At 51.5% G+C, this 71,130-nt stretch overlaps 3 protein-coding genes and 1 long non-coding RNA gene across 5 annotated transcripts; 2 read left to right on the forward strand and 2 right to left on the reverse strand.

Annotated features, from left to right (window-relative positions):
- Positions 1-29,350: 29,350 nt before the first annotated feature.
- Positions 29,351-31,520, forward strand: LOC119297912 (probable E3 ubiquitin-protein ligase ARI5). The gene has a single exon (XM_037575511.1). It carries the CDS (start codon positions 29,506-29,508, stop codon positions 31,279-31,281), a length of 1,776 nt encoding a protein of 591 aa, XP_037431408.1. The 5' UTR covers positions 29,351-29,505; the 3' UTR covers positions 31,282-31,520.
- A 2,734-nt stretch (positions 31,521-34,254) lies between these two features.
- On the forward strand, positions 34,255-39,041 carry LOC119302910 (mediator of RNA polymerase II transcription subunit 8-like). 2 transcript variants are annotated; one of them, XM_037579961.1, is made up of 12 exons: positions 34,255-34,582; positions 34,757-34,881; positions 35,317-35,441; positions 35,536-35,719; positions 35,822-35,929; positions 36,090-36,157; positions 36,460-36,705; positions 37,011-37,058; positions 37,165-37,374; positions 37,582-37,644; positions 37,822-37,876; positions 38,360-39,041. In XM_037579961.1, the coding sequence occupies exons 1-12, from the start codon at positions 34,368-34,370 to the stop codon at positions 38,632-38,634; spliced, it is 1,722 nt and encodes a 573-aa protein (XP_037435858.1). In that variant the 5' UTR covers positions 34,255-34,367; the 3' UTR covers positions 38,635-39,041. The 2 variants fall into 2 exon arrangements, with proteins under 2 accessions (XP_037435858.1, XP_037435857.1); XM_037579960.1 differs by having other exon boundaries at positions 34,256-34,582; positions 37,819-37,876.
- Positions 39,042-62,761: 23,720 nt separating this feature from the next.
- LOC119302912 lies at positions 62,762-69,170 on the reverse strand. Its single transcript, XR_005147786.1, has 5 exons — positions 69,007-69,170; positions 67,551-67,598; positions 67,342-67,462; positions 66,975-67,161; positions 62,762-64,007 (listed from the first exon to the last, which is right to left on the reverse strand). It is a non-coding gene; the product is annotated as an uncharacterized LOC119302912 (long non-coding RNA).
- Positions 64,775-66,775, reverse strand: LOC119302911 (noroxomaritidine synthase 1-like). The gene is made up of 2 exons (XM_037579962.1): positions 65,818-66,775; positions 64,775-65,632 (listed from the first exon to the last, which is right to left on the reverse strand). Exons 1-2 carry the CDS (start codon positions 66,732-66,734, stop codon positions 64,930-64,932), a joined length of 1,620 nt encoding a protein of 539 aa, XP_037435859.1. The 5' UTR covers positions 66,735-66,775; the 3' UTR covers positions 64,775-64,929.
- Positions 69,171-71,130: the final 1,960 nt, after the last annotated feature.

Below are 71,130 nucleotides of genomic sequence, written 5' to 3' on the forward strand. Positions count from 1 at the left end.
GCAGCCGCACATATATATGTGGGGCGCTGCCAACCCTAGCTGCCACAAAAACAGAACGCATCTCCGCTATCGGAGTAAATAGCCATGGGTAGCCTAGCCGGCTTCCCCTGGCCCTTCTGAAAAAATTACGAGCCCGTCCGGCTCTCAAGAATCCAAGACATGGGTCCGCCTTCCCCTTGCTGGCTGTCACCCAGGCCGGCTTTCGGAAGGCGGCCCGACTTTAGCCCTCATGAAGAAAGCCATGGGAGGGCCGACTTCGAGGAGCCGGCTGCGAGGAGGCCGACTCCAAGAAGCCGGCTCCCATAAAGCGGTCGAGACCGTACCCTCAAAGTTTGCATCCACCTAGCGGCGATGTGACGGGGCGTGGCTACAGTGAAGCCTGCCACCCCCGAATCCCGGAGCACGCCTGGCACAGTGCACCGTACGGAGTGGGCATGACCCGTCCGGCGCGGCACTGTTGCCATGTTCACCCTGATGTCACCCACGATGGGCCGCCAGCGCGGCCCACGGGCGGTGGGCCCCTTCGGGCACAGAGACGCCCTAAGGCGGCCAGGCCTCCCCCAGTCGGCCCGAGACGGGGCCGGCTCCCTGCAGCCGGCTCGCTTCCCCCCTCGAAGGAGACGCCCCATTAAGGAGACAAGACGTGGTAAGGCTACAGCGATCGCCCACCGGACGGCGGCACTGTAGCCACGCTTACCTCGACGAAGCCCTCGTCATCAGGTTGAGGCAATAGTAACCAGCCACCGACAAGACCCTTGGCAGTGGGGCCTGCCTATTGCCAAGGAGTTGGCAGCCGGCGGGACCCACCAGCCGGCGGGACCCACCAGCCGGCGGGCCCCAGCAGTCGGTGCAGAAGCCGGCGAGTGTAGACACAGACGACCGGGCCCCACGCCCAGCCGGATTACCATTGTACCCCCGGGGGGTAGGCCTATATAAACCCCCTGGGACGCCCATGCAAAGGGTTGGAACCCCCAGCTAGTTTTAGACACCACACAAGAAGAAGAAGCAAGCTAGCCGTGCCCTTCTTCCTCCTCCCACCGAATAGCTCAAGGAGCATTGTGTAGCTACTTGTCCATCTAGTGATCATGCGGAGACCCCGCAGAGCAGCAGTAGGGGTGTTATCTCCACGGAGAGCCCCGAAGCTGGGTAAGATTCGCTGGCGTGCATGTCTTCGCCTCATCCCGTTTCCAGGCACCGGCGACGTCTTACTGGCTCCCACAATGATAAGTCACCCGTTGGCATATGTCGCACCTACCACTCGACGTTTGGCGCCCACCGTGGGGCCAGGTGCACCGTCGTCCGGAAACCTGTTCTGGACGGGAACCCTCTTCCTCCCTAGCGAGCGTAGCCAGCCCGGCACGCCCGATGGTGCTTGCCACGACACGCTGCAAGGCGTCACCAGCATCTGCGCGGCGAGCAGCCTCGCCAATCTCCTCGACGAAAACCTCATCTCCGACGAGCTCGCCTCCGATGCGGGCACCGACCACCTCGCCAACCTCCTCGGCCAGCTCCATGTCTCCAGCGAGCCCGCTGTGGATCTGGAGTCGGTTGGCTCCACCGACCCGATGCCTGTCGACTCCGACACGGCCTCGTTCGACACCTTCCCCACCAACATCACGATCTACAACGACCCACTTCCCCCGAGCCGATGGCTGCGACGCTGTCACCACCGAGGTGATGGTCATCGGCCACGACGGCGCTGCTGACAAGAGCGCTCACGACGCCCCACACGCGGCGGTCCACGACTTGTCCATCCCCCTTCCGGCCGACGCCGACGCTGAAGCACTGGAGGCTCGCCGCCTCGCCCTCCTCGTGGAAGGCCGGAAATTGGTTTCCATGAGACGCCTCGCTGAGGCCCACCGACGCGAGGCCGACCGCGCCGCCTTTGGCACGCCGCCCCCAGGCGGGCCCAGCCGGGTCGGCGTTGTCAGACAGCGCGGCGCTGTCGCTGCCAACACGTTAGGAGTCGACCGCCCAGTCTACGCCACTCCACTCGAGAACCTGCGCGCCGCCCAGGCGGCCGTAGACGAGCTAGAAAGACTGGGGGCCAAAGAACTCCCTCACATGACCCGACTCATCCAGCAGCTGATCGATGCAGCCGCGCGGCGGCACGAAGCCGACGCCCGCGCGGGAAGCCCTCCCCCACGCCGAGATCACGGCGCGACGTCCCGGACACCGACTACGAGCAACGCCCGCACACGGCGCGAGAAAGAGCCGGCGGCCAGCCGAAGCCGGACCCGAATCTCCATCGAGCGAGACGCGGACGGCCATCCCCGAGCCATGGAATGGCGCGGCAACCCGCCTCCGCCTCAACCCCATGGAGAGAGATATCCCACCCCGCCGCCAGTAGCGCACCCGACTCTCAGCGGCCGACTAGGTCGCCGCGAAGGAGTCGGCGAGAACGACGCCCGCCATCGGATCGACTGCCTGGCGCGATCCCTGGCGCTGGAAGAAGAAGACGATGTCGGTCCGCCTTGCTTCGGCCCCCGCATCTGCGATGAGCCCTTCCCCAAAGGGTTCTCGCTCCCAAGAGACACGCCCAAGTACAACGGCTCCGTGAAGCCGGAAGATTGGTTGATCGACTACTCCACGGCGGTCAGCATAGCCAACGGCAACCGGCGCGTTGCCGTGAAGTACGTGCCCCTCATGCTGCAAGGCACGACATGGACCTGGCTCAACAGCCTCAAACCACACAGCATCAACAGCTGGCTAGACTTCATAGAAGCCTTCGTCCGCAACTTCACCAGCACCTACAAGCGGGCTCCCAAGCCCAGACAGCTCTCCTTGTGCGTGCAAGGCCCCGCCGAGTCAACTCGCGACTACCTCACGCGTTGGGCCGAGCTCCGCAACTCTTGCGAAGGGGTGCATGAGGTGCAAGCCATAGAATACTTCACAGTCGGGTGCCGAGAAGGCACCCTCCTCAAGCACAAGCTTCTCTGCGACGAGCCGACTACCCTCGACGAGCTTCTGGACATAGCGGACAAGTACGCCACCGCCGACTCCTCAATGAAGACCGAGCTCCGGGTAGATGCGTCCGGAAAAGTACTCAACCCGGCACCCAAGACGCCGGCTGGGGATTCCGGCCGACGCCCACACTCGAACGACCACAAGCGCAAGGGCCCCGCGCCGCCTCCCGCCAGTCGGCAGGTGGCCACAGTTGAAGACGTGCCGCCTGAAGGGCGGCCCGCGCCCAAGAAACCCAAGGGCGGCAGGCCGGCTTGGCAGCCGGCCTTCTGCTACGAGCAAACTCTCGACGCCCCGTGCAAGTTCCACAGCGGCGCGAAGCCGTCCAACCACACAACCCGGAAGTGCCATTGGCTCACCCGAATCTCCAAAGGCGAAGGGCTCGCGCCGCCTCCGCCTGCCGGCCCGCCGCCTCCGGTTCTGCCGGCGCCGGCCGCTCGGCCCGCAATCGGAGCCGTGCATGATGAGTTCCCCGACGAGCATGCCACCTATATCGTCTTTACAAGCCAGCTCGAAGACCGGCGCGGCAAACACCGAGAACACCAGGAAGTCAGCGTGGTCGCTGCCGACCCCGTCGGACACATGCATTGGTCAGAAAAACCCATCAGCTGGAGCCGGGCCGACCATCCAGAGGTGATGTCGTCTCCCGGCTCTTATGCGTTGGTCCTGGAAGCCACCCTCGCGATGGACAGACGCGCCGCCTGCTTCTCCCGTGTGTTGATAGACGGCGGGAGCAGCATCAACATCTTGTACCGCGACACCCTGGAGAAGCTGAACGTCAAGACAAAGCAACTCATGCCTACTCGGACAGTGTTCCATGGCATCGTACCCGGCCTGTCCTGCGCCCCCATTGGCAAGATCAAGATTGATGTACTTTTTGGGGACAAGGAGCATTTCCGCCGGGAAGCGATCTGGTTTGAAGTGGTGGACCTGGAGAGCCCTTACCATGCATTGCTTGGCCGACCTGCCTTGGCCAAATTCATGGCAGTCCCCCACTATGCATACCTCAAGATGAAGATACCAAGCACCAAAGGCGTCATCACCGTAGCCGGCGATTACAAGAAGTCCTCTGAGTGCGCAGCAGCCAGCAGCCGGCTGGCCGAGTCCCTTGTGATTGCCGAAGAAAAGAAGATGTTGGACCGAGTCGTGGCCATAGCCGGCAAGCAGTCGGCCGTGTCCCCCGATCCCAAGGAGCATGATGCTCAAGGATCTTTTCAGCCGGCCAAAGAAACCAAGAAGATACCCCTTGACCGCGAGCACCCCGAGAGGTTTGCCGTCATCGGGGCAAGCCTGAACAGCAAATAGGAAGGCGAGCTCGCCGATTTCCTCCATGAGAATCGGGACATCTTTGCATGGTCTCCCAAGGACATGCCGGGTGTTCCGAAGGATTTCGCCGAGCACAAACTACACGTCCGAAAAGACGCGAAACCAGTCAAGCAGCCCCTCCGCCGACTATCAGAGGAAAAGAGAAGGATTATAGGGGAGGAGATAGCCCGGCTTCTGGCAGCCGGCTTCATTATGGAAGTCTTCTTTCCAGAGTGGCTTGCCAACCCGGTCCTCGTGTTAAAGAAGAACAACAAGTGGCGCATGTGTATAGACTAAACAAGCCTCAACAAGGCCTGCCCTAAAGATCCCTTTGCCCTACCGAGGATTGACCAAGTGATAGACTCCACGGCCGGATGTGAGCTGTTGAGTTTCTTGGATGCTTACTCAGGATATCACCAGATAAAGCTAGATTCGGACGACCGCCTGAAGACCGCCTTCATCACGCCATTTGGAGCCTTCTGCTACCTGACTATGACATTCGGCTTAAGAAATGCCGGTGCCACTTTTCAGCGTTGCATGCAGAAGTGCCTCCTCAAGCAACTCGGCAGAAACGCTCACGTCTACGTGGACGACATTGTGGTGAATACGGAGAAGCGCGGCACCTTGCTGGAAGACCTCAAAGAAATGTTTGAGAACCTACGTCGGTTCCAAATCAAGCTCAACCCCGAGAAATGCGTGTTCGGAGTGCCAGCCGGCCAGCTCCTAGGCTTCCTGGTCTCCGAACGCGGCATCGAATGCAACCCGGTGAAGATGAAGGCCATCGAGAGAATGGCGATCCCCACCAAGCTTTGAGACATCCAAAAGTTCACCGGATGCTTGGCCTCCTTGAACCGCTTCATCAGCCGGCTCGGAGAGAAAGCTCTCCCCCTCTACCGCCTCATGAAGAAGAGCACTCACTTCGAGTGGAACGACCAGGCCGACCAAGCTTTTCACGAGCTAAAGAAGATGCTGGCCATGCCGCTCGTCCTGGCGGCGCCGACTGAGAAAGAGCCCATGCTCCTCTACATTGCCGCAACCAGCCGGGTGGTTAGCACCGTCATCGTAGTCCAACGCCCAGAAGAAGGCCGAGCCCAGCCGGTCCAGAGGCCGGTGTATTATTTGAGCGAGGTGATGTCCGCTTCAAAGCAGAACTACCCGCACTACCAGAAGATGTGTTACGGCGTGTACTTCACCGCCAAGAAGCTGAAGCCCTACTTTCAAGAGCATCCCGTCACAGTCGTATGCACTGCCTCGCTGGCCGAGATCATAGGCAGCCGGGACACATCCGACCGGGTGGCGAAATGGGCCATCGAGCTGGCCCCTTACACAATCTTCTACCAGCCCCGCACCGCCATCAAGTCCCAAGCACTGGCTGACTTCCTCGTCGACTGGGCTGAGACCCAGTACCTGCCGCCGGCTCCCGACTCCACCCATTGGTGCATGCACTTTGACGGGTCCAAGATGCGCACCGGCTTGGGAGTCGGCGTCGTCCTTACCTCTCCCAAAGGCGACAAGCTCAGATACACGCTGCAGATTCACTTTTCCACCTCCAACAATGTAGCCGAGTATGATGCACTCATACACGGGCTCCGGCTTGCCAAGGAACTCGGCATCCGCCGGATCCTATGTTATGGCGACTCAGATCTAGTGGTTCAGCAATCATCCGGCGACTGGGACGCCAAGGACGCAAATATGGCAAGCTACCGCTTCCTGGTCCAACAACTCAGCGGATACTTTGAAGGATGCGAGTTCCTCCATGTACCGTGAGCCGACAACGAGCCAGCCGATGCCCTGGCTCGAATAGGCTCCACTCGGCAAGCAATACCAACCGGCGTCGCTCTACAACGCCTCCTCAAGCCGTCCATCAAGCCGTCTCTAGAGTCCGATTCCATCTTCGTACCGCCTGACCCCGACGCGGCCGGGTCCGGCTCGAAGAACCAAGCAGGCGACCCCGGGACTTCAGTAGTCGCCCGGGGACTTCGGCAACCGGCTCGGGGACTGCCACACCCGGCTCGGGGACTGCAGTAGCCAGCCCGGGGACTGCACCAACACAACAGCCGGCGGCCGACTCCAGCATTTCACCAACCAGCCCGCCCACCCTGGTGGCAGTAGCCACATTGGCAGTAGGAGAAGTCGCGGCTCCGTCATGGGCTCAGTCCATCCTCAACTTTCTAGTAAACCAAGATCGGCCGGCTGACGAAACAGAGGCAAGACAAGTCCAACATCGAGCCGGAGCATACAAAATCGTCAACAGAGAACTCGTCAAGCGCAGTGTCACTGGAGTCCTCCAATGGTGCATCGAGCAAGAGAAGGGCATTGCAATCCTCAGAGACATTCACCAAGGAGAATGCGGCCACCATGCGGCTTCAAGATCACTCGTCGCCAAAGCTTTCCGCCATGGTTTCTTCTGGCCGACTGCTTTGGATGACGCCAAAGAATTAGTTAAATATTGCAAAGGGTGCCAACTCTTCAGCTCCAAGCAACACATGCCGGCGTCGGCACTCAAGACCATTCCCCTCAACTGGCCCTTCGCCGTTTGGGGACTGGACATGGTGGGCCCATTCAAGACGGCGCGCGGCGGCATGACACATTTGCTCGTCGTCGTGGACAAATTCACCAAGTGGATTGAGGCAAAGCCATCGAGAAGCTGAATGGGCCGACTGCTGTGACATTCATCGCAGACATAACAACTCGGTACGGCGTGCCACACAACATCATCACCGACAATGGCATGAATTTTGCCAAAGGAGCCTTGGCACGTTTCTGCGCAGCCCAAGGTATCCGGCTGGACTTAGCATTCGTTGCCCACGCGCAGTCAAACGGCCAGGTCGAGCGAGCCAACGGCCTCATCCTCTCCGGCATCAAGCCCCGACTGGTCGTACCACTAGAGCGTTCAGCCGGCTGTTGGCTCGATGAGCTGCCGGCTGTCCTCTGGAGTCTGCGCACTACCCCAAACAAGTCAACCGGCTTCACTCCTTTCTTCCTCGTGTACGGTGCCGAGGCGATCATCCCAACCGACATCGAGTTCGACTCGCCTCGAGTAACCATGTTCACGGAGGCGGAGGCCAAGGAAGCACGAGAAGACAGCGTCGACCTGCTGGAAGAAGGCCGGCTGTTAGCCCTCAGCCGGTCTGCCATCTACCAGCAGGGTTTGCGCCGCTACCACAGTCGGAAGGTCAGGCCAAGATCTTTCCAAGAGGGCGATCTTGTGCTCCGGCTGATCCAGCGAACAGCCGGCCAGCACAAGCTCTCAGCCCCTTGGGAGGGCCCCTTCATCATCAGCAGAGCTCTAGACAACGACTCCTACTACCTAATCGACGCGCAGAAGCCGAAGGCACGCAAGAGAGACGACTCCGGCAAGGAGTCGGAACGACCATGGAACGCCAACCTCCTTCGAAGATTTTACAGTTGAAATGCAGTATGTATCACGCTAACTTTTGTACTAAATACGAGACAATAGGCCCCCCGAGGAGGGCTCGGGGACTACCATCTTTTATCTATGAATGAAAAGTATCATGCTTATGACCTTGTCATTTCATTTACTTGTTCCGTCCGGCACCGGGTTCGACTAGTCGGCTCGGGGACTGGCCGACTGGAGTTATATTAGAAGTCCTACCCGCGGTCAGATAAGTAGTGTGCCGACACCCAGGCTTAGCTCTTGCCAAAGTTGCAGTTCGAAGAACCGGCTGTCCGGCTGGCAAGAGTCAAAAGCAGGAAAGGATGCCCACACGAAAAATGGCCAGGGACCAACGGACTAATATAACGAATGCCGGTTTGCCGCCTACCACCGACCGACTACCAGAGTAGCCAGCCGGCCGGTTTCCATTCACTTCACTTCAATCCAAGAAAGCTCGAGTACTTGCCTCCCCAAAGAGGGAAGGCGGCAAAGGAAAAAGCCTAAGGATAAAAAGCATACGTGAATGGAAACCAAACATGCACATAATAATATTTACATAAAAGACCTCCAAGAGGTCGGCATTCAACATAGTTTGGATACACCCCCAGTGGGTGGAACTGCGAAAGCTTAATAAAGATTGTTCAAAAGGCAACAAGCAGGAAAAATAAGGACGGCAGGTCAAGCTGGCGGAGCGACCGACGAGCCGGGCTGGTCGGCGGAGACGGTTGTGCCGGCTGAAGGAGTGGCCGGCTGGCGAACCTCGGCTTGATCACCGCCTCCCGCAGAGGGCGCGCTTCCACGCGCCTCGTTGCTGGAGGCACGGTCAGCCTGAGGCCGGCCGGTTGTTCCACTAGCCGGCTCGACATCTTCACCGTCCTCTTCTTCGTCATCCTCGCCCTCGTCGCTAGAGGCGATCTCCTCTGCCGAGTCCTCGCCCACCGCCGGGTTCAGCCCGAACCACTCCTCCGGCTGGGCAACGCCGTCATCATTGATTTCAGGTGCAAAAACGTTGATGTCGGTGCACTCGGCGATCGTCGAAGCACGCTGGGCGATAGCCGGCCGCACCTCCTCCAGCTCCGCGTCGGCCTCCAGCCGCCAAGTGCGCAGCTTGTCCAGGTTCAGCCCTGGGTACCAAGCTCGAACGAACTCCAACGCCCGCCCGGCTCCAAGACGGGCCGCCGACGCCTTCCAAGCTTCAAAGCGACCGACTGCGACCTCCAGCCAGTCGGCAGTCCGGCTTGGGGTGCGGGGGATCGTCTCGCCGGGCCAGAGGGCGGCCAACACCTGCGCCCCGGCACGTTGGAGCCGGCGAAGCATCTGGTGAGCCAGCTGCAGCCGCGCTTGGACAGCCAGGAGCTGCTCCTCAAGCGTCTGATTCGCGTCCGACGCGATGTTGACCCCCGCCTGACGGCGCCTCGCGATGGGCCTCGATGGTTTGGGCAGCGAAGGCGGAGTAGCCGGGAAAGCAGTCTGCACAAAAAAATAGGCAGCAGCACGAGTCAGGCCAAAAACCAGGCGGCAAGGGGCAGGAGAGGAGCGAGGAAGGCGGCTTACCGTCGATCAAGTCCTCGATGCGGCCGAAGCCTTCATCCAGCGCTCGCCGGGTCTCAGCCCAACTCGCCGCCTCGGTCTCAAACTTTGCCTTCAGGGCGGCCTCACTATCCCGCGCTTTCTGCAAGGCCGCCTTGTGGCTCTCCTCTTGGTCAGCCAGCTTCTTGGCTAGGCGGTCACGCTCCTGGACCAAGGCAGCGTACTCAGCATCCTTGGTACGAAGGGCGGCCTGCGCTTCGCCGAGCTCCCTCCTCAAGTCGGCGTTGGCCCCTGAAAGCACGAAAGAAGAAAGAAAAAAAACCAATAAGGAAAAAGTCGTCAAGGAAGATCCGACCCGACTGCTCAGCAGTCGGCCCGAATCTCGGGGACTACACCCAGTGAGTGAGCTGACGCGCCCCCACAGGAGACAGACAAGATCAAGCACTTACTTCGGCTGTTGGCCAGGTCGTCGGTCTTCCGACCCAACTCCTGAGCCTGGGAGTTGAAGGCGGCAGCACGGGAGTTATGATATTCCTGGAAGTTCAGACAGGAAGCAAAAATAAGGTAGTCGTCAAGAAAGATCTGACCCGACTGCTCAGCAGTCGGCCTGAATCTCGGGGACTACACCCAGTGGGTGCGCTGACGCACCCCCACGGAAGAAATCAAGAGACCAAAGCGGCCAAGAATGAAAGACTCACCCGGATGGCGGCCCGCGTCGACAGGAACTCCTAGGTGTACTGCTGCAGCAGGGCGGCCTGAGCTTGAAGCCGGCTCCGGACCTCTTGAGCCACCACATTCAGCTCGCCAGTCCCCCCGCTAGGAGTCCACTCGGACGTGGCGGTGCTGGCCGCCTCCAGAGCCTCCGCCGACTGGCCGGCGCCCGCAACTCGGCGCGACTCCGGCGGAGTGGCGCCTCCCCCTATGCGCCGACGCGTCACCGGCTGCACCTCGAAGCCGGCTCCGTCCTCCGGCTCACCCCCGGCCGGCTCTCTGGCGCCGCTGACGATTGGCCGCCTTGGCCTTCTCCGGTTGGCGCTGCCGGCGGCGCTCTCCCCGCGAAGACCACGAGGTCCTCCCTCCTCTCCATCAGCGGCGGGTCTTGGACGATTTCCTCCACCAGGGGCAATGGGGTGTCAGGGGCCATAGCTCGGAGGGGAATGGCGAGCAGCAGAGGCTGTTTACGCGAACCCTCCGCCTCCGTTTCCGCGATCGCCGCCTCCGCCTGGGCCTTGGCTGCCGCGTCGGCCTGCTCCCTCGCCGCCTGGGCGGCCGCTTTTTCCGCCACCTCACGCTCCTCCCGCGCCTCATGGGCGTTCCGCTCCGTGGCCTCCCTGAGGTCGGCGCGGGGGTCCATGCGGCGGGAGCCCGAAGACCCTCCAGTCGGCCCAACTACGGAGCCGCCCGGACCCCACTCAAGGGAAAGCGGCGCCCTGTTCAGCGAGCGGGAAAAGGTTAGGAAGAATGTTTGAATAGGAGAGAACGATGAAAAGCATGCGACCAGGCAATCGATGACTTACGCTGAGACCGCCTGAGGCTGCTTCACCGCCTTGCGAAAGCGGGCCGCTTTCGCGGCCGCCTCATCTCGTTTGGTCGCCGCGGTGGAGGCTTTGGACTTCTTCGGCCGACTGCCGAAGAGGATTGACGCGGCCCGGCGCTTCTGTGCGCCGCCGCCGGTAGCCGGCGTGGTGGACGAGCCCGCGCCCTGATGGTTGGCCGCCGGCTGGCGACGCGGGGCGACTTTGGCTTTGGCATCATCCGGCCAGTCCTCGAAGCTGGCGGTAAGCCCTGTGCCTCCGGGCTCGGTGTCGTCCCCCACGACAGCGTCTTCCATGGCGGCCGCCCCCAAATCCGGGTCGTCGACGTCGTCCACCGTGCGGTCGGGGACGTACTGGCATTCAATCCCTGTTGCCCCGGTCGTCGGCGGAAGAAGGGGGTTCTGCTAAGAAGAACTGACCGATCAGAAGCCGGCCATCATAAAGCCGGCTACCAACAAAAAGAAGAAAGAGAGGAAAGCTTACCAAGGGCGGAGGGTTGGCGCGAGAATACGGCACCTTGCCGTATCGCCAGTCCTCAGCGAGCTTGCAATTGAAGATATGATTTACCATGTACGACACCTCCGCGTGAGGCATCTCCCTGGTGCTCAGCCGGCTTGGGTCGAAGCGGCCGCTCATCTGACACATCATGTGGGGCCGGCTTTGGAGTGGAAGTATCTGGCGCTCCACAAAGGCGGCCACCAAGCCGGCCCCGCTCAGGCCTTCCGACTGGATCATCACCCGAAGCCGGGAGATGGCAGCGTTCCCGGCCTGAGACAGTGACCTGGACCGGAAACTCCATGAGGGCTGCCTCCCAGCCAGCGGGCCGGCTACGTAAGCCGGTAGATTGACGTGGTCTCCTTGCTGGGCGACGTTCTTCACGTAGAAGTATGACTTCTGCCAGATCTTCACCGACTGGATCAGGAGGATGGACGGGAACGGGTTGTTCTCGCTCGACCTCCTCATGGCGATGAAGGCCCCGCAGGGGGCGGGCACGCCTGCGACGACGGTGCCGAGTTTGCTCTGGAAGAATACCCCCATAGCTCCAGCGTGGGGAGCAGCCCCAAGAAACCTTCGCAGAGAGAGACGAAGGCCGACAGCAGCATCACCGCGTTGGCCGTGAGGTGATGCGACTGAAGATTGTAGAACTCGAGGAAGGAGCACAGGAATCCGCTCGCCGGAAGGCCGAAGCCGCGCAGGAAGTGCGAGTGGAAGATGACCCGCTCGCCCTCCTCCGGTGCCGGCGAGATCTCCGTCTCTGGCGCCAGGCGGACCCGCACGAGGTTGGCGTCGGGCAGGCGCCGAGTCTGGCGGAGGAACTCAACATGGTCCTCATGGACGTTGGAGCCATCCCACGAGCTCGACAGCGCCATGGGAGCAAGACGATGTGGCGGCGCGGCGGCGCTGAGACGGGAGGTTGCGGCGGCAACGAGAGGAAGAAAGGAGGACGAGAAGGGGCGGAGCGAGAGAGAGCGTGCGAACCTCTGTCTCTCCCCCTCCTCCCCCTACTTATAGGCTCACGTGGCGGAGCCAAGGAGGCGCAGTGTGGGGAAACGTGGGGATCGATCGTGCCCACTCCCCCATGTCCCGCATTTATTGCGCCCTAACGGCGAAATAAAATCGCCACGGGAAGGCGAGCGGTCCACCTGGGCCGCAGAAGATCAGTATTCGGGCCGAGGCCTAGGAGTGGCGGGCCCGGGCCTGCGGCGGTGTCCCGTCGCGCGCGTGCACCGATAGGGTCTCGCTGCCACGTGGCCCGCGGGAGGGCCCGCGGTCAGCACGCGGGTCGACCACTTTCCCGCCTGCAAGACGCAGGGCCCCCCGAAATCGGCATACACCAGTGAAGCCGGCTCTTCAAGGTAGGAAGCTGACCAAGCTTCTCGTCCCTTTGTCCGCCTCGAAGCTCGATCAGCTTCGGGGACTACTGTCGGAGTAAATAGCCATGGGTAGCCTAGCCGGCTTCCCCTGGCCCTTCTGAAAAAATTACGAGCCCGTCCGGCTCTCAAGAATCCAAGACATGGGGCCGCCTTCCCCTTGCTGGCTGTCACCCAGGCCAGCTTTCGGAAGGCGGCCCGACTTTAGCCCTCATGAAGAAAGCCATGGGAGGGCCGACTTCGAGAAGCCGGCCGCGAGGAGGCCGACTCCAAGAAGCCGGCTCCCATAAAGCGGTCGAGACCGTACCCTCAAAGTTTGCATCCACCTAGCGGCGATGTGACGGGGCGTGGCTACAGTGAAGCCTGCCACCCCCGAATCCCAGAGCACGCCTGGCACAGTGCACCGTACGGAGTGGGCATGACCCGTCCGGCGCGGCACTGTTGCCATGTTGACCCTGATGTCACCCACGACGGGCCGCCAGCGCGGCCCACGGGCGGTGGGCCCCTTCAGGCAGAGAGATGCCCGAAGGCGGCCAGGCCTCCCCCAGTCGGCCCGAGACGGGGCCGGCTCCCAGCAGCCGGCTCGCTTCCCCCCTCAAAGGAGATGCCCCATTAAGGAGACAAGACGCGGTAAGGCTACAGCGATCGCCCGCCGGACGGCGGCACTGTAGCCACGCTTACCTCGACGAAGCCCTCGTCATCAGGTTGAGGCAACAGTAACCAGCCACTGACAAGACCCTTGGCAGTGGGGCCTGCCTGTTGCCAAGGAGTTGGCAGCCGGCGGGACCCACCAGCCGGCGGGCCCTAGCAGTCGGCGCAGAAGCCGGCGAGTGTAGACATAGACGACCGGGCCCCACGCCCAGCCGGATTACCATTGTACCCCCGGGGGGTAGGCCTATATAAACCCCCCGGGATGCCCATGCAAAGGGTTGGAACCCCCAGCTAGTTTTAGACACCACACAAGGAGAAGAAGCAAGCTAGTCGTGCCCTTCTTCCTCCTCCCACCGAACAGCTCAAGGAGCATTGTGTAGCTACTTGTCCATCTAGTGATCATGCGGAGACCCCGCAGGGAGCAGTAGGGGTGTTATCTCCACGGAGAGCCCCGAAGCTGTGTAAGATTCGCCGGCGTGCATGTCTTCGCCACATCCCGTTTCCAGGCACCGGCGACGTCTTACTGGCTCCCACAATGATAAGCCACCCGTTGGCATATGTCGCACCTACCACCCGACATTTGGCGCCCACCGTGAGGCCGGGTGCACCGTCGTCCGGAAACCTATTCTGGACGGGAACCCTCTTCCTCCCCAGCGAGCGTAGCCAGCCCGGCACGCCCGATGGCGCTTGCCACGACGCGCTGCAAGGCGTCACCAGCATCTGCACGGCAAGCAGCCTCGCCAATCTCCTCGACGAAACCCTCATCTCCGACGAGCTCGCCTCCGATGCGGGCACCGACCACCTCGCCAACCTCCTCGGCCAGCTCCATGTCTCCAGCGAGCCCGCTGTGGATCTGGAGTCGGTTGGCTCCATCGACCCGATGCCTGTCGACTCCGACACGGCCTCGTTCGACACCTTCCCCACCAACGTCACGATCTACAACGACCCGCTTCCCCGAGCCGATGGCTGCGACGCTGTCACCATTGAGGTGCTGGTCATCCGCCACGACGGCGCTGCTGACAAAAGAGCTCACGACGCCCCACACGCGGCGGTCCACGACTTGTCCATCCCCCTTCTGGCCGACGCCGACGCTGCAGCACTGGAGGCTCGCCGCCTCACCCTCCTCGCGGAAGGCCAGAAATTGGTTTCCATGAGACGCCTCGCTGAGGCCCACCGACGCGAGGCCGACCGCACCGCCTTTGGCACGCCGCCCCCAGGCGGGCCCAGCCGGGTCAGCGTTGTCAGACAGCGTGGTGCTATCGTTGCCGACACGTTAGGAGTCAACCGCCCAGTCTACGCCACTCCACTCGAGAACCTGCGCGCCGCCCAGGCGACCGTAGACGAGCTAGACGGACTGGGGGCCGAAGAACTCCCCCACATGACCCGACGCATCCAGCAGCTGATCGATGTAGCCGCGCGGCAGCACGAAGCCGACGCCCGCGCGGGAAGCCCTCCCCCGCGCCGAGATCACGGCGCGATGTCCCGGACACCGACTACGAGCAACGCCCGCGCGCGGCGCGAGAAAGAGCCCGCGGCCCGCCGAAGCCGGACCCGAATCTCCATCGAGCGAGACGCGGACGGCCATCCCCGAGCCATGGAATGGCGCGGCAACCCGCCTCCGCCTCAACCCTGTGGAGAGAGATATCCCACCCCACCGCCAGTAGCGCACCCGACTCTTAGCGGCCGACTAGGTCGCCGCGAAGGAGTCGGCGAGAACGACGCCCGCCATCGGATCGACTACCTGGCGCGATCCCTGGCGCTGGAAGAAGAAGACGATGTCGGTCCGCCTTGCTTCGGCCCCCGCATCTGCGACGAGCCCTTCCCCAAAGGGTTCTCGCTCCCAAGAGACATGCCCAAGTACAACGGCTCCGTGAAGCCGGAAGATTGGTTGATCGACTACTCCACGGCGGTCAGCATAGCCAACGGCAACCGGCGCGTTGCCGTGAAAACCCCGCCTCTCTGGATCCTGTACAGGAGAGGGAGATTAGGTTTTTGGGTAGCGACTACACGACTGCTCGCTTCTGTTCATCTACGTCCACATCACCTTCGTCATCACCATGTCGACCAACACCGACCGTGCTGCCGCTGAGAAGGCCGAGGCCGCCGAGGATGCCACGGCTACTGCCACCGCCACCGCCGCCGCATGGCCGATTGGAGGGTATACATCGTTTATCCCTCTCATGTTTCTTTCTGTTGTAGCAGTACTAGCGATATGCGTAGATGTTTCTACTATATGCGTAGTACATGCTCTGGTAGATCGCAACCAGTGTGTTATCAATACTGTCAATGTCATGCTCATGATTTATTCATGGATTAATTTAATCGGAAAACTGCCTGCTTTCTTATCCATCCAAAAACCTAATTGGTGTAGGAGTTTTCGAATTCTGGTTTTGCTGCTGCACTGAAACCGTCACCGTTTACGTGGACGTGCTTTAAGCGTTGGCAGACTAAAACCACCTTATGGCTCACTGCCATGAATGTGTTCTGGGTCGCCGGTGTGACTCCCACAGGAACGATCGCTCCTGATCAGGAGAAGGCGTTCAAGGAGGCCACTGTCGTGTTCCTCGGGGCAGTTTTAAGTGTGATTGGAGATAAGCTGGTTGACGCATATTTGCATGTGCGGTCTGCCAAGGACTTGTGGGAGGCGCTCGAATCTAAGTTCAGGGCTGCCGATGCAGGGAGCGAGATGTATATTATAGAGCAGTTCCATGATTACAAGATGGTTGAAAACCGTCCTGTATTGGAGCAGGCTCATGAGATAATATGCATTGTTAAGGAGCTTGAGCTTCTTAAGTGCGAGTTACTGAGCAAGTTTGTCGCGGGCTGCATAATCGCTAAGCTTCCCAATTCCTGGAGGAACTTTTCCACCACTCTGAAACATCAGAGATGTGAATTCTCTGTGGAGGATGTCATTGGCCATCTGAGTGTTGAGCAGAATTCAAGGGCAAAGGACTCGCACAGAAAAGGGGTCGAAGGAACTTTTGTGGCCAACATGGTGCATCAGAAGAACTCCAATTCCCACAAGCCCAAGGGAAAGAACGATGTCCAACAGAGTGTCGACTTTAAGAAAAAGGGTAAGAAGACCTTCAACAAGAACAAGAAGGATGAGGGCTGCTTTACTTGTGGTTCGCTTGAACATTGGGCCAACAAGTGCCCAAACAAGTATAAGAAGCAAGGGCAAGACTCCAAGTCTGTCAATATGATTGTGAGCAACAATGAGGGTGGTGCATCTGGGTACGGTAATTTATTTGCTGTATTTTCAGTTTGGCCGTCCACCGATTGGTGGGTCGACACAGGTGCAGGTGTTCATGTGTGTGCTGACATTTCATTGTTTTCTTCTTACTAGGCCACAGGTCACGGGTCCGTACTGATGGGGAATGGCGCGAGTGCTTCTGTTCTTGGTGTTGGCACGGTCGATCTGAAGTTTACTTCGGGAAGGATCGTGCAGCTGAAGAACGTGCAGCATATCCCCGCCATCAAGAAGAACTTCGTTAGTGGCTCCCTTCTATGTAGAGAAGGGTTTAAGTTGGTATTCGAGTCTAATAAATTAGTTGTTACGAAATATGGACTATTTGTTGGAAAGGGTTATGAATGCGGAGGCATGTTTCGCCTTTCTCTTGCAGATCTATGTAATAAAGTCATGAACAATATTCATTTGAGTGTTAATGAATCTGAAGTATGGCATTCACGTCTTTGTCACATTAGTTTCGGTGTTATGACGCGGCTAGAAAAATCGAATTTAATCCCGAGTTTAACTTTAGCCAAAGGTTCTAAGTGCCATTCGTGTGTGCAATCTAAGCAACCTCGCAAGCCTCACAAGGCAGCAGAGGAGAGACACTTGGCGCCACTGGAACTCATACATTCTGATCTTTGTGAGATGAATGGTGTGTTGACTAAAGGTGGAAAGAAATATTTCATGACTTTGATAGATGATTCCACTAGATATTGCTATGTGTATCTGTTAAATACTAAAGATGAGGCTCTACACTAGTTCAAAATCTATAAGGCAGAAGTTGAGAATCAACTTGAAAAGAAAATTAAATGAGTCCGGTCAGATCGTGGTGGAGAGTACTTCTCGAAAGAGTTTGATGCCTTTTGTGCAGAACACGGCATTATTCACGAGAGGACGCCTCCTTACTCACCCCGGTCAAACGGGGTTGCCGAGCGGAAAAACCGTACTCTAACTGATTTGGTTAACGCCATGTTAGATACGTCGGGTTTATCCAAGGCATGGTGGGGGGAGGCTATAATGACATTATGTCATGTCCTGAATAAAGTTCTGACAAAGGATAACGAGATCACTCCTTACGAGAAGTGGACCAAGAGAAGGACAACACTCTCGTACTTACGTACCTGGGGCTGCTTGGCGAAAGTTAATGTGCCGATCCCCAAAAAGCGTAAGCTTGGACCAAAGACAGTGGACTATGTTAATTTGGGCTACGCTATGAATAGTGTTGGCTATAGATTTCTAGTAGTGAAATCTGAGGTACCTGACATGAAAGTCGGTACAATTATGGAGTCTAAAGATGCTACATTCTTTGAGGACATTTTTCCCATGAGAGATGTACAAAGCACTTCTAGACAGGAATCTGAGGAGACTCCTGAACCTGCCATTCCGATGGAATATTATAATCAAACACATGATGAAAATCCTGAGGAGGATAATGAGGAATCCCTTGGTAGGGGCAAGAGACAAAGGACTGTAAAGACCTTTGGTGATGATTTCTTCATATACCTCGTGGAGGATAATCCCACTTCTATTTCAGAAGCGTATGCATCTCCAGAAGCTGACTACTGGAAGGATGCGGTCCGTAGCGAGATGGATTCCATCATGGCTAACGGGACTTGGGAGCTTACTGAACGTCCTTATGGTTGCAAACCATTGGGATGCAAGTGGGTGTTCAAGAAGAAGCTTAGGCCCGATGGTACGATAGAAAAGTACAAGGCTAGGCTTGTGGCCAAGGGCTATGCCCAGAAAGAAGAAGAAGATTTCTTCGACACTTATTCACCTGTGGCCAGACTGACCACCATTCGAGTATTACTCTCGTTGGCGGCCTCGCATGGTCTTCTCATTCATCAGATGGATGTTAAGACGGCTTTCCTGAACGGAGAGCTAAAGGAGGAAATCTATATGCAACAACCTGATGGCTTTGTGATGGATGGTCAGGAAGGAAAGGTGTGTAAGTTGGTGAAATCTTTGTATGGCCTGAGACAAGCGCCTAAGCAATGGCATGACAAGTTTAATGAAATGTTGACATCTGTTGGCTTTGTTGTTAATGAGGCTGACAAATGTGTATACTATCGCTATGGTGGGGGCGAAGGAGTTATACTGTGTTTGTATGTTGATGACATACTGATATTTGGGACTAATCTCAAGTTGATCGAGGAGGTTAAGTCTTTCCTATCTCAGAACTTTGAGATGAAGGACCTTGGAGTGGCTGATGTTATCTTGAACATCAAGCTATTGAGAGATGATGAGGGTGGGATTACACTTTTGCAATCCCATTATGTTGAGAAGGTGTTGAGTCATTTTGGATATTCGAACTGCAAACCATCTCAAACACCATATGATTCTAGTGTGCTGATTCGAAAGTCTAAAGGCACAGCTATAGATCAATTGAGATACTCTCAGATTGTTGGTTCACTACAGTATCTAGCGAGCGCAACGAGGCCTGACATCGCATTTGCTATTAGCAAACTGAGACGATTTGTTTCCAAACCGGGTGATGTACATTGGCATGCTCTTGAGAGAGTTATGCGCTATCTGAAAGGTACTATGAACTATGGACTTCACTATACCGGATACCCCTCGGTACTTGAAGGGTATAGTGATGCGAATTGGATCTCTGATGCTGATGAGATGAAGGCCTCAACTGGGTATATATTTACTCTTGGAGGTGGTGCTGTTTCTGGAAGTCTTGCAAGCAAACGATCTTAACAAGATCGACAATGGAAGCAGAATTAACAGCATTAGACACATCGGGTGGCGAAGTAGAATGGCTTCGGGATCTGTTGATGGACTTGCCAGTGGTTGAGAATCTGGTTCCGGCCATCCTTATGAACTGTGACAATCAAACAGTTATTGTCAAGGTGAACAGTTCAAAGGACAACATGAAGTCCAACAAACACATAAGAATGAGATTGAAAGCTGTCAGAAAATTGAGTAACTCCGGAGTGATAGCGTTGGATTATATTCAAACGGCTAAGAATCTGGGAGATCCCTTTACTAAAGTGCTATCACGTGTTGTGATAGATAACGCATCAAGGGAGATGGGTATGAGACCCACATAAGTTGCCATGGTAGTAACCCAACCTATGTGATCGGAGATCCCGTGAAGTAGGACCTGGGAAAACAAGCCAGTGGTGAACTGAGGAGAGTAACTTTACTAACCCACTCCGTTGGAGATGCAATACTCTCGGAAATTGTATGGAAGGATGACTACTGTCTTAATGTGTTCCAAGGCTTATATGCATAAGCAAGATGCTATCCTACAGAGCGATCTTTGGAGGAACACACCTATATGAGCCCGACTGCTGGTCACAGTCTATGAGATTGGGGTGATCTCTAGCAAGCTCATGAACAGGCCAGGAGTGTGACTAATATGCTCCACCCGAGGGGTCGGCCTTCGGCATCCTCGTATCAGTGAGACTTGTGGTGAAACTTCTTGACGCCAAACTGACAATTCAAGGCATAGTCCATTGTTCAGTTGTGAAGGAGTGTAACTACTTGGTCTAGGTGGAGCTCATCCTTAATCGGTCTCCACTGAGATGCTGGTATATCAAAACAGCGTTTGGAACAAAGGACAAACTGGGCCCCTGAGATCTGGTGGGGGATTGTTGAAATATGAGATGGGCCTAGAGCCCATATGACAATTTCAGATTTGATCTCTAAGGGCCCATGTAGGTGGCATGACAAGGTGGTGGGAAGTTTAGTCCCACCCCGGAAGTGGAAGGAGAGTTGGAGTGGTTTATAAGGGATTCTCTTCCTCATGCTATTGGAGCTTGAGAAGAGATGAGGCCCTCGCGCACTCCTCCTCCTCCGCTCGCCTCGCCACGCCATGCCTCGTCACGACGCGCCGCGGGTTGCGGGATTGAGCCGAGCCGAGCTCACTCCTATGCGCTTCTTTTTGCCGGTCAGGAACGGAGAGTCTTTGACAGGTGGGGCCACGATCTGAGACGTCGGATCGTGGGCTACCGACTTGGACGTGGGTTCAGACAAAGTCTCTCCACGCGCAGCCGGACATATATATGTGGGGCGCTGCCAACCCTAGCCGCCACAAAAATAGAACGCATCTCCACCTCCACGCCCGTGTCGTTCCTCTGCTGCTGCTGCCGCCGGTGACTCCGTCCAGTTCACCGCGTACACGGTTGACGAGAGAGTAGGCCTCCGAAACCCCACCTCTCCAGATCCTGTACGGGAGAGGGGAGATTAGGTTTTTGGGTAGCGACTACGCGACTGCTCGCTTCTATTCATCTACGTCCACATCACCTTCGTCATCACCATGTCGACCAACGCCGACCGTGCTGCCGCTGAGAAGGCCGAGGCCGCCGAGGATGCCGCGGCTACTGCCACCACCACCGCCGCTGCATGGCCGATTGGAGGGTATACATCGTTTATCCCTCTCATGTTTCTTTCTGTTGTAGCAGTACTAGCGATATGCGTAGATGTTTCTACTATATGCGTAGTACATGCTCTGTTAGATCGCAACCAGTGTGTTATCAATACTGTCAATGTCATGCTCATGATTTATTCATGGATTAATTTAATCGAAAAACTGCCTGCTTTCTTATCAATCCAAAAACCTAATTGGTGCAGGAGTTTTTCGAATTCTGGTTTTGCTGTTGCACTGAAACCGTCGCCGTTTACGAGGACGTACTTTAAGCATTGGCAGACTAAAACCACCTTATGGCTCACTGCCATGAATGTGTTCTGGGTCGCCGGTGTGACTCCCACAGGAACGATCGCTCCTGATCAGGAGAAGGCGTTCAAGGAGGCCACTGTCGTGTTCCTCGGGGCAGTTTTGAGCGTGATTGGAGATAAGCTGGTTGACGCATATTTGCATGTGCGGTCTGCCAAGGACTTATGGGAGGCGCTCGAATCTATGTTCGGGGCTGCCGATGCAGGGAGCGAGATGTATATTATAGAGCAGTTCCATGATTACAAGATGGTTGAAAACCGTCCTGTATTGGAGCAGGCTCATGACATAATATGCATTGTTAAGGAGCTTGAGCTTCTTAAGTGCGAGTTACCGGGCAAGTTTGTTGCGGGCTGCATAATCGCTAAGCTTCCCAATTCCTGGAGGAACTTTGCCACCACTCTAAAACATCAGAGATGTAAATTCTCTATGGAGGATGTCATTGGCCATCTGAGTGTTGAGCAGAATTCAAGGGCAAAGGACTCGCACGGAAAAGGGGTCGAAGGAACTTTTGTGGCCAACATGGTGCATCAGAAGAACTCCAATTCCCACAAGCCCAAGGGAAAGAACGGTGTCCAACAGAGTGTCGAATTTAAGAAAGAGGGTAAGAAGACCTTCAACAAGAACAAGAAGGATGATGGCCGCTTTACTTGTGGTTCGCTTGAACATTGGGCCAACAAGTGCCCAAACAAGTATAAGAAGCAAGGGCAGGACTCCAAGTCTGTCAATATGATTGTGAGCAACAATGAGGGTGGTGCATCTGGGTACGGTAATTTATTTGCTGTATTTTCAGTTTGGCCGTCCACCGATTGGTGGGTCGACACAGGTGCAGGTGTTCATGTGTGTGCTGACATTTCATTGTTTTCTTCTTACTAGGCCACAGGTCACGGGTCCGTACTGATGGGGAATGGCGCGAGTGCTTCTGTTCTTGGTGTTGGCACGGTCGATCTGAAGTTTACTTCGGGAAGGATCGTGCAGCTGAAGAACGTGCAGCATATCCCCGCCATCAAGAAGAACTTCGTTAGTGGCTCCCTTCTATGTAGAGAAGGGTTTAAGTTGGTATTCGAGTCTAATAAATTAGTTGTTACGAAATATGGACTATTTGTTGGAAAGGGTTATGAATGCGGAGGCATGTTCCGCCTTTCTCTTGCAGATCTATGTAATAAAGTCATGAACAATATTCATTTGAGTGTTAATGAATCTGAAGTATGGCATTCACGTCTTTGTCACATTAGTTTTGGTGTTATGACGCGGCTAGCAAAATCGAATTTAATCCCGAGTTTAACTTTAGCCAAAGGTTCTAAGTGCCATTCGTGTGTGCAATCTAAGCAACCTCGCAAGCCTCACAAGGCAGCAGAGGAGAGACACTTGGCGCCACTGGAACTCATACATTCTGATCTTTGTGAGATGAATGGTGTGTTGACTAAAGGTGGAAAGAAATATTTCATGACTTTGATAGATGATTCCACTAGATATTGCTATGTGTATCTGTTAAATACTAAAGATGAGGCTCTACACTAGTTCAAAATCTATAAGGCAGAAGTTGAGAATCAACTTGAAAAGAAAATTAAACGAGTCCGGTCAGATCGTGGTGGAGAGTACTTCTCGAAAGAGTTTGATGCCTTTTGTGCGGAACACGGCATTATTCACGAGAGGACGCCTCCTTACTCACCCCGGTCAAACGGGGTTGCCGAGCGGAAAAACCGTACTCTAACTGATTTGGTTAACGCCATGTTAGATACGTCGGGTTTATCCAAGGCATGGTGGGGGGAGGCTATAATGACATTATGTCATGTCCTGAATAAAGTTCCGACAAAGGATAACGAGATCACTCCTTACGAGAAGTGGACCAAGAGAAGGACAACACTCTCGTACTTACGTACCTGGGGCTGCTTGGCGAAAGTTAATGTGCCGATCCCCAAAAAGCGTAAGCTTGGACCAAAGACAGTGGACTGTGTTAATTTGGGCTACGCTATGAATAGTGTTGGCTATAGATTTCTAGTAGTGAAATCTGAGGTACCTGACATGAAAATCGGTACAATTATGGAGTCTAAAGATGCTACATTCTTTGAGGACATTTTTCCCATGAGAGATGTACAAAGCACTTCTAGACAGGAATCTGAGGAGACTCCTGAACCTGCCATTCCGATGGAATATTATAATCAAACACATGATGAAAATCCTGAGGAGGATAATGAGGAATCCCTTGGTAGGGGCAAGAGACAAAGGACTGTAAAGACCTTTGGTGATGATTTCTTCATATACCTCGTGGAGGATAATCCCACTTCTATTTCAGAAGCGTATGCATCTCCAGAAGCTGACTACTGGAAGGATGCGGTCCGTAGCGAGATGGATTCCATCATGGCTAACGGGACTTCGGAGCTTACTGAACGTCCTTATGGTTGCAAACCATTGGGATGCAAGTGGGTGTTCAAGAAGAAGCTTAGGCCCGATGGTACGATAGAAAAGTACAAGGCTAGGCTTGTGGCCAAGGGCTACGCCTAGAAAGAAGAAGAAGATTTCTTCGACACTTATTCACCTGTGGCCAGACTGACCACCATTTGAGTATTACTCTCGTTGGCGGCCTCGCATGGTCTTCTCATTCATCAGATGGATGTTAAGACGGCTTTCCTGAACGGAGAGCTAAAGGAGGAAATCTATATGCAACAACCTGATGGCTTTGTGATGGATGGTCAGGAAGGAAAGGTGTGTAAGTTGGTGAAATCTTTGTATGGCCTGAGACAAGCGCCTAAGCAATGGCATGACAAGTTTAATGAAATGTTGACATCTGTTGGCTTTGTTGTTAATGAGGCTGACAAATGTGTATACTATCGCTATGGTGGGGGCGAAGGAGTTATACTGTGTTTGTATGTTGATGACATACTGATATTTGGGACTAATCTCAAGTTGATCGAGGAGGTTAAGTCTTTCCCATCTCAGAACTTTGAGATGAAGGACCTTGGAGTGGCTGATGTTATCTTGAACATTAAGCTATTGAGAGATGATGAGGGTGGGATTACACTTTTGCAATCCCATTATGTTGAGAAGGTGTTGAGTCGTTTTGGATATTCGGACTGCAAACCATCTCAAACACCATACGATTCTAGTGTGCTGATTCGAAAGTCTAAAGGCACAGCTATAGATCAATTGAGATACTCTCAGATTGTTGGTTCACTACAGTATCTAGCGAGCGCAACGAGGCCTGACATCGCATTTCCTATTAGCAAACTGAGCCGATTTGTTTCCAAACCGGGTGATGTACATTGGCATGCTCTTGAGAGAGTTATGCGCTATCTGAAAGGTACTATGAACTATGGACTTCACTATACCGGATACCCCTCGGTACTTGAAGGGTATAGTGATGCGAATTGGATCTCTGATGCTGATGAGATGAAGGCCACAACTGGGTATATATTTACTCTTGGAGGTGGTGCTGTTTCCTGGAAGTCTTGCAAGCAAATGATCTTAACAAGATCGACAATGGAAGCAGAATTAACAGCATTAGACACATCGGGTGGCGAAGCAGAATGGCTTCGGGATCTGTTGATGGACTTGCCAGTGGTTGAGAAGCCGGTTCCGGCCATCCTTATGAACTGTGACAATCAAACAGTTATTGTCAAGGTGAACAGTTCAAAGGACAACATGAAGTCCAACAAACACATAAGAATGAGATTGAAAGTTGTCAGAAAATTGAGTAACTCCGGAGTGATAGCGTTGGATTATATTCAAACGGCTAAGAATCTGGGAGATCCCTTTACTAAAGGGCTATCACGTGTTGTGATAGATAACGCATCAAGGGAGATGGGTATGAGACCCACATGAGTTGCCATGGTAGTAACCCAACCTATGTGGTCGGAGATCCCGTGAAGTAGGACCTGGGAAAACAAGCCAGTGGTGAACTGAGGAGAGTAACTTTACTAACCCACTCCGTTGGAGATGCAATACTCTCGGAAACTGTATGGAAGGATGACTACTGTCTTAATGTGTTCCAAGGCTTATATGCATAAGCAAGATGCTAACCTATAGAGCGATCTTTGGAGGAACACACCTATATGAGCCCGACTGCTGGTCACAGTCTATGAGATTGGGGTGATCCCTAGCAAGCTCATGAATAGGCCAGGAGTGTGACTAATATGCTCCACCCGAGGGGTCGGCCTTCGGCAGCCTCATACCAGTGAGACTTGTGGTGAAACTTCTTGACGCCAAACTGACAATTCAAGGTATAGTCCATTGTTCAGTTGTGAAGGAGTGTAACTACTTGGTCTAGGTGGAGCTCAACCTTAATCGGTCTCCACTAAGATGCTGGTATATCAAAACAGCGTTTGGAACAAAGGACAAACTGGGCCCCTGAGATCTGGTGGGGGATTGTTGAAATATGAGATGGGCCTAGAGCCTATATGACAATTTCAGATTTGATCTCTAAGGGCCCATGTAGGTGGCATGACAAGGTGGTGGGAAGTTTAGTCCCACCCTGAAAGTGGAAGGAGAGTTGGAGTGGTTTATAAGGGATTCTCTTCCTCATGTTATTGGAGCTTGAGAAAAGATGAGGCTCTCGCGCACTCCTCCTCCTCCGCTCGCCTCGCCACGCCACGCCTCGTCACGATGCGCCGCGCCGCGGGTTGCGGGATTGAGCCGAGCCGAGCTCACTCCTATGTGCTTCTTTTTGCCGGTCAGGAACGGAGAGTCTTTGACAGGTGGGGCCACGATCTGAGACGTCGGATCGTGGGCTACCGACTTGGACGTGGGTTCAGCCCACGTCTCTCCATGCGCAGCCGCACATATATATGTGGGGGCGCTGCCAACCCTAGCCGCCACAAAAACAGAACGCATCTCCGCCTCCACGCCCTCGTCGTTCCTCTGCTGCTGCTGCCGCCGGCGACTCCGTCCCGTTCACCGCGTACACGGTTGACGGGAGAGCAGGCCTCCAAAACCCCGCCTCTCCGGATCCTGTACGGGAGAGGGGCGATTAGGTTTTTGGGTAGCGACTACGCGACTGCTCGCTTCTGTTCATCTACGTCCACATCACCTTCGTCATCACCATGTCGACCGACACCGACCGTGCCGCCCCTGAGAAGGCCGAGGCCGACAAGAAGGCCGCCGAGGATGCCGCGGCTACTGCCGCCGCCACCGCCGCCGCTTGGCCGATTGGAAGGTATACATCGTTTATCCCTCTCATGTTTCTTTCTGTTGTAGCAGTACTAGCGATATGCGTAGATATTTCTACTATATGCGTAGTACATGCTCTGTTAGATCGCAACCAGTGTGTTATCAATACTGTCAATGTCATGCTCATGATTTATTCATGGATTAAATTAATCAGAAAACTGCCTATTTTCTTATCAAAAGAAAGATCGGATCGAAAGTAAAAAAACAAACACGACGTAGCAAAGCAACGGAGGACGCCCTTCGAAAAAAAACAGCGAAAGCAGGAGGCAGTCTGCGCGAGCTTGACGTATGGATGTGATGAGGGCTGCGGCGGGCGGTGGATATGGAGCGAGCTGTCATCCGTTGTGGCAAGGGGAGGGAGGCTCTACAAGTCCATGACCTGAATATGGGTTTGCAGTGGAAGTCAAGTGTTTTTCCTTACCCTAAAAAAAAGTGTTTTTCCTTAATTAAATCATTGGCTGAGATCTATTATGTTCTTTGAGAGCATCTCTAACAGCCGCTCAACGCATGGCGCGTTAAAAACAGTTTAAACGCGTCAATTGTCTGGTTTGACGCGACGGGGAGCGCTGGCTCCAGCAGCCGCGGTAAAATGGAGCGCGCGCGAGCAGCCCACACATGCCATATGCTGCATTAAACATTTCAAAACAAAGACATGGCATAATTTGAATCACACAAACAAGTTGATGACATAAAAGTTCATGCCCACAAGTTCAAATTCATGCCCACAACATCATCCAACCAAGTTCAAAATTCAAACCAAGTTCATGACACAAAAGTTCACACCAACGAAAGGCACATCAACAATCAAGCCGCTGGAATTGGAGGAGCTCCGGCGGAGGCGGAGCCAAACCTCCCCGCGCTAGGGTTTGCGGCGGCGGCGGAGGGGTCGCAGGTGTAGGAAGGGGTGAGGGGGGTGCCGGCGCGGGCGTCCACCAGGTCAATTCGCCGGCGGCGGCGCGGGCGAGGCTAAGGTGGCGCGGCGGAGAGAGTGCGGTGCGAGCACTCGAGTGTGCGGCGCTCGGAAGCGAGCGCACCAAATACACAGCGCGTGATGGCGATTCGGACCGCGCGGCGCGCGCTTATTGCGCATCTGCTGAAGCCTCTCTACCGATTGCACGCGTGCTAAAAAGGACAAATTTGCGGCGCGACGCTTTTTTAGCGCAGCGGTTGGAGATGCTACTACCTTCCACATGAAAAGAGAAAATAAGACAGAGCATGCTAAAATTTGCCATCTTTTTTAATGTTTGTGAATTTTTGTAAAAAAAAACCATATAACACATGTGGTAAGCAATCTAACCAATTCAAAAAGAATTCTCGTAAAAAGGTGAACACGTTCGTCGGGTGCAGTGCAACGCAACTGGACACAGGATGAATGAAGAATAAATAAGAACGGTGTGATTTTCGCAACAAAACGACGCACGGGCATAAATAAAGGCGACTACTAGGCGCCGGTGCGCCGGCCGAATTTCGGCCGGTCAGAGCGCACCCGTACGATTGCAGTTTCATCTGCCGTTGGATCTGGGCATATTTTTTCTTCCTCGTCCCGCACATCATGCCAGAACCAAAAAAAAGGGAATCTCCGGCGCACCCGCCCCGCTCACGCAGCCCGCCATGGCCGCGCGTGCCGCTGATTCGAGGCACCATCGGCTCGTCGTCCCCGCAGCACGGATCCTCGCTGGATCTGGCAGGACAACATCGCTGCACCGAGCCATCGCCATGTAGCAAAACAACTAACCGGTTGCCGCAAAAAAAAAACACCGATGCAGCAAAAATGTGATGTCGGTTCCACCAAAATCGGCCTCCAGTTGCAGCCATTCAGTGAAAGTTCATCGCTGTCGCCGTTTGTAGATGAGGTAGTAGCTAACAAAAACACCAGTTCCAACAAAAAAAATTGCTGGTTCCAGCAAAAAAATTCAGAGATGGGTGCCAAACTCAAATACACTAGCAGCAAAAAACAAAAAAAAGGGATGGTAGCAAAACTCAAATACACTAGTAGCAAAAAACAAAGACAGTGGTAGCAAATTTGAGGTGGTTCAAAGGTAAAAAGGATGCATCCGGCAAAAAAAATTCGGAAGACAGGGCAGTAGCAAAAACGGAGATGGTGGTAGCACAAATCAAAGACTCTGGTAACAAAAAAAATGAAGTGGTTCTAGTAGAAAGATGGATCCAGCAAAAAAATTCAGAGATGGGTGCCAAAAATGAGAAAAGGACGATGGCAGCAAAAAACAAAACGATGGTAGCAAAAAATTTGAATCGTTGTAGCAAAAAAGCACTTCCAAAAATGTGGATCCTAGCAAAAAACGTTGCTGATTCCAGCAAAAACAAAAACCGGTTGTAGCAAAAAAATTGCTAATTGCAGCACCCGCCGAGGCCGATTCCAGCATCTCGTTTGCTCATGCAAGACGTAACCGCCGGCCCATCACCCGGTGGAGGACGGCGCACGCCGGAGCAGCGCGCGGGCAGGTGGAGGCGGCTGCTCGCTAGAATAGAGCGGGGCATGTGAGGGCCTTACGCTCGTCGGAGCAACACAAGGTGCGATCTGCAGCCACTGGAGCAGTGGATTTGGTTGCGTTAGAGATGAGCGGAGAAGCAAGATTAGGTGAGGAGTGGATATTGGAGAGGAAATCCTGAGAGAGAGGATCCACGCTACTGTTATTTTGGGGAGAAAAGAGTGACAGAGGAAATGAGGTGAAATGAGTGGTGGAGCTCAGGGGTGAAGAGATAAGGCATGGCACAGGCGGTGGATGGGGCCCGTGACGCGTGGAGGAGAAAAGAACGAGTGGCTGCGCCAGAGAGCGGTGTGACCGGCCGAAGCTTCGGCCGGCACGCCGATTTTAAACGTTTCCCATAAATAAATCCATTCATTAAACAAGCCAAAAAAATGTTTCAGACAGTAACAAACGGACACGTGTCTTTTTCCCCTCGAGACGCGAAGCGCACGTTTGCTACTAGCTACAAGTATCCGACTATGATCTGCTCTTGCTTGATAACACAAATTGATTGGCAGTGCAAAACCCTAGCCCGACTCGGCCCCCATGGCCGCCATGCAGCATCTATAAGAGCTTGGCGCTCGGGCCAAACCCTCATACCACCACCAGTACCTACCTAGCTACGACGTGCAAGATCGATCGGTCGATCGCCAGGTTAGCTAGCTAGCTACTAGGGCAGCCATGGCGCTGACGAGCGACAGCGAGGAGGAGTACTACAGCAGCCCCGAGGAGGGCGGCGACGACGACGATCGTCTGAGCTTCCGGACCGCCTCCAACGAAAGCGACAATGACGCCGGCGCCGGCGACGACGCCGACGATGATTGCTTGTATGGCGACAGCGACGGCGACGACGACGGCATGTACGATGAATACGAGGGGGACGAGGAGGAGGGGCTGGAGGAGGTGGATGAGGAAGGCGAAGTCCTGGACGAGATGAGGTTCACGGCGACGCAGTACGCCGTGCTGACCATGGACGAGGTGCGCGCGCGGCAGGAGGAGCACACGGCGCGGGTGGCCGACCTGATCGCGCTCCCGCCGGGGCTCGCGGCCGCCGTGCTCCGCCACTTCAAGTGGAGCGCCCAGGGCGTGTGGGAGCGGTGGTTCTCGGACGAGCACAAGGTCCGCGACGCCGTCGGCCTGCCCCCGGACGGCGACGCCGTCTCCGTGGCCGTCAACGACGCGCCCCTCACCTGCTACATCTGCTTCGACGCGCACGCCCCCGGCGAGATGCGGTCCGCCGGGTGCGCCCACTTCTACTGCCGCGGGTGCTGGAGCGGCTACGTGCGCGCCGCCGTCGGGGACGGTGCGCGCTGCCTGTCGATACGGTGCCCGGACATGGGCTGCTCCGCCGCCGTGGTGCGCGACCTAGTCGACGACGTGGCCGACGCCGACGATGCGAAACGGTACGGCGAGTTCCTGGTCCGTTCGTACGTGGAGGAGAGCAAGAGGATCCGGTGGTGCCCGGCGCCCGGGTGCGACCGGGCCGTGGAGTTCGACGGCGAGAAGTGCACGGTGCAGCTGGACGCGTGGTGCGCGTGCGGGCACGGCTTCTGCCTCGCCTGCGGCGAGGAGGCGCACCGCCCGGTGGCGTGCGACACGGTGCGGGAGTGGCTGGAGAAGAACCGCTCCGACTCGGAGACGGCGCAGTGGGTGCTGGCCAACACGAAGCACTGCCCGGAGTGCCGCCGCCCCATCGAGAAGAACCAGGGGTGCATGCACATGACGTGCTCGCCGCCGTGCAAGCACCAGTTCTGCTGGCTCTGCCTGGGCCCCTGGGACAAGCACGACGGCGGCAACTACAACTGCAACACCTACAACACCGCCAGGGCGGAGGGCAAGTACACGGAGGAGGAGCTCCGGCGGGCGCAGGCCAAGGCGTCGGTCGACCGGTACCTGCACTACTACGAGCGCTGGGGCGCGCACGAGCGGTCCCGGCAAAAGGCGCTCGAGGACACGGCGGCGCTCGGCAAGGACGGCGCGCAGAGGGAGGCCGTGGCCGCCGCGTTCGGGGTGGTGGAGACGGAGCTCGACTTCCTGGAGGAGGCGTACCGGCAGGTGGCCGAGTGCCGGCGGATGCTCCGGTGGACGTACGCCTTCGGCTACTACCTGGACGACCCGGCCAAGCGCGACCTGTTCGAGGACCTGCAGAGCCAGGCCGACAAGTCGCTGGAGCGCTTGCACGAGTGCGCCGAGAAGGACAGGGCGAAGCTCGTCGCCGAAGCGGCCGGCGAGCACGGCGCGGTCGCCGACAAGTACCTGGAGTTCAGGCCCAGACTGTCGAGCCTGACGACCGTGGCGAGGAACCACTTCGAGAACATGGCGAGGGCGTTCCGGGACGGCCTGGCCGAGGTCGAGGTCGACCCCGCCGTCGCCGCCCGCCGCGCTGCCGCCGCCCCTCCCCCACCACCGCTGGACGACGACGACGACGAAGACTTCTTCGAAGAGCTGCGGATGTAAATCAATCAATACATGCAGCATCTGTACAACGTAGTAGTAATTGGCTCAACCGACCATATTGGCTAGGACGATTATCAAGTGGGCCAACTCTGCAAACAGTGAAACCAGATTACACCTGATCAAACTGCAATTGTCAACATTTTCTTAAATATTCCCTCTGTCCCAAAATAAGCGAGTACAGTCACTTATTTTGGGACGGAAAAAGTATTTAATAATAGATGTGGGTGTGCTTTCTTGTATAGTGAATTGTTAATTTCTATAAGATCAAAAAATATATCTCCCAAAGGGTAAGCGTGGAAAATTACCTTAGAGCATCTTCAACACTTGTGTAGACATAGACATATCCATTTACCATCAAAATAACTCGTATAGTTTTGTCTCAAACACACAGCATTCATCATTTATGAAACGGAAACACTAATGCCTACACGTATGGGCGTTTGCATCTCGTTCACACGCGTGGATCCACGTCCGTTTATGGTTGCACGAATCTTGGCATGTTTGTGGTGCCACGTAGGACTGGGTTGGTGTGTGGGCATTCATCCGGTCGCCTAAACGTTCGTTTTCACCACACGGAAGGACTGGTGTGTGGGTGTTTAGCAGTTCGCCCACACAGTTCGCCCATACAGGGGCTGGTGTGTGGGCATTTATCAGTTCGCCCACACGCCCGCCTCCTCTCCCACACTCAAAGCTGCCAGTTGCCATGTGTTTTGCAGGTTACATGGCAACTGCCCTTGCTGCACGGCTATTCTTCCACCTCCAATGCAAGTCGATGTTTCAACGCATACCGGGAAAGCCATTTGATGCACCCATTTGCAGAAGCCTTGCGGTGCCAGCTTCATTTGGTGCTAGAGATATCTCCCTCCAAAGATATCAATGACAACACTTCACGAATTTATTCAAACTTTTAATTGACTGTGATCTCTACAATTCCAATCCAGCCAGCAATAGAATCAGCTCGACAACCATTGCAAGCATGCACATCGATGACACAACCTTCTTCAAAGCATTATGACCAAGTTGACCAGCTGCATCCCATTTTTGCATGAAGTAGAGACAATGAACTTCATGGACAATTTTATGGCGAAACATTGATTCTCTCCAAAATAACCCTACATAAGCTTATCATGCCCGACTTGCTTATTCCGATGAACTACCACACGACCGGACACTGAGCCATGATGCTTCAACCTCTTATTTGACATCATATAACACATACAATGTAGTTTCCATTTCAAAATCATTGTCATCGCCCCTATGACGAGTTGTCAAAAAACAACTCAGAAAGCAAACTCATCTGCAAAAAGTATGTATGAACTATTACATTGTCGATGAACTCTGAAATTCTTCATTGCATAAATATTAGGCGAGGAATTTCGTCGAGCAACTTGTTGGCATTGTGCTCTCTAGTTGTTTCGAAGGTGTACTCCGACCTACACCGGTGTCGAGGGGAGATGGAGTAGTGGCTAAACCTGGTGGTGGCGCGACCATGCGGGCCCGATGGTGGTGTGGTGCTCGTTAGCAATGAGGATGCATGTCAGTCGAAGCGGAAGGTTGCATATGGGGGACACGAGGCGGTGAAAAACCAGCCTCTTGGCTCGGGCCAACATGGATGGGAGTATAGGGGAAGTTGCGTCTCTCCCTCTATGAAGGGGTGAGTTGGGGTGTTTTTAGTGATCACCGAAAAGTTTTTGGGGAAAGGGGATCTCTTGGAACAGAGTTTCTTTAACCCAAATCATCTTATACCATAATTGTTTAGGAAAAGGGATCCACTGGAGATGTTCTTATGACCGTTCAACAATAATGCGTATGGAGCGATCCACTGGAGATGTTCTTATGACTGTTCCACAGTAATGCATATGGAGCGAACCACCTTAGGGTGATTAGTTAGTAGCGGGAAGGGAGAGGGGATGTGAAGATGACAAGGGTTCACATTAAGTTTTTCCCTGCCTTATTAGTGATTTGGTGTGACATCCCAACTTGATGGCCGAGGCACACCCGTCAACCATGTGAGAAGAACTCACTTGGTAAGAGTAAAGAAGAGAGGTAAATAACTGTGTGGGCTGGGCCCCCGAAAGGTGGCAGAGTGAGATGTCTGAAAGAAGATGAAAAGGAAGGGTGCTAGGTTTAGTTAGTTTAAGAAGGTGCAAGAGAGGGTACTGCCAATGAATAATGGTTTGTCGATCTTACGATCTGAAGTTTGTCGTAGAGGAAAGTAGATCGAGGCGTAGTGCCTGAAGGGATCTTGTTGGCGATGAAGGTGAGAGGTGACATATTGGTTTCTCCCATCATTAATGATTTTGGGGTGCGTGAGGAGAAGATGTCGGTGCGTAAGAAGGAAGACAAAGAGGACGTGTGCGAAATTCACTTAGCTTGAGAAGAAGGTGTGTCGAAGGATAGGGCATGAGTTTGTGCCCTAGCCTCGTCCGGCGAATAAGTGAAATGACGATGTTGGCGGTGGCGTGAAACCTCTAGAGAAGTGGAGGAGAATGATTTAGGATAAAGTAAGAAAGAAGGGCACGTTTACCCCCAGTGTGAAGAACATATGTCTTTGGATTCAATGTGAAAGGGACGAGTACCAACCGAACAAGGATGCTACAGGAACAAAATTTTCACCCGCTAGTCCAAACCAAATGACGGAGATTGGTCCTTGTGATGACCTGACGACATAAAATCCTTCATGGGTGGATGCTCTGAGGGCGCATGTAGTTAGCCGGGCATGTACATGGAGAGGTTTAAAAAAAGTATATTTTGTGGTTGAGTTAAAAAATTCATATTATTTTATAATTGATGTCATCAACCGTTTATATTTATATTATACTAATTTCAGTACAATGTTATGCAAAACTTGAGACCTTTATTTTGAGACTGAGGGAGTATTTTGGAATTTCAGTTCATCTCATCTCAGTTCAAAAGCTCCTTATCTTATATCTTGAAGAAAAACATTTTTTTAGACATTGTGGAGAGGGAAGAGGGGCTGACCGCTGAGTGTTCGAGTGGACCGGACCCTTTGCCAGACGCCGGCGATCCGAACACCCTCCGATTCAACCTCCCCTCACCCCTCCTCCTCCGCCCCACCTCCGGCGATGGACGCGGCGGCGGCTCCGGGCGCCGCGGCGGGAGGGCAGCAGCAGCAGCAGCCCGCGCCTCCCCGGGCGGAGCGGCTCAACGGGGAGGTGCAGAGCCAGCTGAACCTGGAGGGCATGCGGGCGCGCGCGGTGGGGCTCTACAAGGCCATCTCCCGCATCCTCGAGGACTTCGACGCCATCGCCCGCGTCAACCCCAGCGGCTCCCCCAAGTGGTTCGGGCTCACCCATCCCCTCCCCTCCCTCCATTGCTCGCCGCCGCCGCCGCCGCCGCCTAGAGTGAATCCCCGACCTAGGGTTTCGGTGGATCCTCCGGCCCGTGTGCGATAGTTATGCTACTGCTGCGCGATTCGATTGGTTGCTGACTGGTATGGTATGGCGCCTGGCAGGCAGGACGTGCTCGGGCAGTTTTCCATGGTGAGCATGGAGCTCTTCAACATCGTGGAGGACATCAAGAAGGTGAACAAGGGGTTCGTCGTGTACCCCAGGAACGTCAACGCCGAGAACGCTGCAAGTGAGTGAGCTCCTCTGAATTTTTTAAATATTTTTTTTCAGTTATATATATGTGCCATGCGATATCTTTTCCTTTCTCTGGCTAGTAAAATTGTTCTGGGACCATGATGGCCTATGAGCACGCATGATGTTTCGGTTGAATGGGTTCAGAGATTTCAATTTCAATTAGGTGTGAAAATGACACATCTGATACGAAGAACCCTGTCCAGTTTCATAGGCAGGTGTTGTTGTTCTAATTTCTTTTCAGGGATAGATAAGTGTGACAGGGGATCAGTAGAAAATCAACTACCAAAATGCTGTTTCAGGATTTCTCTAGATTGTTGTGATGTGCTGCAATTTAATGGTCCCATGTTGCTTTTGTCAATGCATACGATTATTCTTCGTTTGCTACTAGTATCACATCATGTTTCCTGCTTGACCTGCGTGTGTATCGCAGTACTGCCTGTAATGCTGTCGTCAAAGCTCTTACCGGAGATGGAAGTTGAGGAAACTACAAAGAGGGAACAGTTGTTGTCTGGAATAACGAATCTGCCCGTGCCTTCTCAAATGGAAAAGTTAAAGGTGCTTGATGTGGAAAATGCAAACCTGTATCACACTGTTATTGATTGATCTGTTGGTTGTCTGATAAATAAAATTGGATTTGCTGCCTTTTCAGGCTCGGATAGACATGATTGCGAATGCGTGTGAAACTGCTGAGAGAGTAATCGCTGAGTGCCGTAAGACTCATGGTCTAGGAGCCCGTCAAGGGGCAAATCTTGGTCCTATGTTGGACAAGGCACAAGCTGCAAAGATACAGGAGCAGGAAAGTCTACTTAGAGCGGCAGTAAATTATGGTGAAGGTGAAAACACATTGATGCTTTTTGGACTTCTAAATTAAATAACTCATGTACGTCTCCTATTTGTGTTATGGACCCTCAATGCTGAAATAGCCTGATTCTCAGGATTACGGGTATCGGGAGACCAAAGGCAGATGCATTCATCTCTTCCTAGCCATCTAATGGAAGTACTTGCTACTGGAGACGGGGCTCATAATTTTGGTGATAATTCTGGTAAGATTAGATCGTGTGATATTTCCACATTTTGTCATGCTCTATTAGGATTTTTTATGCCATGTTTAGCTGACATCAAGTGCATCATAACCTTTTGCGTTTAAAGCATGTGTCAGAAAACGCTCCAGTATCAGCATCTAACAGCTATTTATATTTGCAGGCGCCTATCCCAAAAATACACCAGCATTTTCACCTAATAATGTCAGCGCCCAGGGAAATCCAATGCAGGTTTGTGTAGCATCAGTATTAGCACTCATAGAAGTCGTGTACATATTGAAATTGGAATCCATCTTATTGCTCATATTCCTTTTTTGTTGCATGCCATTAATGTTCCCCGCGAGGTGTTGTTTTCCTGTTTACTGGTTGGTCATATGATGTCAGTCCCTGTTATTGTGAACTGTATTAAGTGTTGGTTTGAGTACCTTCTGTTGTTTTTATTTGAGGATTGATGATAGCAATCACTAGCCTGAATTCAATGAAACGTTTGATCCTTTTATCTTAGTCATCGGATGTGTTAACGCTTCATGCAGGCATCTGGAGGACAATTACTTGGCAGATCTGCTCCATCGCCTGGAACTGCCGGAACCCCTAATTTTGAAAATGTGTCTACTCCTCCAATGCCATATGCTAACTCCCCTAGGTCAGGCACCAATATGATGAATACCCCTTCACCACAGCAACATCTGACACCACAGCAGCAGAGGCAAAAGCTGATGCAAGCATCTCAGCAACAGCAGCAGCAGCTGAGGCCATCAGCTGCTGGGATGCTAGCACAGGTAAGGTAACTTTCCTTTTCAGTTTTAAAGAGGTTTTGTTGCGCTTGTGGCATTGGCAACAACAATGTTATCGGTTTCCTGAGCGTATTTCTTATGATTTTGTACTGCTGTCTTGCAAAAATTCTACACTATTTATCCCAACATGGTACTTTTTGGTGCTCACTAAATCTACAATTTTCGGTGCTCACTAAATCTATAATTTTAGCCTACCCCAACTTGTTTGGGACTAAAGGCTTTGTTGTTGTTGTTGTTGTTGTTGTTGTTGTTGTTGTTGTTGTTGTACTAAATCTGCAATTTTCTTGTAGAGCTCGGTTCCTCAGTTACAAGATCTACAGGGACAAGCTCAGCAAAAAGTACAGACATTTTTACCATTGACCACTTCTATATTTTCTAGACATGGAAATATAATTGTTTTTAGTTTCACAAAGCTCATAACTTGCTGTTGAAAACCTTTTGTAGGTTGCTGGCCAACAGCAGATGCAGTACAGCCAAGCACAAGCCTTGTCACAGTTTCAGAATAGGCAGATGCAGGCTGCGCGCATGCAGCCAGGCATGTCTCAGAGCCAATTGAACCAAGGAAATCAGTTAAGAAGCCATTTGGGCCAGTTCACTGGAGCTGCAAACAGTGCAATGTATACTGCTGCACAGGCATCTTCAAACTCACAAATGGTTAGATAACACCTTTCTTTTTATTACGTTATGTAAAAATTATAAGGTTGTTGTTCGAGAGGATAATTATACTCTCTATGGACGTACTCACGAACATTCATGAGCTCATGAAGAAAGATTCGAGTTTGTTCAGTTGTCAGGTTTTCTTCTGGATATTCTGAACATATTCCTGTCCTGATTGAACTGCCTTTTTTGTGTGCATTTTAGATGGCAAACATACCCGGGACTATGCAGACAATGCAGTCACAGTCAATGATGCCGCAAATGCAGGTAAATGCCTTTCTTGTTTGTTATCATCAAGTCACATTGGTTGCAGATGTTTTTGTTGAAACACAGTAGTGCACTGCATTTATAATTCTCCATTTTTTTTCTGCTGTGACTTATTCTTTGCATATCCTTTCTTGCATTTATAAATTCTAATGTTGTTTTCTTATGATTGTTCAGCAGTTTGGTTTGACTGGTGGGCATCCTCAGAGGAGTCATCAAATGATGACCGACCAAAGTATGTACCATTCATCCTCTTTTAGGCTTTCGTCATTATTAATAAATTAAGGAAATGCGTAATTTTCTGTACAGCTATATAGTGTACTTGTGTCATCCTGCTTGGACTACTTAGCTGGTGTGATATAGTCACAGTTCAGAAGAAAACATACATTAATTAACTATTCTTCAGTTAAATTTGGAGCATAATTCAGCATGTATTTACAAAAACGGTTGTCCCGAGGAAAAGTTAGATGCGCTGGTTTTTGATGCACTGCTATTGCAGATATATTTGGGTTTCTTCTGTGCAGGTATCTAGCTCTGTAGTTGTTTTAGATAGTGGTGCAGGCGAAAAGCTTCTAGTCACGTATGATTCATAACTGTGCGCTCTGTATCGTTTCTGTGTCATTTTAGTTTTGATGAAATCCTCCTTGACCCTCCCTAGCGCAGTTTAATTTTAAATATACTTTCTGAGCAAGTAATTCTCCTTTATCGCTTACTGCAGTGTACGGCATGGGAGGCGCAAATACCACGAGCATGATGGGAATGCAAATGCAGCAGCAGCAGCAGCAGCAGCAGCAACAGCAGCAGCAGCAGCAAGGGCTATACGGGAACATGCAAGGAGGCGGTCAGAGCTTGCAGCAGCAGGGCATGGTGGGCCTTCAGAACCAGCAGCAGAACCAAATGCAGAACCAGATGCAAAATCAGATGCAAAACCAGCTGCAGAATCAGATGCCGAACCCGAACTTCCCCCAGCAGAGGCAGCAAAACCAGCAATGATTCATTCAAGCGGGCTAACTAACCGTGTGTTGCCAAGGCGAGGCATGGGTTCCTGGCCAGAGTCGAGGCAGTATTTTCGGCTGGACGATGTTACTCCTGACGACGCATCGTTGCGTCTTCCCTGTGTGCAGTAATGGCATGGGCTACCGATGATTCACCACTGGTTTTGCTTGTGTCCAGTGGCCGTGCACCGTGCAAGTGGTCATGATTGTTCGCCATCGTTGTAAATCGACGTTAGATGCATCAGCTAGAGTAGCTTGCGGGCTGGAATTCGTTGCAAACTATGACATGCTCGGATATGTATGTACTGCACTGCAACTTATGATGCATGCTCGGATAGGCGCATTCTTCAGTCTAAAATATAACCTAAGTCCTGAACTCTGATCCAGGGCAATTCTTGAATTTCAGATGGTTGCTGTGAAATAGCTGGGATTTTGTTTTCTTTGTAACCGCACAAGAGCTGGTGATATGTTTGATTGGTATACACCTAATGACTTCTTGGCATCTGAATTGTTAGCGCCCCTGCCAGGAAAGGCACCCACCACAGCGCCAACGACATGCGCGGTACACGGGCCAAGCGTGTACCACGGACCAACCCCCGCTTCACTGGGCCGGACTGGGCCAACCAGCTGTACTCGAAGGGCCACGCTACTTAAGCAAGGCGAGTCATCCAGAGGATCACGACACTGGCGGCTACCTACTTTCCCTTCCACTTGTTCTTGTGTTCATCTTGCATCGAAGAACTCCTACCAATTCTTGTAATCTCCTGTACCTAAGCTACTACTTCAGAGAGCTAAACCAAAAGAGGGTCAGTGTAATCATAACATCTGGTATCAGAGCCCAACCACCTCCCTTCCATCACTTCCGATCTGGCCAATTTCGTGGAAACCCGACGCCTTCGACAAGCTAGATCGCAGATCGAGGAGATGGATCCGTCGATGAAGGAGTACATGGACCGACTCACCAAGTCCATGGACGAGATTCGGGTCGACCTCCGCAACAACACCGCGGCGGTGCACGCGAACACGACCAAGCTTGACGACCTGATCACCTGGCGTCCGGACCTCGAGCGCCGCGTCTCCGAGCTCAGCGACGCGGTGATGGATCTTCGTCAAGGGCGCGCGCCAGCGCCAGGGGCGTCTGGTGCGGCAGCGTTGGGGCCCTCGACGCGCGAGCCGCCCGTTGCAGCGGACAGCGGCCTCCCTGCGGTTATGGATCGCGCGGCGACGCTACCCCACGGGTCTACGGACCACGGCGACGTTTTTCTTCACCGGGAGGCGCCGGTGACCCCGTCGGTGTCTCTCCCAGGCACCGGTCAGTTCCTGCCCCAATCCCCAGTTCCACCTCTCTCACCTTTTGCACACGCGAGTCAGATGCTCGTGGGTCTGGGGCAAGCCCACCCATCCATTTCATTTCCGTCGTTCTCGAGCGAAAATCCTTGTATCTGGAAAACCATGTGTGAGCAATATTTTGCAATGTTTGGGATCCACAACTCCTTCTAGGTTCCTATGGCCGCCCTGAATTTCCCAGCTCAGCGGCGGTGTGGTTACAGTCCATACACTCCAAGTTATCTACCTTTGATTGGGCGTGATCGCCACCAATTGCTCATTAGACAGTTCTATACCATCCATCAGACGACCACAGTTGCTGATTACATTGAACATTTTGAAGTTTTGGTCAATCATTTAACTTCCTATTCTGAATCATTGCATCCTTACTTCTATCTGACTCGTTTTGTCGAGGGACTCCGGAACGACATCCGCGCCGTGGTGCTGGTGCAGCGACCACCCGATTTGGACACGGCGTGTTCCCTGGCATTACTTCAGGAGGAGGTGATGGAGCCAGTGCACCGTGTTCATCCACCAACTCCTGTTGCACGGGTGCCTGATGCCGTTCTGCGCCCAAATGTTCCACTACCCTTGCCGCCTCCACCTACTCCAAGACCAACTTCAGCAAACGCGCCGACGACAGCTAATGATCGTCGCGGCGTCGAAGGTGCACGGGCTGATAGCAACAAACTCAAGGCGCTCCGCGACTACCGCCGAGCACGCAGGCTCTATTTCAAGTGCGGGGAACGTTGGGGCCACGATCATGTGTGCCCCACGTCAGTGTAGCTGCATATTGTTGAAGAACTGCTCGAGCTCTTCGCTATCGACGCAGGCATCGACGCTTCAACGACACCTGAACCAGGGGCATCTGAAACTGTCATGGCTATCTCACGAACAACACTGTCGGGCGGGGTTTCAGCTAAAGCTTTCCAACTCCGAGCTTGGATACAAGGGCATGAGGTATTGGTACTGGTTGATTCAGGCAGTACCACATCTTTTGTGGATCAGAAGCTAGCCAAGTCGTTGGACGGAGTGACATCTCTGGCACGCGCGTGCACGGTGCGCGTCGCCGACGGCGGAGAACTCATCTGTTCTTCTGCAGTTCCCCAGTGCACCTGGTACTCTCAAGACCATGAATTCATCACCAACATGAAAGTTCTACCATTGGGTACTTATGATGCCATTTTGGGCTTGGATTGGTTAGAGGAAAACAGCCCCATGTTTGTGGATTGGCGAGCGAAGCGCATTGAAATCCATGCTGCCAATGCAACAATTTGTCTGCAAGGGCACGACGCCCAGTCCACAGTTTGTCACACGATCAACAACCTGCACCTTCAGAGTCTGATCAACAATGAAGCAGTCACACATGTCATTTTCTTACACTCGGTCACTTCTGAAGAAGAACTCCTGCAAGCCATTCCTGACTATATCCGACACGTATTACTCCAATTTGAGGATGTGTTTGGGGAACCAACTGAATTACCACCGCGACATTCCTATGATCATCGGATACCCCTCATCCTAGGAGCACAGCCGGTGAACATTCGTCCGTACAGACATAAGCTAGAACACAAGACTGAAATAGAGAAACAAGTGGCAGAACTGCTCGGTGCCGGTATCATTCAAAAAAGCTCAAGCCCTTTCGCTTCTCCTATTATCTTGGTCAAGAAGAAGGACGGCCGAGGGAGTCCTGGATTAGGGGGTCTCCGGATAGCCGGACTATCTCCGTTGGCCGGACTGTTAGACTATGAAGATACAAGATTGAAGACTTCGTGTCGTGTCCGGATGGGACTCTACTTGGCGTGGAAGGCAAGCTAGCTAGGCAGTACGGATATGGATATCTCCTCATTTATAACCGACCTTGTGTAACCCTAACCCTCTCCGGCGTCTATATAAACTGGGGGGTTTTAGTCCGTAGGACAACAATCATAACATACAATCATACCATAGGCTAGCTTCTAGGGTTTAGCCTCTCTCATCTCGTGGTAGATCTACTCTTGTACTACCCATATCATCAATATTAATCAAGCAGGACGTAGGGTTTTACCTCCATCAAGAGGGCCCGAACCTGGGTAAAACATTGTGTCCCCTGCCTCCTGTTACCATCCGGCCTAGACGCACAGTTTGGGGCCCCCTACCCGAGATCCGCCGGTTTTGACACCGACATTGGTGCTTTCATTGAGAGTTCCTCTGTGTCGTCGCCGTTAGGCTTGATGGCTCCTACTATCATCAATAGCGATGCAGTCCAGGGTGAGACTTTTCTCCCCGGACAGATCTTCGTATTCGGCGGCTTTGCACTGCGGGCTAACTCGCTTGGCCATCTGGAGCAGATTGAAAGCTACGCCCCTGGCTATCAGGTCAGATTTGGAAGTTTGAACTATACGGCCGACATCCGCGGAGACTTGATCTTCGACGGATTCGAGCCACAGCCCGGCGCGCCGCACTATCGCGATGGGTATGACCTAGCTCTGCCGCCGAACAGTACCCCAGAGGCCGCGCCCGCATCAGCTCCGACCCTTAGCTCGGAGCCAACTGCGCCAATCGAGGACGAGTGGTTAGACACCGCCTCAGGGGCTGCAGTCTCAATGGCGATCGAGCCAAACACCAGCATAATCCTCTGCGCAGCCCGCGACTCCAAGGTGCCGGACTCTTTTCCGGACCCCGAACCATCCGCGCCCCTGCCAATCGAATCCGATTGGGCGCCGATCATGGAATTCACCGCCGCGGATATCTTTCAGCACTCACCCTTCGGCGACATTCTGAATTCACTAAAGTCTCTCTCTTTATCAGGAGAGCCCTGGCCGGATCATGGCCAACAGGATTGGGATGCGGACGACAAAGAAATTCGACGCCCACCCAACACCCACTTCGTAGCCACTGTCGATGATTTAACCGACATGCTCGACTTTCACTCCGAAGACATCGACGGTATGGACGACGATGTAGGAGACGAACATGAACCAACACCTATAGGGCACTGGAAAGCCACCTCGTCATATGACATATACATGGTGGATACACCCAATGAAGGCAATGGCGACGAGATAGCGGAGGATGACCCCTCCAAGAAGCAACCCAAGCGCCGACGTCAGCGGCGTCGCTCTAAGTCCCGCCAAAGCAAAAGTGGTGATACCGGCACAGGAGATAATACTCCGGATAGTGCCGAAGACAACAACAATCCCCTCCAGCAAGATTTAGAGGAGGAGGGTGAAGGAGCCAGCTCTCCTGAGAGAGCGGCAGATGGAGAGGAGGAGGATGACAATTACATCCCCCCTCCGACGAGGCAAGCCTCGGCGACGATGAATTTGCCGTCCCAGAGGATCCCATCGAACAAGAGTGCTTCAAGTGTCGGCTTATGGCCACAGCAAATAGCCTGAAGAAAAAGCAGCAGCAGCTTCAAGCTGATCAAGATCTGCTAGCTGACAAATGGACCGAAGTGCTCGCGACCGAGGAATATAAACTCGAGCGCCCCTCCAAGAGTTACCCAAGGCGCAGGTTACTACCCCGACTGGAGGAAGAAGCGTATGATACGGCTGATCGGCCACCTCGTGGCTGCGATAGAGAGGCATTCCATCCAAAAGCTCAGCCTCCACCCCAACGCCATTCAAATAAAAAGGCATGGGGAGATACGCCAGACCTGCGAGACATATTGGAGGACAAGGAAAGCATTCAAGATCGATCTACGGATCACGAGGGCGCACCACTCTGCGAGACGACAAACGTCACGCCGGATACAGTAAAAGCAAATCTGGCCGAGCCGAACACAGCGGGCAAGACCCATTCGAGCTGCGTCAAGATATAGCCCAATACAAAGGCGCCGCACACCCCTTATGCTTCACAAACGAAGTAATGGAACATCAATTCCCTGAAGGTTTCAAACCTGTAAACATTGAACCATACGACGGCACAACAGATCCCGCAGTATGAATTGAGGACTTCCTCCTCCACATCCACATGGCCCGCGGTGATGACTTACACGCCATCAAATACCTCCCACTAAAGCTCAAAGGACCAGCGCGACATTGGCTTAACAGCTTGCCAGCGGACTCCATTAGCTGTTGGGAAGATCTGGAAGCCACATTCCTCGACAACTTTCAGGGCACTTATGTGCGACCACCAGACACCAATGATTTGAGCCACATAATTCAGCAGCTAGAAGAGTCGGCTAGGCAATTCTGGACTCGGTTCCTTATAAAGAAAAATCAAATCATCGACTGTCTGGATGCGGAGGCCTTAGCGGCTTTCAAGCACAATATCCGGGACGAGTGGCTAGCCCGGGAGCCTTGGTCAGGAAAAGCCGAAATCTATGGCAGCTCTCACGACGCTCATGACCCGCTTTTGTGCGGGAGAAGACAACTGGCTGGCTCGCAGTAATAACATATCAAAGAACCATGGTACCTCAGATACCAAGGACGACAATAGCAGGTCATGTCGCAACAAGCATAAGCGCCGCATTAACAGCGAAAATACTGAGGATACGACAGTCAATGCCGGATTCAAAGGCTCTAAACCCGGTCAGCGGAAAAAGCCATTCAAATAAAGTACGCCGGGTCCGTCCAGCTTGAACCATATACTCGATCGCTCGTGTCAAATACATGGCACCCCAGACAAGCCAGCCAATCACACCAACAGGGATTGTTGGGTGTTCAAGCAGGCCGGCAAGTTAATTGCCGAAAACAAGGACAAGGGGCCGCATAGCGATGACGAGGAGGAACCCCGGCAGCCGCACACTGGAGGACAGAAGAGGTTTCCCCCGCAAGTACGGACGATGAACATGATATACGCAACCCACATCCCCAAGAGGGAGCGGAAGCGTGCGCTCAGGGACGTATATGCGTTGGAGCCAGTCGCCCCAAAGTTCAACCCTTGGTCCTCCTGCCCGATCACCTTCGATCGCAGGGACCACCGCACTAGTATCCATCATGGCGGATTCACCGCACTGGTCCTAGACCCAATCATTGACGAATTTCACCTCACTCGAGTCCTTATGGACGGCGGCAGCAGTCTAAACCTGCTTTAACAGGACACAGTGCGCCAAATGGGTATAGACCCCTCAAGGATCAAACCCACAAAAACGACCTTTAAGGGCGTCATTCCAGGTGTAGAGGCCCATTGCATAGGCTCAGTTACACTGGAAGTGGTCTTCGGATCCCCGGATAATTTCCGAAGCGAAGTGTTAATCTTCGATATAGTCCCGTTCCGCAATGGTTATCACACGCTGCTCGGGCGAACCGCATTCGCTAGATTCAATGCGGTACCGCATTATGCATACCTCAAGCTCAAGATGCCAGGACCTCGCGGAGTTATTACAGACACAGAGCGCTCTCTCCGAACAGAGGAGCACACCGCGGCCCTCGCAGCAGAAGCGCAAAGCAACCTCTCAAGGCAATCAACCAGTTCGGCGCTTCAAAGCCTGGACACCTTCAAGCGCGCTCGGGGCAATCAGCAAATAGACCGCCTGGCGCGATCTGAGCTTGCGTAGCAATACGGAGGCCACCCCAATCCCATCCCAGCAGCACTGTGGCCGAACACATGATGCAGCAACCAAGGAGGCAGACAGCTACGTTATACCACGGAATTCCCAGGTTGATTACACTAACGAGTGAAATATTCAATTTAATATCATTCCTCAGCTTGCCCTTGGAAGGGACATAGTCCTACTCTTTGCTTATCGCACTATCTGTATCACTCTGCTTTAACGCAATTTTTTAATAAACAATGCATGACATTACGACTATTATCACATTCTTGTTATATATATATATATATATATATATATATATATATATATATATATATATATATATATATATATATCTATGTGTTCATTAATGACGCCTTGCAACCGTACACTCTAGTACGGCCAATAGACCAGGGGCTTACGTACCCCACATGCGGTGTGAAAAGTCCGAACACTTTCACAAGTGCGGCACCCCGAACTTATAGCATTATATGCATCAGCTCTGAATCATGTCTTTGGTCAAATGTTGGGTTTGCCCGGCTCCTATGTTTTGGTACCTTACGTTCCGCTCTATCGTCTAAGGTAGCGCTAGGAGAACTACTGCGATTGTGCTCCGGTTCTGCCGGGCTGAGCACCTCAGTAGAGAAAGCTAAAACTGACTGTCATGATAAGGCGAGAGACTGGTCGCTGTTCGGCGAGGTTTTTTGAGTCCCTAAAGACTTATGCCGCTTAGGGCGAGGGGCCAGCCCCGTCCGGCTTACAGGCGTGTATCGCGCCCCGAATTCGGCCTTCCGAATACCAGGGGCTTCGCTGAAATTTAAAATTATAGAATTCTATGGCTAAGTGAGAGTGATAAAGCATTATTAGTCCGGTTGCCTTGTTCGTTGTGCTGAGCACCTCCCTCGAAGGACCCAAATATGGGAACAAAAGTGCTCAGGTTTATCCCGAACACCCCAGCACTCGTGGCATGGGGGCAGAAGCCGAGGACTAGCCATCTCTCAGATTGGATAAACAGCCAAACAGAAGGTAATATTTTAAATTCAAACAAGCGTTGCATAGCGCACATGAAACATGTTTTCATAAATACAGGATAAAACGAGCGAGTTTACTCAAATATTACATCTTTTAAACACTCATCCGCGATAAGACGGGCACCCGGCAGAACACCCTCGTAGTACATCTCGGGGTGGCGGTGCTCCTTGCCCTCCAGCGGCCCCTCCTTGATCAGCTTCACGGCGTCTAGCTTGACCCACTGCAATTTCACACGGGCGAAAGCCCGGCGTGCACCTTCAATGCAGACGGATCGCTTGACGACCTCCAGCCGTGGGCAGGCATCCACAAGCCGCCTCACCAGGCCGAAGAAGCTGTTCGGAAGGGCGTCGCCAGGCCACAGCCGGACTATAAAGCCCTTCGTGGCCTGATCGGCCGCCTTATGTAGCTTGACCATCTTCTTCAGCTGGTCGCTCATCAGCACCAGATGTTCGGCCTCAGCATACTGAGACCAGAACAACTTCTCCGTCGAGCTTCCGTCCTTGGCCTGGTAAAATTGTGCGGCATCGGACACACCGCGGGGCAAATCTGCGAATGCTCCTGAAGAGCTCTGGATCCGGGTAAGTAATCAGTAATTTACTTTTACATGCTTGCTTTGCATATAGAAAGCCTTACCCGCCGCTATATTCTTCATTGCGTCGATCTCCTGGAGGGCCTTCTGGGCCTCGGCCTTGGCACTCTTTGCGCTCTCAAGGGCCGCGGCAAGCTCAGACTCTCGCGTCTTCGAGTCAAGCTCCAACGCCTCGTGCTTTGTCACGAGAGCCTGGAGCTCTTGCTGCACCTCGCCCACCCGAGCCTCGTGCTTCTCTTGCTCGGTGCGCTCCTTGGCCGCTGTATCTTCGGCCTTGGTTAACGCTTGCTTCAGGGTCGCCACCTCGGTCGTGGCCCTTGACAAACATACGATGATCCTGTCATTTTGCAATTGCGTCCTTCTTTATATATACATATCTATAGACGGGGTATTACTTACCCTTGTTCTCCTTGAGCTGCCTCTTGGCAAGGCCGAGCTCTTTCTTGGACCCCTCGAGGTCCTGCTTCAGTACGGCGACCTCCGCAGTTAGTGCGGCGGACGCCAGCAGCGAAGCCTGCATATGCATGTTGACACACTTATATTAGACTCCTGCGATATTATTTGATCCTATGTTTGGCTTTTCTTTGTGAACACCGAACAAAGCATCAGGGGCTACTGTCTATGCGGTAATATTTCTACTATATTTTAAAACACTTACCTCAAAGCCTGTTAGAAGGCTGCATAGACTTCAGTCAGTCCGCTCTTGGCGGACTGAACCTTCTGGATCACCGCACTCATGATAGTGCGATGCTCCTCGTCGATGGAAGCGCTGCGAAGCGCTTCTAGCAGATTGTCCGGTTCCTCTGGATGGACAGAGGTCACCGGCACAGGCGTCTTGCCCCTCTTAGAAGGAGGCCGCCTGTCCGAGCCCAGAACCGCTGGAGAGTCCGCCATGGTGTTCGGCTGGGGGCCGAACTTGGAGCTCTCGGAGGCCCCGTCCCCGCGGCTCCCGGAGTCCGGAAGGTCGCCTTGAGGCGCCTCCAGGACTGTCTCCCCTCGATCCGGTGCCTCTTGAGACAGCACCTCGGCGTCGTCGACAGGATGAGGGGAGGCGGCGATCGGGACTGGATCGCTATCCATGTCCGACAAGCCCAAGGAGCCGTCCGATGATACATCGATACTGGCTCGTGGCGGCCTGCATAATTGCGTTCGGCGTTAGAGAAAGCAGTGCGACAAAGGAATCCTAGGAGTTACTCTGGTATCTGAATACTTACGATCTTCCCGGGGGCTTGACCCTGGGCAACCACTCAACTTCGCCTTCATCGGCGGTGGTGGAACTATCCGGAAGGAGTCCTTCCCTTCTTGGACCCTCCGGCCTCCCCAGTTGGGGCGACCTTCCTTTTCTTGTCTCCCCCAGTCGGTGGGGGAGCATCTTCTTCTTCTTCTTCCTCGTCTTCGGGGGAAGAGTGCGCCACAGAGTCATCGGACGGTGAGTCCGATGACGCCTGGCGTCGGGAACTCTTTCGGGTTCCCTTGGCCTTCTTGGTCTTCTCCGGCACCTTATAAGGGGCCGGAGTCAGCATCTTCGCCAGAAGAGCGTCTGCGGGGCCTTCGGGCAAAGGAGCCGGACAGTCGATCTGTCCGGCCATCTTCTGTCAGTCCTGTCAAAGGGACGGGAGTTTAGATCCCGCATAGAGTCAATCTATATAAAAAAAATAAGTATCCTGTGAAAGGTAAAGCAGCTTACCGCACTGGCTTGGTGCTTCGCGCTGAATCCGCGATCCTCAGTAATAGGGGGAGGGACCTCGACACCTTTGAACAGCACCCTCCAGGCGTCTTCATGAGTCGTGTCGAAGAGGCTGTTCAGAGTTCGATGCTGCGCCGGATTGAACTCCCACAAGGTGAACTCCCGTTGCTGGCACGGGAGTATCCGTCGGATGAGCATAACCTGGACTATGTTGACAAGCTTGAGCTTCTTGTCCATCATGTTTTGAATACATGTTTGGAGTCCGGTCAGCTCTTTCGAACTACCCCAGGACAGGCCCTTCTCTTTTCAGGAGGTGAGCCGCATGGTGATGCCAGATCGGAACTCGGGGGCCGCTACCCATGCGGGGTCGCGCGGCTCGGTGATATAGAACCACCCCGATTGCCACCCCTTTATGGTTTCCACAAAGGAGCCCTCGAGCCATGTTATGTTGGGCATCTTGCCCACCATGGCGCCTCCGCACTCCACCTGGCGGCCGCCCACCACCTTCGACTTGACATTGAAGGTATTCAGCCATAAGCCAAAGTGGGGTTTGATGCGGAGGAAGGCCTTGCACACGACGATAAACGCCGAGATGTTGAGGATGAAGTTCGGGGCCAGATCGTGGAAATCCAGGCCGTAATAAAACATGAGCCCTCGGACGAAGGGATGGAGAGGGAATCCCAGTCCGCGGAGGAAATGGGTGAGGAATACCACCCTCTCATGGGGCTTGGGGGTGGGGATGAGGTGCCCCTCATCTGGGAGCCGGTGCGCGATGTCGTCGGGCAGGTATCCGGCTCTCCTTAGTTTCTTGATGTCTCCCTCCGTGACGGAGGAGACCATCCACTTGCCTCCCGCTCCGGACATGATTGGAGAAGGTCGAGGTGGGAAGTGCGGACTTGGGCGCTAGAGCACGAGTGTGCGAAAACGGATGGGTAAGGGAGGAAGAAGGCATGGATGGAAAGGTGAATCATTATCCCTTTATATGGGAGGACGAAACTAAGCGTCCCCACTTGCCTGGTAAACCTCGCTTATCCCCCAAGCGCCACAATTGATGGCGCGGTTGGGTTACCCACGCCCGTATTGATGAGAATCCCGTAATAAGGGGACACGATCTTGAAGGATATATTCCCTAGAGGCAATAATTAAGTTATTATTTTATTTCCTTATATCATGATAAATGTTTATTATTCATGCTAGAATTGTATTATCCGGAAACATAATACTTGTGTGAATACATAGACAAACTAAACGTCACTAGTGTGCCTCTACTTGACTAGCTCGTTAATCAAAGATGGTTATGTTTCCTAACCATAGACATGTGTTGTCATTTGATTAACGGGATCACATCATTAGGAGAATGATGTGATTGACATGACCCATTCAATTAGCTTAGCACCCGATCATTTAGTATGTTGCTATTGCTTTCTTCATGACTTATATATGTTCCTATGACTATGAGATTATGCAACTCCCATTTGCCGGAGGAACACTTTGTGTGCTACCAAACGTCACAACGTAATTGGGTGATTATAAAGGAGCTCTACAGGTGTCTCCAAAGGTACATGTTGGGTTGGCGTATTTCGAGATTAGGATTTGTCACTCCAATTGTCGGAGAGGTATCTCTGGGCCCTCTCGGTAATACACATCACATAAGCCTTGCAAGCATTACAACTAATGAGTTAGTTGCGAGATGATGTATTATGAAATGAGTAAAGAGACTTGCCGGTAACGAGATTGAACTAGGTATTGAGATACCGACGATCGAATCTCGGGCAAGTAACATACCGATGACAAAGGGAACAAAGTATGTTGTTATGCGGTCTGACCGATAAAGATCTTCGTAGAATATGTGAGAGCCAATATGAGCATCCAGGTTCCGCTATTGGTTATTGACCGGAGACATGTCTTGGTCATGTCTACAGTGTTCTCGAACCCGTAGGGTCCGCACGCTTAACGTTATGATGATAGCTTCATTATGAGTTTATATATTTTGATGTACCGAAGTTTGTTAGGAGTCCCGGATGTGATCACGGACATGATGAGGAGTCTCGAAATGGCCGAGACATAAAGATTGATATATTAGAAGCCTATGTTTGGACATCGGAAGTGTTCCGGGTAAAATCGGCATTTTACCGGAGTACCGGAAGCCTATATTAGAAACCTAATGGGCCTAGTGGAGGAAGAGGAGAGGAGGCCTAGGGGCTGCCGCGCGCCCCTCCCCCCCAAGTCCGAATTGGACAAGGAGGGGGGCGGCGCCCCCCCTTTCCTTTCTTCCTTCTCCTCCTTCCCCCCAAGTCCTAATCCAACTAGGGAAAGGTGGGGAGTCCTACTCCCAGCAGGAGTAGGACTCCTCCGGCGCGCCTCCTCCTAGGGCCGGCCACACCCCCCCTTTGCTCCTTTATATACGGGGCAGGGGGCACCTCTAGACACACAAGTTGATCCTCGTGATCGTTTTCTTAGCCGTGTGCGGTGCCCCCTTCCACCATACTCCTCGATAATATTGTAGCGGTGCTTAGGCGAAGCCCTGCGACGGTAGAACATCAAGATCGTCACCATGCCGTCGTGCTGACAGAACTCTTCCCCGACACTTTGCTGGATCGGAGTCCGGGGATCGTCATCGAGCTGAACGTGTGCTAAAACTCGGAGGTGCCGTAGTTTCGGTGCTTGATCGGTCGGGCCGTGAAGACGTACGACTACATCAACCGCGTTGTCATAACGCTTCCGCTGTCGGTCTACGAGGGTACGTAGACAACACTCTCCCCTCTCGTTGCTATGCATCACTATGATCTTGCATGTGCGTAGGAATTTTTTTGAAATTACTACGTTCCCCAAAAGTGGCATCCGAGCCTAGGTTTTATGTGTTGATGTTATATGCACGAGTAGAACACAAGTGAGTTGTGGGTGATATAAGTCATACTGCTTACCAGCATGTCATAGTTTGGTTCGGCGGTATTGTTGGATGAAGCGGCCCGGACTGACATTACGTGTACGCTTACGCGAGACTGGTTCTACCGACGCGCTTTGCACACAGGTGGCTGGCGGGTGTCAGTTTCTCCAACTTTAGTTGAACCGAGTGTGGCTACGCCCGGTCCTTGCGAAGGTTAAAACAGCACCAACTTGACAAACTATCGTTGTGGTTTTGATGCGTAGGTAAGATTGGTTCTTGCTTAAGCCCGTAGCAGCCATGTAAAACTTGCAACAAACAAAGTAGAGGACATCTAACTTGTTTTTGCAGGGCATGTTGTGATGTGATATGGTCAAGACATGATGCTAAATTTTATTGTATGAGATGATCATGTTTTGTAACTGAGTTATTGGCAACTGGCAAGAGCCATATGGTTGTCGCTTTATTCTATGCAATGCAATTGCGCTGTAATGCTTTACTTTATCACTAAGCGGTAGCGATAGTCGTGGAAGCATAAGATTAGCGAGACGACAACGATGCTACGATGGTGATCAAGGTGTCGCACCGGTGACAATGGTGATCATGACGGTGCTTCAAAGATGGAGATCGCAAGCACAAGATGATGATGGCCATATCATATCACTTATATTGATTGCATGTGATGTTTATCTTTTATGCATCTTATCTTGCTTTGATTGACGGTAGCATTTTAAGATGATCTCTCACTAATTATCAAGAAGTGTTCTCCCTGAGTATGCACCGTTGCGAAAGTTCTTCGTGCTGAGACACCACGTGATGATCGGGTGTGACAGGCTCTACGTTCAAATACAACGGGTGCAAAACAGTTGCACACGTGGAATACTCAGGTTATACTTGACGAGCCAAGCATATACAGATATGGCCTTGGAGCACGGAGACCGAAAGGTCGAGCGTGAATCATATAGTAGATATGATCAACATAGTGATGTTCACCAATGAAACTACTCCATCTCACGTGATGATCGGACATGGTTTAGTTGATTTGGATCACGTGATCACTTAGAGGATTAGAGGGATGTCTATCTAAGTGGGAGTACTTTAGTAATATGATTAATTGAACTTAAATTTATCATGAACTTAGTACCTGATAGTATCTTGCTTATTTATGTTTGATTGTAGATAGATGGCCCGTGCTGTTGTTCCATTGAATTTTAATGCGTTCCTTGAGAAAGCAAAGTTGAAAGATGATGGTAGCAATTACACGGACTGGGTCCATAACTTGAGGATTATCCTCATTGCTGCACAGAAGAATTATGTCCTGGAAGCACCGCTGGGTGCCAGGCCTACTGCTGGAGCAACACCAGATGTTATGAACGTTTGGCAGAGCAAAGCTGATGACTACTCGATAATTCAGTGTGCCATGCTTTACGGCTTAGAATCGGGACTTCAACGACGTTTTGAACGTCATGGAGCATATGAGATGTTCTAGGAGTTGAAGTTAATATTTCAAGCAAATGCCCGGATTGAGAGATATGAAGTCTCCAATAAGTTCTATAACTGCAAGATGGAGGAGAACAGTTCTGTCAGTGAGCATATACTCAAAATGTCTGGGTATAATAATCACTTGATTCAATTGGGAGTTAATCTTCCAGATGATTGCGTCATTGACAGAATTCTCCAATCACTTCCACCTAGCTACAAGAGCTTCGTGATGAACTATAATATGCAAGGGATGAATAAGACAATTCTTGAGCTCTTCGCAATGCTGAAAGCTGCAGAGGTAGATATCAAAAAGGAGCATCAAGTGTTGATGGTCAACAAGACCACTAGTTTCAAGAAAAAGGGCAAAGGGAAGAAGAAGGGGAACTTCAAAAAGAACAACAAGCAAGTTGCTGCTCAGGAGAAGAAACCCAAATCTGGACCTAAGCCTGAAACTGAGTGCTTCTACTGCAAGCAGACTGGTCACTGGAAGCGGAACTGCCCCAAGTATTTGGCGGATAAGAAGGATGGCAAGGTGAACAAAGGTATATGTGATATACATGTTATTGATGTGTACCTTACTAATGCTCGCAGTAGCACCTAGGTATTTGATACTGGTTCTGTTGCTAATATTTGCAACTCGAAACAGGGACTACGGATTAAGCGAAGATTGGCTAAGGACGAGGTGACGATGCGCGTGGGAAATGGTTCCAAAGTTGATGTGATCGCGGTTGGCACGCTACCTCTACATCTACCTTCGGGATTAGTATTAGACCTAAATAATTGTTATTTGGTGCCAGCGTTGAGCATGAATATTATATCTGGATCTTGTTTAATGCGAGACGGTTATTCATTTAAATCAGAGAATAATGGTTGTTCTATTTATATGAGTAATATCTTTTATGGTCATGCATCCTTGAAGAGTGGTCTATTCTTATTAAATCTCGATAGTAGTGACACACATATTCATAATGTTGAAACCAAAAGATGCAGAGTTGATAATGATAGTGCAACTTATTTGTGGCACTGCCGTTTAGGTCATATCGGTATAAAGTGCATGAAGAAACTCCATACTGATGGACTTTTGGAACCACTTGATTATGAATCACTTGGTACTTGCGAACCGCGCCTTATGGGCAAGATGACAAAAACACCGTTCTCCGGTACTATGGAGAGAGCAATAGATTTGTTGGAAATCATACATACAGATGTATGTGGTCCGATGAATGTTGAGGCTCGTGGCGGATATCGTTATTTTCTCACCTTCACAGATGACTTAAGCAGATATGGGTATATCTACTTAATGAAATATAAGTCTGAAACATTTGAAAAGTTCAAAGAATTTCAGAGTGAAGTTGAAAATCATCGTAACAAGAAAATAAAATTCCTACGATCTGATCGTGGAGGAGAATATTTGAGTTACGAATTTGGTGTACATTTGAAACAATGCAGAATAGTTTCGCAACTCACGCCACCCGGAACACCACAACGTAATGGTGTGTCCGAACGTCGTAATCGTACTTTACTAGATATGGTGCGATCTATGATGTCCCTTACTGGTTTACCGCTATCGTTTTGGGGTTATGCTTTAGAGACGGCCGTATTCACGTTAAATAGGGCACCATCAAAATCAGTTGAGACGACGCCTTATGAACTGTGGTTTGGCAAGAAACCAAAGTTGTCGTTTCTGAAAGTCTGGGGCTGTGATGCTTATATGAAAAAGCTTCAACCTGATAAACTCAAACCCAAATCGGAGAAATGTGTCTTCATAGGATATCCAAAGGAAACTATTGGATACACCTTCTATCATAGATCCGAAGGCAAGACTTTTGTTGCTAAATTTGGAAACTTTCTGGAGAAGGAGTTTCTCTCGAAAGAAGTGAGTGGGAGGAAAGTAGAACTTGATGAGGTAACTGTACCTACTCCCTTATTGGAAAGTAGTACATCACAGAAACCGGTTTCTGTGACACCTACACCAATTAGTGAGGAAGCTAATGATGATGATCATGAAACTTCAGAACAAGATACTACTGAACCTCGTAGATCAACCAGAGTAAGATCCGCACCAGAGTGGTACGGTAATCCTGTTCTGGAAGTCATGCTACTAGATCATGATGAACATACGAACTATGGAGAAGCGATGGCGAGCCCAGATTCCGCAAAATGGCTTGAAGCCATGAAATCTGAGATGGGATCCATGTATGAGAACAAAGTGTGGACTTTGGTTGACTTGCCCAATGATCGGCAAGCAATTGAGAATAAATGGATCTTCAAGAAGAAGACTGACGCTGGCGGTAATGTTACTGTCTACAAAGCTCGACTTGTCGCAAAAGGTTTTCGACAAGTTCAAGGGATTGACTACGATGAGACCTTCTCACCCGTAGCGATGCTTAAGTCTGTCCGAATCATGTTATCAATTGCCGCATTTTATGATTATGAAATTTGGCAGATGGATGTCAAAACTGCATTCCTGAATGGATTTCTGGAAGAAGAGTTGTATATGATGCAACCAGAAGGTTTTGTCGATCCAAAGGGAGCTAACAAAGTGTGCAAGCTCCAGCGATCCATTTATGGACTGGTGCAAGCCTCTCGGAGTTGGAATAAATGCTTTGATAGTGTGATCAAAGCATTTGGTTTTGTACAGACTTTTGGAGAAGCCTGTATTTACAAGAAAGTGAGTGGGAGCTCTGTAGCATTTCTGATATTATATGTAGATGACATATTACTAATCGGAAATGATATAGAATTTCTGGATAGCATAAAGGGATACTTGAATAAGCGTTTTTCAATGAAAGACCTCGGTGAAGCTGCTTACATATTGGGCATTAAGATCTATAGAGATAGATCAAGACGCTTAATTGGACTTTCACAAAGCACATACCTTGACAAAGTTTTGAAGAAGTTCAAAATGGATCAAGCAAAGAAAGGATTCTTGCCTGTGTTACAAGGTGTGAAATTGAGTAAGACTCAATGCCCGACCACTGCAGAAGATAGAGAGAAAATGAAAGATGTTTCCTATGCTTCAGCCATAGGCTCTATCATGTATGCAATGCTGTGTACCAGACCTGATGTGTGTCTTTCTATAAGTCTAGCAGGGAGGTACCAAAGTAATCCAGGAGTGGATCACTGGACAACGGTCAAGAACATCCTAAAATACCTGAAAAGGACTAAGGATATGTTTCTCATATATGGAGGTGACAAAGAGCTCATCGTAAATGGTTACGTTGATGCAAGCTTTGACACTGATCCGGACGATTGTAAATCGCAAACCAGATACGTGTTTACATTAAACGGTGGAGCTGTCAGTTGGTGCAGTTCTAAACAAAGCGTTGTGGCGGGATCTACATGTGAAGCGGAGTACATAGCTGCTCCGGAAGCAGCAAACGAAGGAGTCTGGATGAAGGAGTTCATATCCGATCTAGGTGTCAAACCTAGTGCATCGGGTCCAATGAAAATATTTTGTGACAATACTGGTGCAATTGCCTTGGCAAAGGAATCCAGATTTCACAAGAGAACCAAGCACATCAAGAGACGCTTCAATTCCATCCGAGATCTAGTCCAGGTGGGAGACATAGAGATTTGCAAGATACATACGGATCTGAATGTAGCAGACCCGTTGACTAAGCCTCTTCCACGAGCAAAACATGATCAACACCAAAGCTCCATGGGTGTTAGAATCATTACTGTGTAATCTAGATTATTGACTCTAGTGCAAGTGGGAGACTGAAGGAAATATGCCCTAGAGGCAATAATAAAGTTATTATTTTATTTCCTTATATCATGATAAATGTTTATTATTCATGATAGAATTGTATTATCCGGAAACATAATACTTGTGTGAATACATAGACAAACTAAACGTCACTAGTGTGCCTCTACTTGACTAGCTCGTTAATCAAAGATGGTTATGTTTCCTAACCATAGACATGTGTTGTCATTTGATTAACGGGATCACATCATTAGGAGAATGATGTGATTGACATGACCCATTCCATTAGCTTAGCACCCGATCGTTTAGTATGTTGCTATTGCTTTCTTCATGACTTATACATGTTCCTATGACTATGAGATTATGCAACTCCCGTTTGCCGGAGGAACACTTTGTGTGCTACCAAACGTCACAACGTAACTGGGTGATTATAAAGGAGCTCTACAGGTGTCTCCAAAGGTACATGTTGGGTTGGCGTATTTCGAGATTAGGATTTGTCACTCCGATTGTCGAAGAGGTATCTCTGGGCCCTCTCGGTAATACACATCACATAAGCCTTGCAAGAATTACAACTAATGAGTTAGTTGCGAGATGATGTATTACGAAACGAGTAAAGAGACTTGCCGGTAACGAGATTGAACTAGGTATTGAGATACCGCGATCGAATCTCGGGCAAGTAACATACCAATGACAAAGGGAACAAAGTATGTTGTTATGCGGTCTGACCGATAAAGATCTTCGTAGAATATGTGGGAGCCAATATGAGCATCCAGGTTCCGCTATTGTTTATTGACCGGAGACATGTCTCGGTCATGTCTACATTGTTCTCGAACCCGTAGGGTCCGCACGCTTAACGTTACGATGACAGTTTCATTATGAGTTTATATATTTTGATGTACCGAAGTTTGTGAGGAGTCCCGAATGTGATCACGGACATGACGAGGAGTCTCGAAATGGTCAGACATAAAGATTGATATATTGAAAGCCTATGTTTGGACATCAGAAGTGTTCCGGGTAAAATCGGCATTTTACCGGAGTACCGGGAGGTTACCGAAACCCCCCGGTAACCTAATGGGCCTTAATGGGCCTAGTGGAGGAAGAGGAGAGGAGGCCTAGGGGCTGCCGCGCGCCCCTCCCCCCCAAGTCCGAATTGGACAAGGAGGGGGGGGGGGCGGCGCCCCCCTTTCCTTTCTTCCCTCTCCTCCTTCCCCCCAAGTCCTAATTCAACTAGGAAAAGGTGGGGAGTCCTACTCCCGGTAGGAGTAGGACTCCTCCGGCGCGCCTCCTCCTAGGGCCGGCCGCACCCCCCTTTGCTCCTTTATATACGGGGGCAGGGGGCACCTCTAGACACTAAGTTGATCCTCGTGATCGTTTTCTTAGCCGTGTGCGGTGCCCCCTTCCACCATACTCCTCGATAATATTGTAGCGGTGCTTAGGCGAAGCCCTGCGACGGTAGAACATCAAGATCGTCACCACGCCGTCGTGCTAACGGAACTCTTCCCCGACACTTTGCTGGATCGGAGTCCGGGGATCGTCATCGAGCTGAACGTGTGCTAAAACTCGGAGGTGCCGTAGTTTCGGTGCTTGATCGGTCGGGCCGTGAAGATGTACGACTACATTAACCGCGTTGTCATAACGCTTCTGCTGTCGGTCTATGAGGGTACGTAGACAACACTCTCCCCTCTCGTTGCTATGCATCACCATGATCTTGCGTGTGCGTAGGAATTTTTTTGAAATTACTACGTTCCCCAAGAGATCTCTGCTTTGGGAAGACGTGTCGAAAAACTGCCTCGCGTTATGTGCGGGGCTGGTTAAAAGAAACGGTTTGAACAATCACTGGGCCGTGACGCAACGTCATGCTGTCAAAACAAGCCAGCAAATTAGATCTGCGAAAATATTATTCTCTCTACGGTGGAATGTGGAACTTATTTTGCAGGGTCGGACACTATCCTCGTATTCAAATTCTTCTGCGGTGTATTTGGAGAAGGAACCCGCCTTTGCAATGCCGAAGACAATACTGCGCGCCGGACTCATCGTCATTGAAGCCTGGTTCAGGGGCTACTGAGGGAGTCCTGGATTAGGGGGTCTCCGAACAGCCGGACTATCTCCGTTGGCCGAACTGTTAGACTATGAAGATACAAGATTGAAGACTTCGTCTCGTGTCCGGATGGGACTCTACTTGGCGTGGAAGGCAAGCTAGGCAGTACTGATATGGATATCTCCTCCTTTGTAACCGACCTTGTGTAACCCTAACCCTCTCCGGTGTCTATATAAAACGGGGGGTTTTAGTCCGTAGGACAACAATCATAACATACAATCATACCATAGGCTGGCTTCTAGGGTTTAGCCTCTCTGATCTTGTGGTAGATCTACTCTTGTACTACCCATATCATCAATATTAATCAAGCAGGACGTAGGGTTTTACCTCCATCAAGAGGGCCCGAACCTGGGTAAAACATCGTGTCCCCTGCCTCCTGTTACCATCCGGCCTAGACGCACAGTTCGGGATCCCCTACCCGAGATCCGCCGGTTTTGACACCAACAACGGCACTTGGTGTCTCTGTATTGACTACATATATCTCAATGCTCTCACCATCGTGGGGAAGTACCCGGTTCCGGTCATTGAAGAATTGCTGGATGAACTTTATGGACTCCGTGGTTCTCTAAGCTTGATCTCCGAGTGGGATATCATCAGATACGATTGGCAGAAGGCGAAGAATTTAAAACAACATTCTAGACTCACTTTGGGCATTTCGAGTTCAAGGTGATGGGCGCTGGATTGGCTGGTGGACCAGGAACATTTAATGGCGCAATGAACACTACCTTGCATCCCCTGCTCAGAAAATGTGTCTTGGTGTTCTTTGACGACATTCTGGTTTTCAGCAAGACCTTGGAAGATCACAAGCAACATCTGAAAGAGGTTCTTCAGCTGCTGAGGCGTGATCACTGAAAAGTTAAGCGATCCAAGTGTGCGTTTGGTCAAGAACAGCTCACATATTTGGGGCATGTGGTCAGTGCTCAAGGGGTGGCTACAGAACCAACCAAGATCCAAGCAGTTCAACGCTGGACAACACCTGCCAATGTCAAGGAAGTGCGTAGCTTCTTGGGGCTTGCAGGGTACTACCACCGATTCGTGCGCAACTTTGGCATCATCGCGAGGCCCCTGTTCCAATTACTGAAGAAAGGGGTCCCATTTGTTTGGACACACGACACCGACACAGCCTTCCAACTTCTCAAGCAGCAGTTGATATCGGCCCCCGTGCTCGCCCTGCCTGATTTCTCTATGCCGTTCTCTATTGAGACTGATGCAAGTGATAAAGGAGTGGGAGCAGTCCTCCATCAGAATGGGCACCCTATCGCATTCATGAGTAAAGCTCTATCCCCTCGTTACCAAGGCCTATCGACATATGAGAAAGAATATCTCACGATCATCGTAGCGGCCGACCAATGGAGGCCATACCTGCAACACTCGGAGTTCACAATTCATACAGATCAACGCAGCCTTATTCACTTGGAAACACAACGGCTCACGACTCCCTGGCAGCAACGAGCTTTTACTAAGCTCTTGGGACTGAACTACACTATCCGTTACAAGAAGGGGAAAGAAAACTCACCCGCAGACGCCCTGTCGCGAGCCAACTTCTCTGAATCACTAGCAACCATATCCTATTGTAGACCAGCGTGGCTCGAGGATATTGCAAGCAGTTACAACAGTAATCCCCAAGCCCAATGGCTGCTTGAACAATTGGCGGTCCGCGACGATCCCAAAGGAAGATTCTCATTGCACCAGGGGCTCCTTCGATTCCGCGGCCGCATTTGGCTCGGAGGAAGCACTGCCATACAACAGCGTATATTGGCGACGTTTCACGACAGCCCTATGGGGGGTCATTCAGGGTTTTCGGCCACATATCGTCGGATATGCCAACTGTTTGCATGGCCCAAGATGAAGCTGCAAGTGCAACACTATGTCAAGTGCTGTCAGACATGTCAACAAGCAAAACCAGACCGTGCAGCGTCACCTGGACTACTCATACCTTTACCTATTCCGCAGCAACCTTGGAAGATGATCACAATGGACTTTGTGACTGGACTTCCCCAATCAGGCAAGTACAATTGCTTGTGGGTCCTCCTGGACAAACGAACAAGGTTTGCATACTTCCTGCCTCTGTCACACCCATACACGGCTGCGAAGGTGGCGCAGCTCTATATGCAGCAAATCTACAGAGTTCATGGATTTCTAGGAGCTACTGTATCAGATCGCGACCCGGTTTTCACCAATCATTTTTGGCAAGAGCTATTCTAGTATGCAGGAACCGAGCTGAGATTGAGCACGGCGAATCACCCACAGACCGATGGCCAAACGAAGTGCGTCAACCAATGCATCGAGACCTTCTTGTGCTGCTTCACGCATGCTTGCCCAAAAAGATGGAGTTTCTGGATACCATTGGCTCAATTCTGGTATAACTCCTCCCACCACTCTGCCATTGGAATGACTCCTTTCAAAGCTTTATTTGGCCACGAACCTCGCCATTGGGGCCTCTCCTCTGCAAATGCCTGCTCCGTCCCGGCCCTGCACACTTGGTTGGAGGAGAGGGCAGTGATTCAAAATCTGCTGCAACAACATCTAAATCGAGCGAGGCAATACATGAAGTACCAGGCAGACAAGAAGCGCTCACCGCGAACCTTTGAAGTAGGTGATCAAGTGTTCTTGAGGCTCCAGCCGTTCATTCAAACGTCGGTGGCCCCAAGGGCAAACCACAAGCTTTCGTTCAAGTTCTATGGCCCCTTTCCAATCATCGCCAAGGTGAACGACGCGGCCTACCGACTTCAGCTCCCGGCGCACGCGACAGTGCACCCCGTCTTCCATGTATCCCAGCTACGTCAGGCGATCCTCCCTGGTATGCAAGTGCACTCCGATCTCCCTATCTGTGCTGATGAACTTGCTGTTCCCATGGCAATTCTGGAGACGAGGTGGCGCAAAAGAAGCAACGGCACTATGATGGAGCAAGTGAAGGTGCGCTGGTCTGATCCATCATCCATGGGGGACACCTGGGAAGACAAATTGGCGCTTCAAGCTCGCTTCCCAAAAGCGGAGGCTTGGGGTCAAGCCTCATCACAAGGAGAAGGGGATGTTAGCGCCCCTGCCAGGAAAGGCACCCACCACAGCGCCAACGACACGCGCGGCCGCGGACCAACCCCCGCTTCACTGGGCCGGACTGGGCCAACCAGCTACACCCGAAGGGCCACGCTATTTAAGCAAGGCGAGTACCAGAGGCGAGTCATCCAGAGGATCACGGTGAACGGCACCGGCGGCTACCTACTTTCCCTTCCACTTGTTCTTGTGTTCATCCTGCACCGAAGAACTCCTACCAATTCTTGTAATCTCCTGTACCTAAGCTACTACTTCAAAGAGCTAAACCAAGAGAGGATCAGTGTAATCATAACATGAATACTGTCGGCCAGAGTCTTCCTTCACATCTCCTGTAGAAAAAAACAGCGCGAGCTGTAGACATGAACCAAAAGCTGTTATGTATCCAAGCTCCACACAATTGTGCGGCAGCAGATCAGATCAGATCAGATCAGATCAGAGTGGAACGGTGAACTGGTAATACAGACACAAAGAAGAAAAAGCAATAGTTTTGCAGGTTATTCTTTTATTTTTTGCGGTGAGTTTAGCAGGTTATTCTCTGCCGTAGTAGTTCAAACTTCAAACAACACATCACCCAACAGACTGCCAGGCATCAAACTGGACTAGTGCTTTGCTCAGATAATTATTATTCAGCTGGAAGTATATCTTGACGCCGAGATGTATATGCGCGGGCAGCAGCAGCTTCATGAGGATGTGGATCTTGTTCGCTCTGAGATGTCGACTGACAGATCACAAATTCACATAGTTAATTTTTTTTGAAACGAGGCAAAAGACTTGCCATTTCATTGATAAGAGTAAGAATTGCCAGGTTAATTTGCGGAAAACCGGGCTAAAACCGGTACAACTCAGCCCAGAAAATGGACACCACCAGCCAACCTGGCCACATGCCAACAGATGGCCACACGCGCCAGCGAACGACAGCTTCGACTTTGACGACAATCTTTGCAAGGGAAATATGCAGGGCTTGCGCCGGCCAAGACCTCCGCGAACGACCGACGAGTGCCGTCACCACCTAGACACAATCCACCGCAGCTTCGACTCCACAACAATCAAGCAACCATGGAAGAGCCCGAGACATGACCCCAACTCATCTTGGCGCCATCATCATTGCCAAACAGACATTGACACCCCCTGGCCTCGACGAACCAGCCACCAACAACCATCGGTCTCCTAGTTGCAGTCCGCTTCAAGACGATGCCCCCAAGGAGGAGAAAGGCGCTAGGACGCCTCCATCACCCGATCCAGATGATCAGAGGTTTCCCTCCGGAGCCAAGGCCGCGGGGAGAGGGGTGACCACACCTCCACAATGATGATTTCAGGAAAGATCGCGACACCCACGGGCGCTACCGTCGCCGGTTCCGAAGAAGAGGAACAGCGACAAATGGAACACCACAATGTATGAACTACAAAAAGCTTCCAAAAATAAGCAAATGCAGAATAGAAAAACATCAATTTTCAAAAACGGCTTCGCGGTACTAGCCTGGGAAGTTGATGGAGCAGCGCCGGCATTTCCTTGTCCACTCGAAAGCTCTGTCATCTGCAGCCTCTCGGGCAAGGTTTCCATCCCCATGAGCGACAGGAGCCAAATAGGAGTATATGTGAGCAGCTCCCCTCCGTGGTGCCCAAACTCTTGCCGTGTAGGTACCCTCGACACCTACTGCTACTGGCCGAGGAGAAGCAGAACATATCCACCCACAGGCCTCAATCACCTTCCATGGATTGTCTTATCATCCTTAAGGATCTACTGTGGTGAGGAGATCTTCCGCACCAGACAGCACACCCACGGCCTTCACCAGAGGCATTGTGAACACACCGAACAGTGGTACATCGGCGATCTGCTGATGTGCCCATGTAATGTAGTAGAAGCAGAAATCCATGGTGGTGTGCCAGAGAAGAACACTCATCGAATGGCCTCCTTAAGCTGCAACCCAGATCTTGGTTGCACTTGTTCGTATGAAGCATCCACTGCCCCCCTGCGATCATTGAACTTCCAGTAACTGCCCGGGTCCTTGATTTGATCTTCCCACCCTTTCTTCACATACCTAAGAATCAGCTCTGTAATGGCAAAATATGAGTTGCAGGGCTTCATGGACCAAATTTGATCAACAAAGTTTTTGCAATTGAAGAAAATCAAGACGCATGTCTTCCGGTTGTGCCAATTATCGCGGGCAAAGAATCCCACCAGGTAAACAGACCAAATACGCTCTCAGTAGGCTTCCAGCATGGCCAGTCAATTCCAGCCAGAAGCTAGCGCACCCAACAGACCGGCAGTTGGCGAGGGAAGCTGGTATGGCCAAAAAAAACTACAGTACTAAAGACACTAAAGACAAGGCGCGGGCAATTGACTGATATAGCCAAAAAAATTAAAAACTCCTTACATATGCCACCAAAACATCCTTGTGCAATTGTTAATTGAATTTGGTGCTTGAGATTTGCAAATAGATTGATGATATAGATGGTAAAAGTATTTTCAGAGTAACAAATATATAATTAAAAGAAAAACTATAGTACTAAAAAATACATGGAGAGAGGCATACGCTGAAAAATATATGTCTGTGTGCCTGGCAAGAAAAACAAACAGTTCAGCTTGCTACAACAAATATTTTTTTCTCAATAAGGAGGCATCGTCTCGGCCTCTGCATCATACGATGCACACACCCATTCACTACCAAAAATATATGTACTGAATTCCTTAAATTTTCGGTCATTTACTTGGATAATCTTACATTATTATCATGATGTTCCGGTATTTTTTTTTCTACATGATTTCCGAGAACATTTGCACCATCCAAGCCATAGCTGATTTCTCAGGCAATTATTCATAAAAAAAATCCACCCGTTGCCGTGAATAAAGTTGTCCGACATGAAAGTGAAAATATGTATATGGACACACACGTACACCACACACGCATTCTAAGACAATTGTGGCACACATGCTGGGAAATCCCAAACCCTGGTCAACAAAAGAAAGTTTGTGTTACGCTTCTCGTTTCTTCAGCTTCATCATGAGCCCATTTTTCATCTGCAGTAAACAAGATAGCTTCGGTTGGATGCTCTGGCTCTCCACCAGCTCCAGGGCAAAGTTCCACACGACTGCGGCAATGATGGTCTTCATCTGCACAACTGCGATTTCCTTGCCTGGGCACATCCTTGGGCCCGAGTTGAAGGCCAGGAACTTGTTAGATGGCACGTACTTGATCTTGTTGCTATCCTCCAAGAGCCATCTGTTTGGGTTGAGGTCAAGGCAGTCTTTACCCCACAAGCTCTCCATTCTTCCCATGGAGTAGAGAGAGATGTAGATGGCATCACCGGCGTACACCTCATGTCCACTTGGCATGGTATCATCGGCAACCACCGTCTTGCGCTCCATATGCGCTGGTGGGTATAGCCTGAGAGTCTCATACAAGGTGGCTCTCAGATAGACCAGAGATTTGGTCTCCTCCGTCTCAAAGATGACCGTGGCACCCATGCCATGGGCTACTTTGTGCGCTGCAATAGGTGAGAGTTCATTACGGATGATTGACACGACATTAGGGTTCTGGGCGAGGCTGTAGAATATCCATGGCAGAGTTGTGCCGATTGTGTCCCTCCCAGCGAGCATGAAGCTAATGAGTGTCCCACAGAGCAAGTCATCGTCAGCGTAGTCTGGGTCATTGATGTAGAGAGATAAAGGGCCAGTTCTTTTGGGCAATTCTCCCAGAATTGACCCCCCTCCCCAGCTTCTCCCAGAATTGCCACTTAATATTTTTTTACAATTCCTAGCTAATTAGACCTTAACTAGCTAGGAATTGTAAAAAAATATTAAGTGGCAATTCTGGGAGAAGCTGGGGAGGGGGTCAATTCTGGGAGAATTGCCCAAAAGAACTGGCTGAAAATATCCCCCACAACCTCTTCATCCTCATATTGGCCTCCGTTGGTCTTCCCCCTCTCCATCGTATCCACGACAAACCTGCGGAGCACTCTGTTCGCTTCGTGGAGCCTTCTCTCGGGACCAATATTTAGCCACCTCAATGTCTTCCACAAAGAGGCCGGCATGGTGTGTCGGAGAAATCCCACCTCCATGACTGTGTCCATGGCAAGGGAGGCGTCAATCGGAGGCATGTCCAAGGACAGGAAGCCAGGGTCAACGCCAAAGACTGTCATGGCGGTGATGTCAAACATTAACCTCGCCATTACTTCTTGCATGTCGAATGAAGTGCTGGTGCTCGCCATGCGGGCAAGCAATGGGAGGAGGTGGTTCTTCACCTTGTCATGGCAATGAGCTGCCACACGGTCAGCAAACCGTGGGCTGCTGATCACGCCCACGAACTTCATGCGGCGCAAGCGCCACAGCTCGCCATCGATGGTGAAGAAGCCACCAGCCATGATGTCGAATATGGCGGCGAATTCGGCGCCCTTGGGGAAGTTGGAGTAGTTGGTTGTGAAGATGTGCTGGATGTTGGCAGGGTCGCAGGTAATGAAGAACCGCATCCCGGCCCCAGGCGGGCCGTCCCCATTGAAGTTGAGGCCTGATCCGGCGAGGAGCGCATAGCTGTACTCATGGAAGTTGTAGATGTTGGCCACGAGACCAGGGAGCATGCCTACTATTGGCCATTTTGTGGGGAGCACTGATGCTGGGTCATTTGATCTACTACGAGTACTAGACCACATGTACAAGTAAAGACCTAGGGGAACAAGTAGCACAAGTGCTGTGGAGATGAGTGACATTATTATCGCTAGTGCGGTTTGGGGAGGACTACTTGGATGTAAGGTGCAAATGCATGGACATGGCGATGGCTTCATTTATATATAGACAAGTTGTTCCCTCTGAGTCCATTGGTACCATACTAGCAGCAGCCACTACACACAAGTTTTTTTTGCGGGTCAGTACACATACGTTTTGGTGCACGATATAGCATGCGTTCTGTGCACGAATATCATGCGTTCTGTATCGTCATGAAATAGTATAAAACTTGTAAGTATATACCTCAATTAATCGATGCAATATGAACAAGGTATTTAAAATCGTCATGCGTATGGTACCTCCATTATTTTCGGGCTGCTGCTGCACTGGAGTAGTGGACAACAACGTATGAACGTTGCTGCTGGAACAGACGACAGACCACGGCATGCTCATTGTGTTCAGGAGACTCGTGCACTGCACGGGCATCCAGCTCAACTCTGAAGCGGAAAAACCATGGCCATCCCTGGCCTGTGATTGAGGGCCGACCTGACATATATGTATGAAACCTGATAGCATTATTTGTATTTCATTTTCACCAGATAATACTAGGTTGAATGAATGAATAAAGCCGACGGTTCCACTAAAATGCAGACAAAAACAAAGCTAGCATCGTTTCCTTTGCAAAAAACTCAAAACTAAAAATAGATGTTGGTCCAATCGACTAACCAGATGCAGAATCCCAACTTCAACCCCAGGTTCCAGCAGAGGAAGCAAAGTAATGATTTGAATCAAGTAGGTAGCTACATCCATCCTGCTAGATCGAGGAGCAGATCCAGCCATCTGTAAACTGAAAATATACAAGCAAAATTTGTGTTCAGGCTATCTTTTAAGATCCAACAGATGCACAAAATGCATGTACACACCTGAGAACTTACCATAGGCCAGGATATACGCTAGCCTGCAAGTCACCACCAATTATGCATCTATTACAGTTTACAGAAGAAGAAGAAAAAAATCATGGTCAGTAGGTGACTGTCAACAGTTCTGCGCAAAAGCTCAGCACAACTATCTGATGCAGAGAATCCCCAAACTTGGCATCACTGAACACTCTGTTTTCAGTTAGAGCGACATTGCAATAGTAGTTACAGACATTCTTATATTTGGGTAGTAATATATTAACAGGGCAATCAAATGCCCCACACCATCCTTACACACATTGTAACAAGAAATGTATCCCCACAAAAGAGGAACAAAATAGAAAAGTACAGACATTGCGTGGCTCTCATGTCTCAAGCTTATTCAGACTTACAGACACTAGGAAACATACATACATCACAGTGAAACATAATGGCAAATCTTCCACAGATAAAGCAAATAAGCACCGATTAAGATGGAATACGGGGGAGAAATCGACTCCATATGTAAGCATCGTTTGTCAAACAATGTCTTCTCCCGTGGTGGTGCTGACCTGGGAAGTCAATGGAGCAGAGCAGGCATTTCCTTATCCGCTTGGAAGCTCCGTCCTCAGCAGTCTCTCTGGCAAGGTCTCCATCCCCATGTTGGACAGAAGGAGCCAGACATAGGTCAGTAACTCCCCACAGGTCTTAACTTGATTTGCATCGAATGACCTAGTTGCATCGAATATGGTTCATGTACCTAGGCAGCAACGCTCTAGCCGTATTTACAGAAGCACGTCTTAATTTGATTTGCATCGAATGACCTAGTTGTCTATGTTGTTTACATGTGCATATATACCGATTGAAAGTAGACCCGCTGGGCAGGACTTGGTCAGATTTTACATGCTTTGGACAAAAACACAGCTGGACTGTTGCTTAAACTCTTATGTGAATCCCATTCCCATAGTATGTTGAAGGTAAGCAAGGGTGGATGCAGCTCTTACTAGTTACCACCCTACCTCTTCTCTTCTTCTTCTTCTTCTTCTTCTTCTTCTTCTTCTTGGATCACAATCCATACCCCAAAACACAACTTGGTCAGCTTTAATTCAACAGAAAATGCCAAGGAAAAGGATCACAATCCAATCTACTCCAGCCATCCCTACCATGGGAATGCACCGTCATCCAGCGTCCACTACGCCTACCAGTCGGGATCAGCATGGCAATGCTGACGCGCTAAACTCGGCATGACTCGCTTACACATGCATACGGTGAGCTCACACACACTAACTTGATTTTGTGTGTAAAAAGTAACACTAAAACAAAGGGCAGGTTTGGGTAACAATGTTTGCATTGAGGGAGCACGCAGGGGAGCCGAGCAAGCGTGAGGGGGCGTCCACGCTCGGTCATTCAATGGTCACTAGGTTGCTACTCCAGCTAGAAACGGATGGGAATAAACACAAGCACCTGGCGTGCAAGCAGGCGGGCAGAAGCTGACCTGGTGGCACTTCCAGTGGACGGAGGAGAGGTCGCCAGCCATGCCGTGGGCGTAGTTTACCCGGTCATATGTTAATGAGGCCAGCTCCACGGTACCACAAGCCGCCGTCGCCGTCGCCGCCGCCTTGAGTTTCGCGCCATCCGGCTGGCGCGCCGGGGCGTCCGGTTCTGCTGTTCGGGTGTTTGACTCGTCAGGAACAGCAGGGGGGAAGAGAGAGGGTTGTTGGGCTGATTGACTCATCAGTTCATTGGGCTACTCCGGTAATGTGGCTGGTGTAGATGGATGGGCCTGCAGGCCGCCTTTGACGGCCCACTGAGCTGCTCGTCAAAGGTGTGAGAAACATGCAGGGGCGTTTTGGAGCTCGGCCTCCATGAATGGCCGGATTTTTTAAAAAATTCAAAATTTGCACTTTTCAGTTTTAAAAAAATCTGAAAAAAAATCATACAAGTAAACAAGCATGTTATGTGTATGTATGTAAAATTTTAGGATGAAATACCGTAAAATGCGATCTGTGCAAAAATAAATAAATTCATGGACTTTGAGAATGAATAGTGCATCTACTAAAAAGCCTCAGATTTGTTCTTTTTGTGTAGCACTCATTTTAAGGTGTTTCGTCCTGAAAATTTACACACATATGCTTTATGTCTCTAAGTATGTGTGTATTGTTTTTTAAAAAAATTTGAAATGTGAAAATTTGAATTTTGATCAAGTCAAACTCGGGCTCCATGGAGCCCGAGCTCTAAAGAGCATTTTCGCATTGCTGTCCTTTTTATTAAGGCGAAGAACAAAAACGCTAGAGAACCACATCGACAAACACCACGTGCAAACATGACATATCTTCCAAATATAAGCAAAAGCAAACAACAACTAACGTTGAAACAGAAAACACAGGAAACACAACGTCAAACATGACAGATCCACCATTGAAGCACCATCACCATTGCTACTTACAGGACCACCATTGCTGTTGCGAGCACCCCCAATCCCGCCGCTGTGTTGCAAGCTAGCACGACCAGAGCCGTCGCTATGAAACCATGGCGATGCTGCAAGGGGGTGCCACCGCGAGAGGTCGCTAGTGTGCTGCCAACCGCGTGGCACTACAGCGAGTGGCGATGAGGATGTCGCCGGTGGAGGGCTCGCGGTAGAGTCATTGTTGTGAAAGCGGAGGCGATGCTGGGACTTGCGGTGATGCAGATCGTGGAGCCATACCAATCTCCGAGTCAGGGGTGCGTGCTGAATAATTGTTGGTGTTGCAGGCTGTGCGTTGACTGGTTCAGGCAGGAGACGAGTGCAACAACGGTTCCACCGATGTTGTAGGACGGTTCGCCAATGCTACAAGGACTAGCCAGTGCAGGGGAGCCCGACCGCCGGTGCTCAGTGTTGCATGTCTATGATGTTGCAACCGGTGCTGCTGCGAGTGGTGTGTGGTGGTCGACATCCGTTGCAAGTGGTGCTACAAGACATGCCGTGGGGACGACGAAAAAGTGTTGCTAGCTAGCGTTGTTGTGAATCGTCGCCGGGGACTCACGGAGGTGCTGAGGGGTGCTTTGCAACATGGATCATGTTGCAATGAGGTTTGCAACATGGGTCGTGTTGAAATAGGATTTCCAATACAAGTTGTGTTGCAACGAGAGATGGACAGAGGTAGGGACGATCGCACGGTGGGCATCACACGCATCGAACGGCTCGCGACCCAGTCGATGTTTTCCAAAGATCAGCCGACCGACGCATACCGTGGGGCCTTAAAGAAAATCGCTCGCGATAAAGGTGTGCCATGCATGTTGAACAATCTGTATTAGTCCCATGTACTGCATCAATCACCACTAAATCTAGCCTCTGTCGTTCTAGGGACTGGTGTTAGCTGACACCAGTCACATTTTGCAAATCCTTCACCAAATAAGTGCTAACTACTATTACAGTATACATAGGCTGACCCCACTGCAACAAAGGCTAACACCATAGACATTTGTATCTAGCTTCGTCCTGTCCGTTCCGTTCCCGTGTACCCGGTCCGGTAGATCAAATACTCACATAGTATATCATCTCCAACATTGGCAACATCGAATGCTCCGTTCTGCATGGGATAGAAGAGCAGGGGTAGGACCAAGATTAAAGAAGAAAAGC

This window comes from Triticum dicoccoides, chromosome 5A (assembly GCF_002162155.2).
Source record: "Triticum dicoccoides isolate Atlit2015 ecotype Zavitan chromosome 5A, WEW_v2.0, whole genome shotgun sequence".
Taxonomy (NCBI): domain Eukaryota; kingdom Viridiplantae; phylum Streptophyta; class Magnoliopsida; order Poales; family Poaceae; genus Triticum; species Triticum dicoccoides.

Bases quoted from the DNA above. Each gene is read 5' to 3' on its own strand.
- LOC119302910 (XM_037579960.1), top strand. From the start codon at position 34,368: ATGGACGCGGCGGCGGCTCCGGGCGCCGCGGCGGGAGGGCAGCAGCAG. The intron at 37,059-37,164 runs GTACAGACATTT...AACCTTTTGTAG, and splicing joins AGGGACAAGCTCAGCAAAAA to GTTGCTGGCCAACAGCAGAT. The intron at 37,877-38,359 runs GTATGTACCATT...CGCTTACTGCAG, and splicing joins TCAAATGATGACCGACCAAA to TGTACGGCATGGGAGGCGCA.
- LOC119302911 (XM_037579962.1), bottom strand. From the start codon at position 66,734: ATGAAGCCATCGCCATGTCCATGCATTTGCACCTTACATCCAAGTAGT. The intron at 65,633-65,817 runs GTTCTTTTGGGC...ATTGCCCAAAAG, and splicing joins GTGGGGGATATTTTCAGCCA to AACTGGCCCTTTATCTCTCT.
- LOC119297912 (XM_037575511.1), top strand. From the start codon at position 29,506: ATGGCGCTGACGAGCGACAGCGAGGAGGAGTACTACAGCAGCCCCGAG.